The sequence below is a fragment of the Bombina bombina genome, chromosome 8 (genome assembly GCF_027579735.1).
Source record: "Bombina bombina isolate aBomBom1 chromosome 8, aBomBom1.pri, whole genome shotgun sequence".
Classification (NCBI taxonomy): Eukaryota; Metazoa; Chordata; class Amphibia; order Anura; family Bombinatoridae; genus Bombina; species Bombina bombina.
In genome coordinates this window covers 163,915,293-163,987,381 of record NC_069506.1, presented here as the reverse complement: position 1 = coordinate 163,987,381, position 72,089 = coordinate 163,915,293, and positions in this window count along the sequence as shown.

Genomic DNA, 72,089 nt, shown 5'->3' with positions numbered 1-72,089 from the left:
GCAGCTATGTAGGGAGCTTTTAATATTTTGACAAGCTCACTCAACATAGTGGCAGATCCCTTTTAATATTCTGCTGCCTCGCAGCACTTTCGATCATTAAGGCCTTAGTGTAAATTAAAATAAAATATTAAAATTTGTAGATGTTGGAGTCCTGAACTGATTATGGACAAGATTACAAGTGGCACGTTAACTGTAGCGTTTGAGCAATATTGAGTTTATCACGGTTGTTTGTGCACATCAGAAGTAGTACAACCTCAGCACTCTGTTACGCTCAAATAAGAAGTTGCGCAAAATGCATCACAATAACATTAAAAAGTTATACTCATAATAACACCATCCAATAACAACTCTTGAAAAAAATGCATTAACAAGTAATAAGGGCTCAAAGATATGAGCAAGCTTTATACTGTGTTTTTAGTGAAAATATTTCACATTTCAATGTTCTTCACATGGGAGAATAAGTATTTAGATATTCTTATACATATTTGTATATATCTATACCTATATATAATTTTATATATATATATTTACCAAAAAAATCATATGTAAATTTTCCACTTTTCGCACTCCATTGAGGTCTATGGGAGAATACGTTAACAATTTCACAATATTTTAACTTCAGCTTTCTGCGCCGCTTGGGTTAGTGCACAAGTGAAAACCTTTTACTTTCAAATTGTAATACGCGTGGTACTCGACGTGTGTAAATAGCTGAAGGTGAGACCAGTTAGTAAGTGAATGGGAGATAAAAATATCTCTCCACTTCTAATCTAGTCATATATAAATATGCTTATTATGCCAATATATCTATGGAATTCATATGGATAACTAGTGTTGAGGATGGATTTGGATTAGAATAGATTAATTTCACACTTGTAAAAGAGTAGTTCCCTTGTACAGTGAGCAAAGGGGTTACGTAAATAGACCTTTATGGTAAAATTTAAGAAGTGTGAATGGGATATTGTATCAGTTTTGTGTAACCTCCCAGTTTCTTTTTTCGAAAACAGGTAGTTAAAGGAACAGTATACACCAGAATTTTTTTGTTTAAAAAGATAGATAATCCCTTTATTACCCGTTCCCTAGTTTTGCATAACCAACACAGTTATATAAATACACTTTTTACCTCTGTGATTACCCTGTATCTAAGCCTCTGCAAACTGCCCCCTTATTTCAGTTCTTTAGACAGACATCCATTTTAGCCAATCAGAGCTGGCTCACTGGAACTCCATGTGCGTGAGTACAGTGTTATCTATATGACACACATGAACTAACACCCACTAGTGGTGAGAAACTGTCAAAATGCCCTGAGAGAAGAAGCGGCCTTCAAGGACTTAGCATAAAAACCTCCTAGGTTTAGTTTTCAACTAAAAATACCAAGAGAACAAAGCACAATTGGTGATAAAAGTAAATTGGAAAATTGTTTAAAATTACATTCTTTATCTGAAACATGAAAGTTTATTTTGGACTAGACTGGCCCTTTAAGCAAAAAAAATACCTTTTCGGGAGCTTTTCTGTAGCAAACTCAATCATGCTGCAAGCTTTTAACAATTGAAATTATTTTACATTGTAATTACTCGAGGAACTCGATGACCAGTTCAGTCAGGAAGCCAAAAGCCTTTCTAGGAGCAAATTGCCTATAGATATCTATCAACCTCTATATGTTTAAATGCTTTAATTGCTTTGACTATATAGGCAGAAGTATCAAGCAATACACAAGTCTGAGAATGAGAGCCGGTAGTTTAATAAGCTTAATATTGTTTAAAAGAACAGTCAAGTCCAAAAAAATGTTCATGATTTAAATAGGGCATGTAATTTTAAACAACTTCCCAATTTACTTTTATCACAAATTTTGCTTTGTTCTCTTGGTATTCTTAGTTGAAAGCTAAAACTAGGAGGTTCATATGCTAATTTTCTTAGACCTTGAGAACTGCCTCTAATCTGAATGCATTTTGACTACAAGAGGGCATTAGTTCATGTGTTTCATATAGATAACATTGAGCTCATGCACGTGAAGTGTCCTAGCAATGAGCACTGATTGGCTAAAATGCAAGTCTATTAAAAGAACTGCAATAAGGGGGCAGTCAGCATAAGCTTAGATACAGTACAAGGTAATTACAGAGGTAAAACATGTATTATTATAACTGTGTTGGTTATGTAAAACTGGGGAGAGGGTCATAAAGTGATTATCTTTCTTTTTAAACAACAAAAATTCAGGTGTTGACTGTCCCTTTAAGCATCATTCAAGTGACTGTGAGATTTTTTTTCATAGATTTTAATAACGTTTACAATACATTTTGATATTTTTATAATCCAAGTGGATATGAAGCTAAAGCATTTTATGATGAGCAGAAAACTAGCAGTCTAAAAAAATATTAAAATCAGTCTTTTCCTTCCTTGGTTCTTGCATTTTATCCAATTATTTTGCTAAATTGCTGCTCAATTGCTCACGTGGCAGCTGATACTACTGCATTTAATTTATTTTTTTCTTTGATTTATTATGAATAATACAAAGCAGAGTGCCTTACAGTGAATAGCACATTAACCATTGCTGTAAAGGGAATGCTGCAAAAATATGTTGAACAGCCTTATCTAGCATCTAAGGGGTTAAATATTGCTTGTATGACATCTAACCAATAACAACACGTGTAAGCAGTGCACTCATAGAAATGTGTGCCAGATTTCTATCGCTCTTTTATATTGTTTTAAAATGTTATTGATGCCTTAATAACATTTAGGGCAGTATTCCATAGATCAAGACAATTTTAATCACTTAAATTAAAGCTCATTGTGAACTCACAGATATCTATTGATATAACCCTCAATTATACCCCATGGTGCCTATAAATGCCTCTAATAGCTCACACTATGAAATAAATCACTGGAAATAAATTAATTTTTCACCTGGTGCGAAGGCTGTTGTTTTTTATTTAGAGTTGACTAAGCTGCAACTAAAAATTGTCTTTGACAAATCTAACAGTAGCATATGAAGTACTGTACAATATTCTCCCTTTTAATATGTTGCCAATGTTCAATTTCACTTGCTGAAGTGTATTAAATTGTTTATAATTAGCTCATTTAAATTTATTTTGCCTTTTTAAATAGTTTTCTTTTCCTGTTGAAAACAGCACCGAAGCTAAAAATATGAATACTGTTGTATTCTCTATAGAAAGGCTATGTAAACAAGAGACAGCAACAGAAATCAACTTCCTGCACTGAGGACAGAGAGGGCCCAGCATGAATATGTGACTAACTAAAAGGATGCAGAGCCAAAAGTCCAATCTGTTGTTTGGTCCCAATATTATTATGATAATTATTATATAGGTATTAGTTCTTAATTTTCAAACTTTATACAAAAGATAAGGCTGCACACATGGCCATGTTATAGTATTACTTTAGAACAGCTCTCAGCCCCTGATGCATATCATATAACATTGCTACAAACATACAGCTAGATTACGAGTTTTGCATTATGAGCGGCTCGGTAATAATTTGTTATTTCCACCGCTCACCTTTAATAACGCTGCTATTACAGGTTTGCAAATGCGTTGAGCACCATACCGCACACAAATACCAGGGCTGCTTTGAGCTGGTTTTACATGCTCATGCACGATTTCCCCATAAACATCAATGGGGAGAGCCGGCTAAAAAAAGCCTAACACCTTCAATAAAGGAGCATAAAGCTCCGTAAAGCAGCCCCATTGATTCCTAAGGGGAAAGAAAAGTTATGTTTACACCTAACACCCTAGCATAAACCCGAGTCTAAACACCCCTAATCTGCTGCCCCCGACATCGCCAACACCTACATTACACTTATTAACCCCTAATCTGCCGCCCCCGACATCGCTGCCACCTACCTACACTTATTAACCCCTAATCTGCTGCCCCTGACATTGCCGCCACCTACCTACACTTATTAACCCCTAATCTGCTGCCCCCGACATCACCGACACCTACATTACACTTATTAATCCCTAATCTGCCGCCCCCGACATCGCCGCCACCTGCCTACACTTATTAACCCCTAATCTGCTGCCCCCAATGTCGTTGCTACCTACATTACACTTATTAACCCCTAATCTGCCGCTCCCAATGTCGTCACTACCTACCTACACTTATTAACCCCTAATCTGCTGCCCCCATTGTCGCCGCCACTATACTAAAGTTATTAACCCCTAAACCTAACCTAAGTCTAACCCTAACTCTAACGTAACCCTAACCCTAACACCCACTAACTTTAACATAATTAAAATAAATCTAAATAAAAATGACAACAATTTAAAATAATTTAATTCCTATTTAAAACTAAATACTTACCTATAAAATAAAACCTAACCTAGCTACAATATAACTAATTTATTTCACAGCTAAGTTTGTATTTATTTTAACTAGATAGACTAGTTAGTAAATAGTTATCAACTATTTACTAACTACCTAGTTAAATTAAATACAAATTTACCTGTAAAATAAAACCTAACCTGTCTTACACTAACACCTAACATTATACTACAAATAAATCAATTACATTCATTTAATACAATGAACTAAATTACAAAAAAAATAAACACTAAATTACACAAAATAAAAAAAGAAAAGAAATTATATATTATTAATTTAAACTTATTACACCTAATCTAATAGCCCTATCAAAATAAAAAAGCCCCCCCAAAATAAAAAAAACACTAGCCTAAACTAAACCCCTTAAAAGAGCATTTTGCAGGGGGATTGCCCCAAAGAAATCAGCTCTTTTACCTGTAAAGAAAATACAAACAACCCCCCCAACAGTAAAACCCACCACCCACACAACCAAACCCCCCAAATAAAATCCTATCTAAAAAACCTAAGCTCTTCGGGGGCGTGGGTTCGAATCCCACCGCTGCCACCAATTTGTGACGAACCAAGGTTATCCAACCCTGCACCAGTCACTTATTTGGCACAGAAAGGGTTTTCAGCCCCCTTTTCTGTCACCTATAGGTCACAATCTAGCCACACCAGGCAAGCTTGTGATTCAGTTTAGTGGGTGCAAGAGTTAATTCGCATTCCCTTAATCTGTACTAGACGTAAGAGAAATGCCCAACACTCCCTTGTAATGCCACCCACAATAAACTATAAATCCTATAGCTCAAATGCTGCCACCACTTAAAATTTATTAAAGGGAAAATCTTAAGGAAAACCCCAGACTTTACACATTAACTCTAGAAATACAATTTAGCAGAAAATAACCTAAAATTATACAGTTCTAATATTCCAGTCTCTTTCTGTAACGTGGTTCAATTATTAGACAAAGGCCAAACTTAATAAAGGAATTATTTATTATGCCAAAAATATTATGCACAATGCATTATTAATAAAAAGTTGTTACAAATAAAATTACACACGCAAACAGTATTTTAAAATAAAAAGGAGAAAAACAGAATTGAATACTTTCCTAGTCTTCAAGATCTGCGCCAGGGGCTGGCATGAAAATGATGGCTCCTTACTTCTGTACAGCAGCTCCCCTTGTAAGAATGACAATCTTATTGTTAAAAAATAAGATTCTTAAACCCTACTTTTCAGAGATTAGGTTGCTTAACCACACCCTCCTGGGCGGGCTAAGAAACCTCCCTGTCTTTACAACCTTCAATAGACTAATTTCTTGCCTGAATCTATACAATCCATTATCATTCCTGCTAGGTAAGAAATTTCTATATTTACATATTTAGAACCTCTTAGTTTTATTGGGAGAACCAGTTTGATATCAAATATGCCATAGGTTGTCATATTTACCTGCCGTTAAGTTTATAACACTTTTAACCCACATATGTACATAATATACCAATGTCCTGTCAGTGACCTGGTCAGTTTTTGTAATGAAGGGCCTGTTTTGCATCATGCATTCTATTGACAGCTTAAGCCATAAACTTTATCCTGTGTATCTCTGTGACTAAGAGCTTCAGTGATTTTATGACTCAATGCATACACACTAGCATTTGGTGGCTATTTAGGGGGTTCTGGCACTTCAAAGAAAATACAAACACAATTCTTCTTGAAAACAAATAACTGTTTTGAGTGCAAGCTGCACAAAGTTAACTCCTTAGGAGCTGTATCCTGAGATATTTGTGACACTCCCCATTGCCCTAAAAGGGCATTTGGATGGGCATTGCCCTTAAAAGGGCATTTAGCTCTTTTTCGTTGCCCAAACCCCTAATCTAAAAATAAAATCCACCCTTTAAACCCTTAATAAAACCTAACACTAACCCCCGAAGATCCACATACAGTTTTTGAAGACCGGACATCCATCCTCATCAAGCCGGGAGAAGTCTTCATCCAAGCGGCAAGAAGTGGTCCTCCAGGTGAGCAGAAGTCTTCATCCAGGCGGCATCTTCCGATGCGGAGTGGCTCCATCTACAAGACATCAGCCAATAGAATGCAAGCTCAATCCTATTGGCTGATTGCATCAGCCAATTGGATTTTTTTAAACTTTAAATTCCGATTGGTGATAGAATTTTCTCAGCCAATCGGAATTCAAGGGATGCCATCTTGGATGACGTCCTTTAAAGAAACCTTCATTCTTCAGTAGCCGTTGACAGAAGAGGATGGTCCGTGTCAGATATCTTGAAGATGGAGCTGCTCCGGGTCGGAAGGATGAAGATAGAAGATGCCGTCTGGATGAAGACTTCTGCCCGCCTTGAGGACCACTTCTTGCTGCTTGGATAAAGACTTCTCCCAGCTTCATTGAGGACTTCTGCCTTCTTGGATGAAGACTTCTCCTGGCTTCATTGAGGACTTCTGCCTGCTTGGATGTAGACTTATCCCAGCTTGATGAGAATGGGTGTCCGGTCTTCAAAAACTATAAGTGGATCTTCGGGGGTTAGTGTTAGGTTTTTTAAGGGTTTATAGGGTGGGTTTTATTTTTAGCTTGGGGTTTGGGAAATGGAAAAGAGCTAAATGTACTTTTAAGGGCAATGCCCATCCAAATGCCCTTTTCAGGGCAACGGGGAGCTTAGGTTTTTTAGATAGGATTTTATTTGGGGGGTTTGGTTGTGTGGGTGGTGGGTTTTTACTGTTTGGGGGTTGTTTGTATTTTTTTTTTTTACAGGTAAAAGAGCTGATTTCTTTGGGGCAATACCCCACAAAAGGCCATTTAAAGGGCTATTGGCAGTTTAGTTTAGGCTAGGTTTTTTTTATTTTGATAGGGCTATTAGATTAGGTGTAATTAGTTTAAATATTTGATCATTTCTTTTTTATTTTGTGTAATTCAGTGGGTTTTTTTTTGTAATTCAGTTAATTGTATTTAATTAATGTAATTGATTTAATTTTAGTGTAATGTTAGGTGTTAGTGTAAGACAGGTTAGGATTTATTTTACAAGTAAATTTGTATTTATTTTAACTAAGTAGCTAGTAAATAGTTAATAACCTAGTCTACCTTGTTAAAATAAATACAAACTTGCCTGTGGACTAAAAATAAAACCTAAGATAATAGTTAATGATAGTTAATGATAGTAATTTTTATTTAGATTTAGTTTAATTATATTAAAGTTAGTTTGTTAGGGTTAGACTTAGGGTTAGGTTTAGGGGTTAGTATAGTGGCAGTGGTGACTTTGAGGGCAGCAGATTAGGGGTTAATAATATATAAGTAGTGTTTGTGATGCGGGAGTGCAGCGGTTTGGGGTTAATATTTATTATAGTGGCAGCGATGTCCGGAGCGGCAGATTAGGGGTTAATAATTTTATTTTAGTGTTTACGATGTGGGAGGGCCTCTGTTTAGGGGTTACTAGGTAGTTTATAGGTGTTAGTGTACTTTGTAACACTTTAGTTATGAGTTTTATGCTACAGATTTGTAACGTAAAACTCATAACTACTGACTTTAGATGGCGGTAAAAATCTTGACGGTATAGGGTGTACTGCTCACTTTTTGGCCTCCCAGGCAAAACTCGTAATACCGGCGCTATGGAAGTCCCATTGAAAAAAGACTTTTTGAAAGGTGCATTAGTTACGTTGCGTTACGGCCAAAAAAGTGTGCGGTACACCTATACCTACAAGAGTCGTTATAGCAGCGGTAGTGAAAAAGCAGCGTTATGAGGCTTTTTCACTCATAACGCAAAACTCGTAATCCAGCCGATAACAAATACTGCTGCCATGAGGCCAGATTACAAGTGGCACGCTAATGATAGTAATAACCTATATCTCTAGAGTGCGCTACAATTAGTGCACAACTTTGATATTACAAGTTAAAGGGACACTGAACCCAAATTTCTTCTTTTGTGATTCAGATCATGAAATTTTAAGCAACTTTGTAATTTACTCCTATTATCAAATGTTCCTTATTCTCTTGGTATCTTTATTTGAAATGCAAGAATGTTAGTTTAGATGCCGGCCCATTTTTGGTGAACAACCTAGGTTGTCCTTGCTGATTGGTGGATAAATTCATCCACCAATCAAAAACTGCTGTCCAGAGCACTGAATCAAGAAAAAAGCTTAGATGCCTTCTTTTTTATATAAAGATAGCAAGAGAATGAAGAAACATTGATAATAGGAGTAAATTAGAAAGTTGCTTAAAATTGTATGCTCTATCTGAATCACGAAAGAAAATTTTTGGGTTCAGTGTCCCTTTAAGTGTAATGAGCGTTAACCAGAGAAGGGTAAGCATCGGCAACTTCACTCAAGTGAAGCCTATACATTTAATGGATATCAGGACTGTGCTAACGTAGGCTGGTATTAAAAGTTAAAAGCTTAAGGCCTAGATTTAGAGTTCGGCGGTAGCCGTCAAAACCAGCGTTAGAGGCTCCTAACGCTGGTTTTGGCCGCCCGCTGGTATTTGGAGTCAGTGATTAAAGGGTCTAACGCTCACTTTACAGCCGCGACTTTTCCATACCGCAGATCCCCCTACGCCATTTGCGTAGCCTATCTTTTCAATGGGATCTTTCTAACGCTGGTATTTAGAGTCGTTTCTGCAGTGAGCGTTAGAGCTCTAACGACAAGATTCCAGCCGCCTGAAAATAGCAGGAGTTAAGAGCTTTCTGGCTAACGCCGGTTTATAAAGCTCTTAACTACTGTACCCTAAAGTACACTAACACCCATAAACTACCTATGTACCCCTAAACCGAGGTCCCCCCACATCGCCGCCACTCGATTAAAAATTTTAACCCCTAATCTTCCGACCGCCACCTACGTTATACTTATGTACCCCTAATCTGCTGCCCCTAACCCCGCCGACCCCTATATTATATTTATTAACCCCTAACCTGCCCCCCACAACATCGCCGCCAGCTACTTAAAATAATTAACCCCTAATCTTCCGACCGCAAAGCGCCGCCACCTACGTTATCCCTATGTACCCCTAATCTGCTACCCCTAACACCGCCGACCCCTATATTATATTTATTATCCCCTAATCTGCCCCCCTCAACGTCGCCGACACCTGCCTACACTTATTAACCCCTAATCTGCCGAGCGGACCGCACCGCTACTATAATAAAGTTATTAACCCCTAACCCGCCTCACTAACCCTATCATAAATAGTATTAACCCCTAATCTGCCCTCCCTAACATCGCCGACACCTAACTTCAATTATTAACCCCTAATCTTCCGATCGGAGCTCACCGCTATTCTAATAAATGTATTAACCCCTAAAGCTAAGTCTAACCCTAACACTAACACCCCCCTAACTTAAATATAATTTTAATCTAACGAAATAAATTAACTCTTATTAAATAAATTAATCCTATTTAAAGCTAAATACTTACCTGTAAAATAAATCCTAATATAGCTACAATATAAATTATAATTATATTATAGCTATTTTAGGATTAATATTTATTTTACAGGCAACTTGGTATTTATTTTAACTAGGTACAATAGCTATTAAATAGTTAAGAACTATTTAATAGTTACCTAGTTAAAATAATAACAAATTTACCTGTAAAATAAATCCTAACCTAAGATATAATTAAACCTAACACTACCCTATCAATAAAATAATTAAATAAACTACCTACAATTACCTACAATTAACCTAACACTACACTATCAATAAATTAAATAAACACAATTGCTACAAATAAATACAATTAAATAAACTAGCTAAAGTACAAAAAATAAAAAAGAACTAAGTTACAGAAAATAAAAAAATATTTACAAACATAAGAAAAATATTACAACAATTTTAAACTAATTACACCTACTCTAAGCCCCCTAATAAAATAACAAAGCCCCCCAAAATAATAAATTCCCTACCCTATTCTAAATTAAAAAAGTTACAAGCTCTTTTACCTTACCAGCCCTGAACAGGGCCCTTTGCGGGGCATGCCCCAAGAAGTTCAGCTCTTTTGCCTGTTAAAAAAAACATACAATACCCCCCCCCCAACATTACAACCCACCACCCACATACCCCTAATCTAACCCAAACCCCCCTTAAATAAACCTAACACTAATCCCCTGAAGATCTTCCTACCTTGTCTTCACCATCCAGGTATCACCGATCCGTCCTGGCTCCAAGATCTTCATCCAACCCAAGCGGGGGTTGGCGATCCATAATCCGGTGCTGAAGAGGTCCAGAAGAGGCTCCAAAGTCTTCATCCTATCCGGCAAGAAGAGGACATCCGGACCGGCAAACATCTTCTCCAAGCCGCATCTTCTATCTTCTTCCATCCGGTGCGGAGCGGGTCCATCTTGAAGCAGGCGACGCGGATCCATCCTCTTCTTCCGATGTCTCCCGACTAATGACGGTTCCTTTAAGGGACGTCATCCAAGATGGCGTCCCTCGAATTCCGATTGGCTGATAGGATTCTATCAGCCAATCGGAATTAAGGTAGGAATTTTCTGATTGGCTGATGGAATCAGCCAATCAGAATCTAGTTCAATCCGATTGGCCGATCCAATCAGCCAATCAGATTGAGCTCGCATTCTATTGGCTGATCGGAACAGCCAATAGAATGCGAGCTCAATCTGATTGGCTGATTGGATCAGCCAATCGGATTGAACTTGATTCTGATTGGCTGATTCCATCAGCCAATCAGAAAATTCCTACCTTAATTCCGATTGGCTGATAGAATCCTATCAGCCAATCGGAATTCGAGGGACGCCATCTTGGATGACGTCCCTTAAAGGAACCGTCATTCGTCGGGAGACATCGGAAGAAGAGGATGGATCCGCGTCGCCTGCTTCAAGATGGACACGCTCCGCACCGGATGGAAGAAGATCGAAGATGCCGCTTGGAGAAGATGTTTGCCGGTCCGGATGTCCTCTTCTTGCCGGATAGGAGGAAGACTTTGGACCCTCTTCTGGACTTCTTCAGTGGATGTCTAGCCCCCGCTTGGGTTGGATGAAGATATCGGAGCCAGGACGGATCGGTGAACCTGGTATGGTGAAGACAAGGTAGGAAGATCTTCAGGGGCTTAGTGTTAGGTTTATTTAAGGGTGGTTTGGGTTAGATTAGGGGTATGTGGGTGGTGGGTTGTAATGTTGGGGGGGGGGTATTGTATGTTTTCTTTTACAGGCAAAAGAGCTGAACTTCTTGGGGCATGCCCCGCAAAGGGCCCTGTTCAGGGCTGGTAAGGTAAAAGAGCTTGTAACTTTTTAAATTTAGAATAGGGTAGGGAATTATTTATTTTGGGGGGCTTTGTTATTTTATTAGGGGGCTTAGAGTAGGTGTAATTAGTTTAAAATTGTTGTAATATTTTTCTTATGTTTGTAAATATTTTTTATTTTCTGTAACTTAGTTCTTTTTTATTTTTTGTACTTTAGCTAGTTTATTTAATTGTATTTATTTGTAGCAATTGTATTTAATTTATTTATTGATAGTGTAGTGTTAGGTTAATTGTAGGTAATTGTAGGTAGTTTATTTAATTATTTTATTGATAGGGTAGTGTTAGGTTTAATTATATCTTAGGTTAGGATTTATTTTACAGGTAATTTTGTATTTATTTTAACTAGGTAACTATTAAATAGGTATTAACTATTTAATAGCTATTGTACCTGGTTAAAATAAATACCAAGTTGCCTGTAAAATAAATATTAATCCTAAAATAGCTAAAATATAATTATAATTTATATTGTAGCTATATTAGGGTTTATTTTACAGGTAAGTATTTAGCTTTAAATAGGATTAATTTATTTAATAACAGTTAATTTATTTCGTTATATGTAAATTATATTTAAGTTAGGGGGGTGTTAGTGTTAGGGTTAGACTTAGCTTTAGGGGTTAATACATTTATTAGAATAGCGGTGAGCTCCGATCGGAAGATTAGGGGTTAATAATTGAAGGTAGGTGTCGGCGATGTTAGGGAGGGCAGATTAGGGGTTAATACTATTTATGATAGGGTTAGTGAGACGGATTAGGGGTTAATAACTTTATTATAGTAGCGCTCAGGTCCGCTCGGCAGATTAGGGGTTAATAAGTGTAGGCAGGTGTCGGCGACGTTGTGGGGGGCAGATTAGGGGTTAATAAATATAACATAGGGGTCGGCGATGTTAGGGCAGCAGATTAGGGGTACATAGGGATAACGTAGGTTGCGGCGGTTTACGGAGCGGAAGATTAGGGGTTAAAACTGTAATGCAGGGGTCAGCGATAGCGGGGGCGGCAGATTAGGGGTTAATAAGTGTAAGGTTAGGGGTGTTTAGACTTGGGGTTCATGTTAGGGTGTTAGGTGCAGACGTAGGAAGTGTTTCCCCATAGGAAACAATGGGGCTGCGTTAGGAGCTGAACGCTGCTTTTTTGCAGGTGTTAGGTTTTTTTTCAGCTCAAACAGTCCCATTGTTTCCTATGGGAGAATCGTGCACGAGCACGTTTTTGAGGCTGGCCGCGTCCGTAAGCAACTCTGGTATCGAGAGTTGCATTTGCGGTAAAAATGCCCTACGCTCCTTTTTTGGAGCCTAACGCAGCATTTGTTTTAACTCTCGATACCAGAGTTAAATTTATGGTGCGGCCAGAAAAAAGCCCGCGGAGCGTTAACAGCCCTTTTACCGCCGAACTCTAAATCTAGGCCATAGTTTGCCCTCAAGCTAAAGACAAAACTGTGCTAGAATATTTATTTAGCACAACTTCAAACCTGAATTAAACTGTAAGGATTAAAAAAAGTTGCACAAAACACATCCAAAGCACTTTAAAATAAAGTATTATACTCACATATATACTTTTTAATAAAAATATATAAATTAATAAAAAGGTTTTAAAATAGTTAAACTGTATATGGTATATGGCAAAGTGTTTGACTGGAAAAGTCCCCAATGCATATATGCACGGAAATAGACTGCACTCTCAAATCAGACTTGGTACACATTTATTACCCAGCAAAACTCACAACCCTAGGTGCTCACCAGCACTCACAGCCAGCTGCACAGCTTACAGTTACTCAGGCAGTTAGCCCCACACAAGCCTTGATGCAAATCCTATACAAAAATTGCAAAACAATACATTTAACACAACACTCTTTAAAGCACACAGCTAGATTAAAAGCAAAATGGAAGAGTCAGCTCCAGCATTTGGCCAAATAATGATAGACTCAGGACCACATCAAGGGCTCCTAACCAACAGCCACACAATGCATGCCCTTAACCAAACATACGGCTAGATTACGAGTTTCGAGCGCTATAGGCAAATTAACAAACGCAACAAATGTTGCGTTATTTAATCCCCTATAGCGCTGCCAATACAAGTTTTTCAAAACCCGACTTGTGCTTGCGAAATGGGGTTTTTAAGCTCCATACCGCACCAAAAGCAAGCTCTGTTTTGACGTGCTCATGCACGCTTTCCCCATAGACATTAATGGGGAGAGCGGGTCAGAAAAAAGCCTTATTTAGTGTAAAAGGGTGAAGAGGTTGCTGCTAAAGCTTAAACACTTGAGTACCAACTATATGAGTAGGTTAGAATTAACCACTATTGAGAGTTTAACCTATAAGCTGAGGGGTAATGCCTAGTATATCCCCAACATGGAGGAATATCGGGTTAACCACTATTGGGATATTAACTAAGCAAAAAGAAAAAAATTTAAAATGTTGGTTTCCTCTATTATGAGAATGATATAAGACCCAAAAAGTGAACACTCTGTGTAAACTAACTTATCCTCATAAGCTGTTTCAAATCCTAAACTTTGTGTTCCACACCTGTGCATAAAAAAGTGTAATATCGTGATTACAATAAGACAACAAAGATAACCAAACTATAAAAAAACAAATTCAATTTTAATATCCAGTGTTCCTAGATGCCTAACATATGAACCAAATTGCAAATGTTTTTACTAGGGACGTCTCCCTTTAAGTACTACTAAAATGAATAATAACCACCTTTAAATGTCTAAAAACTTTAAAAAGTCCTAGGCTTCCTCTTTTTTTTAAACGTTTTAAGTAGAATCTTGAAATTTCTGACAGTCTTTATGAGTATTGCAACATTAGTGGTGTTAGTGGCATATACTTTTGCTAAACTGTAGCATGTATTTGCAGTCTCTTGGTACAATTATTGCAACAAGGTGTATTGTTTTCAGTTTCGTTGTTAAACAATTACCGTAGTAATGATGACTTTGATAAAAGTAATAAGCTTGTGGGTCTAACATCGACTGGACTCACCACCTGGATTATTGCCTTGTTCCTGGAAGGTTTCTGCTCACCGCTCCTTGCTGCTTGTATCGCCTTCCGGTTCCGGCATCTGTTTTCCTTGCGGCGTGTGAGTACACAGTCAGGATCCAAAGTTCTGTGTTTATCACGTGACCCAATTACAGCTTTGCGATTGGTCTTTCTTTGTCAGTCTTTGCCGTCTCTTCAATACACTCTTAAAGTGACTTCTGCTTCAACAAGTACTTGCTTTAAAAGCCGGTCTAAAAGATAGGGTGAACCAGGCACCTCCGCCAATTGCGAAGATGGCAAAAGACTGACAAAGAAAAAACAATCGCAGAGCTGCAACTGGGTCACGTGATAAACACAGAACTTTGGAACCTGATTGTGTACTCACACACCGCAAGGAAAACAGATGCCAGAACCGGAGGGCGAAACAAGCTGCAAGGAGCGGTGAGAGGAAACCTTCCAGGAACAAGGCAATTATCTAAGTGGTGAGTCCGGTCGATATTAGACCCACAAGCTTATTACTTTTTTCAAAGTCATCATTACTACGGTGATTCTTTAACAAAGAAACTGAAAACGATACACCTTGTTGTAATAGGACTTAAGCAGCTATCATTCTATTGGCTAATTCATCATCCAATAGAATTAGAGCTGCTTAAACCCTATTGGCTGATTTGAAAAGCCAATAGGATTTTAGCAGCTCTAATTCCTGTTGGCTGATTCAAATCTTTCAGCCAATAGAAATGCAAGGGACGCCATCTTGAATCACGTACCTTGCATTGAAGATTCAGTGTTCGGCAGCCGGGATGAATATTGAAGAGGCCACCTGGATGAAGACTTCTTGCCGCCTGGATGAAGATCGTTCAAGCAGGACTTCAAAAACTCTAAGTGGATCTTCGGGGGTTAGTGATAGTTTTTTTAAAGGGTTTTTTGGGTGGGTTTTTATTTTAGATTAGGGCTTGGGAATGTAAAAGAGCTAAATGCCATTTTAAGGGCAATGCCCATCAAAATGCCCTTTTCAAGATAAGTTTTTTTTTTTGGGGTGTTGGTTGGGTGGTGGATTTTTACTGTTGGGGGGGTCTTTCTATTTTTTTTTCCAGGGAAAAGAGCTGATATCTATGGGGCAATGCCCCCAAAATAAGCCCTTTTATGGGCTATTGGTAGTTTATTGTAGGCTAGGTTTTTTTTATTTTGGGTGGGGTTTTTTATTTTGATAGGGCTATTAGATTTGGTGTAATACTTTTTTATTTTTGATCATTTTTTTTTTGTTATTTTCCGTAATTTAGTGTTTGCTATTTTTTGTAATTTAGAATTTTTTAATTAAGTTTGTAATTAGATAGTTTGTCATTTTTAGAGTAGGATTTTTTAATGTGCAGTTTTATTTAATTGGTAGTTAGTTTAATATTAGTTTTATAGTTATATTAGTTTAATTGTTAGTTTAAACTTAGTATTTTTTTAATTTGTCAGGTACATTTTAATTTAATTTAATCTAGGGAAATTGTAATTTTAATATAAAGTTGGGGGGGGGGCATTAGGTTTAGGGGTGAATAGTTTAAATTAGTTTATTGCGATGTGGGGGGCTTTCGGTTTAGGGGTTAATAGTTTAGTTTAGTATATTTCATTGTGGGGGGCTTGCGGTTTAGGGGTTAATAGGTTTATTATAGTGGCGGCGGTATAGGGCTTAATAACTTTAGTATAGTGGGGGCGATGTGGGCGGACTGCAGATTAGGGGTTAATAATATTTAAATAGTGTTTGAGATGCGGGTGGGCGGTGGTTTAGGCGTTAATACATTTATTATAGTGGTGACGGTCAGGAAGTGGCATAATAGGGGTTAATATTTTTTTTAAGTGGCGGCGATATCGGGATCGGCAGATTAGGGGTTAATAAATTTAATATAGTGTTTGTGATGCGGGAGGTCCTCGGTTTAGAGGTTAATATGTAGTTTATGGGTGTTTAGTGTACTTTGTAGCAGTTTAGTTATCAGTTTTATGTTACAGATTTGTAGCGTAAAACTCATAACTACTGCTTTTAGATGGCGTTACAGATCTTGTCGTTTTAGGCTGTAACGCCGTTTTTTTAGTCTCACCGCAAAACTCGTAATGGCAGCACTATGGGAATCCCATTAAAAAACTTCATTTTTATGAGTGCGGTACTGACGTTGCATTACAGGCGTTACATGCTAATAGGCTTGCGGTACAGCTAAACCAACAAGACTCGTAATGGCTGTGTTGCTGTTTTAACGCTGCAATAACCATATTTTCAGCATTAAAAGACGAACGATCAACTCGTAATCTAGCTGATACTGAGATACAAACTAGGGTGACACAGGCCCTTTGTAATTTCCCTATACACATGCAAAACACAGAAATGGACATACTGAAACCGGACTGGGTACACATCCCATTACCCTGAAAAACATACAGCCCTGGTTGCTCACTAGCATTCACAGCAAGCTGCACAGCTTTCAGTATATACAAATATATATATATTCTAAATTTTACAATGATCTTTTGCATCATACAGGGGCATGCTAACCTGTATTGGAAATGGCTGACTCTACTCTTTTAATATTTGTACATTACCATAAGAATATTCTAATACTAGATAGAACGTTTAGAATAAATTACACTCCCAGAGAGTAGTAAAACAGAAAGATAAAAAAAAAACAATTTCTATTTTTCTCTCTAACTATTGGCTTTACTGTGTATTCAGAGATAATGAGGATTTTGCATAAACATAGGGAGATAAGCTAAGAAGGTCTGCTCTCTCTGGAAGCTCAGACCATTTGATTAGGTTGTGGTTTAAATTAGCAGATACATCTATTTAATACACAAAAATATACCATACATGTTATCCTCTGCAGCTGGTATAACAAGGGATACAATTACTCAGTACAATGTAGGATTTTTTGCAGACCTTCACTTTTGGATCTAAAAGTATAGGTGCTCCCTTCCTCCTTTATTTATTATGATTATTATTATTATTATTATTATTATTATTATTTAACTCACTGTTGGTATTTTACACAGTGAAACAAATATTAAACACAACTGTGGGATTCTCTGGTCATTTTAATGCATTTACATTAAAACATCCAATGAATGTTTAGTATGTTGATATGTAAGTTAAATATTTTGAGAAAACATAATTTATACTTACTTGATAAATTATTTTCATTCCTGGCATGGAAAGTCCACAAATCCATTAAATTACTAGAGGAAATTAAACTCCTGGCCAAAAGTGGAGGCAAAGAACACCCCAGCAAAGCTTCAAGTATCCTCCCACTACCCACAATACCCAGTCATTCAGCTGAGGAATTATGGAAAGAGAGGACACAAAGGGTATATAGGTGCCTGATGTTTAGAAAAATTATAAAAAGCCATCTTAAAATAAGGGCGGGTCATGGATTCTCCCTGCCGAGAAAGAAAATAATTTCAGGTAAGTATAAGTTATGCTTTCTTTCCAATGTCATGGAGAGTCCACAAATCCATTCAATTACTACTGGAACCAATACCAAAGCTAGAGTCCACAGAATAGAAGGGATACACAAGACAGTCGAACCTAAACAGAAGACACCACTGCTTGAAGAACTTTCCTCCCAAAAGAAGCCTCAGCTGAGGCAAAAACATCAAATTTGGAAAAAGTATGCAGTGATTACCAAGTGGCTGTCTTGCAAATCTGTTCCAAAGAAGCATAATTTTTAAAGGCCCAAGAGGAAGCGACAGCCCTAGTGGAGTGAGCGGTAATTTTCTCTGGAGGCTGCTGTCCAGCTGTCTCATAAGCCAATCAAATAACACTTTTCAACCAGAAGGAGAGAGAAGAAGAAGTGACCTTCTGACCCCTCCCATTTACCAGAAAAGACAACAAAAAGAGCAGAAGATCTGTCGTAACCTGCAAATAGAACTTCAAAAGCACTCACAACATCAAGATTGTACAACAACCGCTCCTTCTTAGAGGAAGCATTATGACAAAATGAAGGAACAACAATTTCTTGGTTAATAATACCTGTTATCAGTGCAGCGAGTCGATTAAGTTCGAGGTTGTGCGCTATACAAGTATCCAATTAATATTGCGTTCCAAAACCTCATTATTTAAATATCCTAATTTAGTACAGAGAACCGCCTTTATCCGCATGAAGAATAAGATAAGGAGAATCACACTTTAGAGCCGAAAGCACCAAAACTCTACGGCAGAATAAAATTGCCAGCAGAAACAAGACCTTCCAGGACAATAACGTTATATCAACAGAATGCATAGGCTCAAATGGAGCCTGCTGCAGAACTTTAAGAACCAGATAACGACACCAAGGAGGAGCTATTGACCTAAACACAGGCCTTATTCTAACCAAAGCCTGGACAAAAGATTGAACATCTGGCAAAATTGTCAGATGCTTCTGCAGAAGAATTGACAGACCCGAAATCTGACCCTTTAGGGTACTGACTGATAAACCCTTCTCCAGGCCCTCCTGAAGAAAGGACAGAATACAGGGAATTCTCACCTGACTCCAAGGAAAACCCCTAGAACCACACCAATGAAGGTATTTATGCCATACCTTATAATAAATCTTGTGAGTATCAGGCTTACGAGCCTGAATCATAGTCTCAATAACCTTTACAGAAAAACCTAGTCTGGACTAGACTAAACATTCAATCTCCAAGCAGTCAGCTTCAGAGAGACTAAGTTTGGATGGCAAATGAAACGTCTGCTGCTTATATATTCTGCTTTCCAGTTGTCCACCCCTGGGATATGAATGGCAGAGAGATGACAATTGTGAGACTCTGCCTACTGAAGAATGTGAGTCACCTCCTTCATAGCTAACAAGTTCCGAATTCCTCCTTGGTGGTTGATATATGCCACCGCAGTGATGTTGTCTGATTGAAATCTGATAAACCAGGCTAAACTCCATTGCGGCAAAGCTGTTAGAGCATTGAGAATTGCTCTCAATTGTAGGATATTTATAGGGAGGGCAGACTCCTCCAGAGTCCAAAGTCCCTGAGCTCTTAGAGACCCCCAAACTGCGCCCCAGCCGAACAGGCTGGCATCCGTGGTCACAATCTCCCAAGAAGGTCAGAGAGAGACCCCAGTGGTCTCCATTCCCCTGATTGAACATACATAACTGTAGAGGTCTCAGATGGAAGCAAGCAAAGAGAATAATGTCCATGGATGCCACCATGAGACCAATTACTTCCATGCATACTGCCACTGATGGACGAACAGAGGACTGAAGAGAACAGGCATCCAGAAGCTTGACATTTTTAACCTTTGTCAAAAAAATCTTCATAGATTCTGAGTCTATGATTGTCTCCAGAAAACATACCCTGGTACTTGGCACCAAGGAACTTTTCCCTAGATTCACCTTTCACCTGTGAGAGCGGAGAATAGCTAACAGAGAATCTGTATGGGATCTTGCTAACTTAAAAGCTGGCGCCTGGACCAAGATATCATACAGGTAAGGAGTCCCCACAATCCCTAGAGATCTGGCCACAGCCAAAAGAGCCCCTAGAACCTTTCGTAAAGATTTAAGGAGCAGTGGCAAGGTCGAAAGGCAGGGCTACAAATTGGAAATGCTGAACCAAAAAAGTGAACCTCAGGAACTTGAAATGTTTCCTGTTGATAGGAACATGAAGATATACACCCTTTAGGTCTATGGTGGTCATAAACTGGCCCTCCTGAACTAAAGGGAGAATAGAACGAATAGTCTGAAAATGTCCCTCCTTTTTAGGAACCACAAAAAGATTTGAATAAAATCCCTGACCCTGTTCTGCTAGAGGAACTGGGATAATCACTCCCAGAGAGGACAAATCCCTTCCGCAGTTTAAGAAGGCCTCTCTCTTTACCTGGTTTACAGATAATCTTGATAATAGGAATCTGTCCCTAGGGGGACAAGACTTGAATCCTATCCTGCATCCCTGGGAGACTACATCCACTGCCCAAGGATCTGGAACGTCACAAATCTAAGCCTTCTGAAAGAAGGAAATCCTGCCCTCTACCTGATCCAGAACTGGATAGGGTGCAGCCCCTTCATGCTGACTTAGAATCAGCATAAGGCTTTCAGGATTGCTTACCCATGTTCCAGGGCTGGCTAGCTCTCCAAGAAGTCTTGGCTTGCTCAGATCTAGAAGACAAGGAAGATCTCTTTCCCTTGAAGTTATGAAAGGAACGAAAATTAGAAGTCTGATGACCCTTGGGTCTATTCTTCTTATCCTTTGGTAAAAAAAACTCCCTTTCCCCCAGGAATCATGGAAATGATCTCTGCTAGACCAGGACCAAATAAAGTCTTACCCTTAAAAGGTAGAGACAGAAGCTTGGATTTGGAAGTCACATCTGCAGGCCAAGACTTAACCAAAGGGCTCTGCGGGCTAGTATTGCAAAACTAGAAATCTTGGCTCCCAGCCTAACACCTTGCATACTGGCATCTCAGATAGAAGTATTAGCTAGCTTTAGAGCCATGATCCTATCCTGGATCTCCTCTATAGTAGTCTCCTCTGAAATTAGATCAGACAATGAGTCACTACAATAAGAGGCTGCACCAGCAACTGTTGCAATACTAGCAACTGGTTGCCACTTCAAACCCTGATGAAGAAACATCTTTCTTAAATAACCTTCCAGTTTCTTATCCATGGGGTCTCTAAAAGAGGAACTTTCCTCAAGTTCTCTTGGCTAAGGTAGATAGTGCCCTCTACTCCAGGAAAAGTGCACCACAGATCTCACCCTGAATCAGCCACAGGAAACATCCTTTTAAACACAGGAGACAGGTTAAAAGGAACACCCGGCTTCTCCCATTTCTGAGATATAATGTCAGACATGCGATCTGGAACAGAAAATACCTCAACAGATTTAGGTTTGACATCAAAAACTCTTATTCAGTTTATTAGCCCTTTAAAGAGCCTCTGCAACTGTTTCAGAGTCATCCAAAGTAGCTATAACCTCCTTCAAAAGTAAACGGAAATGCTCCAGTTTAAATCTAAAATTAACCTCCTCAGAATCTACTGTACTAGGAACTGCAGATTCTGAATCAGAGATCTCGTCCTCAGAAGCTTCAGAGGAATGATCCTCGCTAGATAACTGAGAAAGACTAACCACATCTGTCTTGCGGAATCAGAACCCATAGAAATGTTCTTAGATTTCCTCTTCCTTTTACCAGAACTAGGTAAAGCACTTAGGGCTACAGAAACTGTTTGTCTAAAGATTTTGCTGCACAGTTGACTTCTGCAAACACTCCCAGAAACTGACTGAGAGGAACCGCAGGGCACTGCATGTGAATATGTCAAAGACTGGGACATGTTAGAAGAAGACTGAGACAACCCCTGAACAGCATTATCCTGAGAAAAAGAAGGCTCAGATAAGGAATCCATATCCTTAGATAATAAAACCTTATTAAAGCAAGAGGAACAAAATTGTACAGGAGGTATAACCTGGGCATCTGCACTATGAAGACAGTTATCAAATGACAGAGAAAGCTTGGGATTGGCATCCATAGTAAATAAAATAGCCCTTTGTTTCCCTTATACTCTGATTTCAATATAAAAAAATAGAAACAAATTCTAAGTATAAATAAATAATTATTAAAACCGGCACCTCTACACCCCAGCCATGCTGGAGAGACTCACCCAACTGGTAACAAGGAATCCAATCCACACACGCAGATAAATCCTGTTCAAACTGCAGATCCTAGAAAGCAGCAAACATCTGAGAAAAGGCGACAGGCAGAAAAACGATCTTAATGCTAGTAAATCCGGTCTGTACCCCTGAAAATCCGTCTTCCAAACAGCCAGCAAGAAACAAACTGTTCAGCACTCAGGAAGTAACTGAGCGGTCACATGACATCAAATTCAAAAGTGAGATGCGGTAAAAAGAACCGTCTACAACTCCCTTAAAGAGATATTACCCAAACTAAATAAAAGGTAAACTTGTGCAAACAAATGCCCATAGCCAAAATCAAAAAAGTCTTCACATGACAGAACAGTGCCCTGAACTACTGCTCAATAAATCCCCAATCTTTAAAAGGGATATTCAGTACTTGTTCTCTAAGTATCCTTTTTTTTTCACCTAGAAGATAAGAGCACTTGCCTGTGGATCCACTGTAGGGCAGGTACAGCAAACAGGTGTGACAGAATCCTCACTGACATAGACCTGTAGATGATGAAAAAACAGAGTAACCCACCCTGGTTTTCTATATAGGGGTAGCAAAAATGTTGGAAGGTAAGCAAAGACCACCAGCTTGCCGTCTTCCAACTGCTAAAAGCCACCATTACTCTTATTAAAGAGAATTACATGGACACAGCATAATCCCAATCCTTGTTTGCAGGGAAAAGTACCCATTAAAGGATTAACAACTTGATTTCTTCAGATACCTTCACATATCACCTACAATGTTACACAGGCAAAGAATGACTGGGGATTGTGTGTACTGGGAGGATACTTGAAGCTTTGCTGGGGTGTTCTTTGCCTCCATATGGTGGCCAGGAGTTGAAATCCCATTAGTAATTGAATGGATTTGTGGACTCGCCATGCCATTGGAAAGAAAAAATATTAAGGAATTATAAATAGCTTCAAAACTTTGCAGTGTATTCATTCACTGTTGTTGTACACTGAAATGATAATATAAAGTCTAGGATAGGGGCATCTTCCTGTCTGTTTAAAGTAACATGACAACCAAAACTCTTCTTTTGTATCATGAAAGAAGAAATGTGTGAGTTTTATGTCCATTTAAAGGACCACTAAATACAGTAGAATTGAATAGTTGACAAATACACACTAAAAAGACATGTAGCACTACCCCCGTAAGGGCCGCTGTAATATACGGGCCTTCTGTTCCACACCAGTGATGACTCACCCTCACCTGGACCCAAGTGACATCAATACACCGTTTACACTTTTGAATGGGCTTTATTAAACTAGCAATAAGTCCATTAAAAAAAAAAGTAAATATAAACGGAATAACAGAATAACAATATCAAATGCAATATTATGAAACAATCGCTCAGTGAAATAAAACAGGATTTAGGTTTGTTCACTTTAACCGCCAGTCAGAGGCCTTGACTGAAATGCACTGAGCGAGTGGTGAACGAAACTTTCAGTTACACAATACATACATAATAGCCTATCTAAGTCTGGTCGGTTCTAACCACTGGCCAGTGGGAATCCTACACACACACAAAGTTTGCATGCATTTGGGTCCTTTAAATTCTGTGGTGGTGTACTCAGCCTCTGGTAAAACAATATTTGTAATCCACAGGATGGAAAGGGGTATCTTCGCAAAGTGTCACAGAGTAAACAACATTAACAGATGTGGTGATCCACATTCAGAAGGAGCTGCATTGCCAGTAAGTGAGATCTAGCAGGATTGAGCAAGATCCACTCACACGAAGATGGCAGAAGACCTCTCACCATTAGATGTGCTTGATATGTCTTCCTTCCAGCAATTGGTATCTTGATCACTGTCCCAGCTGACTAGATGGCGATGGGAGCAATATAGACCATAGGATCTTCCAAAACAGGATTATAATGATCTTGATTACAGTACCGAAACCTGCCTGTAAATGTCACTGCACTGTTAGGACATCTTCTGTGATCAGATGAAAAGGGAGAATTAAAACAATGAAAACTCCCCTTTCAAGCCTGCATCTCGCTTTTGAAGTCTGCAAACCATCCAGGCCCCAGAAATGCACCGAAAACCAGCCAACCCGGGCCTTTGCTTTTTTTTTCTCCTTCACCAAAACAGAAACAAAATGGCCTCTCTGCCAAATCACCACTCTCCTCACTCCTCCCCCATCCAGTTTCTGCTTGCCTTTGTTGTTTAGGGGTGGGCTTCCTTCTTAGCCACAGCAGTAACCAATAGAATCTGCCAGAAAATGCAATGTTTTAGAGAGCAATACTCAGCCTGTGCTACATCCACCCCCTTAAAAAAAAAAAGTATTTGGTCCCCCAAAGAGATAAAATTAGTGCAGTTAATAATAACATAACATTTATACAGTAACCTTACAGCTTAAGCCTGTGATTTTAGGTTGATTTTATGACATTCCCTAACAAATGCCACCAAGGTGTGTCGGGAGGTGGGTTGAGGACATCAATCACTGGTACCACTATAGAATATGCCTGAGAATCAGGAAGTCTACGAACAGTGGGAATCGCTTCTTCTGAGCTTGTTCCAGCAGTGTCATATGTTAATCTGAGTGGGGTCTCACTGTTCTCTTAACTCTCTGTTCTTTGGGCTCAAGGTCAGTCTCTTCGGATTCTTCATCAGGTTCAATGTGACTTCCCTCAAAAAGCTCTGCATCAGGTTCAGAGGAACTCCTTCTTTCCCGGAAGCCCTTCACCAGGTTCTTGGACTAACTGGTAGTCTTGCTCTATTAGTTCTGAATTGTCTTGCACCTGGGGTACAAATTCAGGTGCATCAGGCTGGAGCACACCAAAATGCTGAATAGGAGTGGATGTGGATGGAGTGGCATCCATGGGCTCAGATGGTCACAACCATCCTACCTCCAGAGACCTGGTAACTGGAACCTGCCTGGAAGAAGACAGTTTGGGTAATGAAGTCTCAGTTCTCACAGGTACTCTGACGGCTTCACTCAGGGACAGTAAATGATTTCAATGCAAAGTCTTCAGGGGCCCTGTCTTTCCATCAGGCCGAATCTGGTATACAGGAAGAAGACCACGCAGCTGCTTATAGATGACATATTGTTGAAAACTACTCTGGTCAGCTAACTTATGCTTTCCAAAGTGACCTAGATTCAAATTATAATTCTTCCTATTCCGCTGACCTCTAACATCAGAAACTTCTTGGGCCTTCTCATAGGCCATCTTTAGGTTTTTTCTGAGTCTGTCCACATAGCCCCTGTAGGACGTAGCTGAAGTTCGGTCTATTGAGAGTCCAAAGGCCAAGTCCACTGGCAGACGAGCTTCTCTCCCAAACATCAGTCTATATAGTGAATAACCCATTGCATCATTTTCAGTACTGTTATAGGCATGAACCACAGCGGAAATGTGCCTGCTCCAGTGCTGTTTTCGGTCAGGTGGAAGGGTTCCAAGCATGTCAAGAAGGGTACAATTAAACCTTTCAGGTTGAGGATCCCCTTGAGGGTGGTAAGGTGCAGTTCTCGACTTCTTAATTCTCAGAAGATCCAATATCTGTTTAATGAGCCTGCTTTCAAAATATCTTCCTTGATCAGAGTGAATTCTCTGAGGTAATCCATAATGAATGAAGAATTTCTCCACTAACACTTTGACAACAGTAGCAGCTCTTTGATCTCTTGTTGGATAAGCCTGGGTGTAACAAGTGAAATGATCAGTCACTACTAATACGTTCCCTTGACCACTCATCTCGGGTTCCAGACACAAGAAATCAATGCACACCAAATCCATGGGACCTTGACTCTGTAGATGGGCCATTTGGGCAGCTCTGGAAGGCAAAGTTTTCCTCTGGATGCAGCGGAGACAGGAGTGACAGTAACTTTCGGTCTCAGTTCACATATATGGCTAGTAGAAATGATCCCTGACTAACTTAATTGTTCTATCAGGTCCCAGGTGTCCATACTTATCGTGTAATGCATTCAACACTGTTCCCCTATGCTTCCCCGGGAGGAACAGCTGCCAACTCTCCTCTGAATCATCGGTGGGACCCCTTCGGTAGATCACCCTGTCTGAGAGCTGAAGTCGATCCAACTCCTTGTAAACCAATCGAGCCTCCTTTGGGGAGCTTGCTGTGAATAGAAGTTCTGAGCAATCACTATCTAAGGCTTTCAAAGTCAGAGAACAAAGAGGATCTTCTGCTTGATCCTTTCTCAAGTCTTTCTTGGAAAAGGTAGGCAGTCCCTCATCCCTCACTTGGGTCAAGTCACAGTAGAACTTTGGGACCCCAGCAATGGTGACTCTAAGGACTTCAGCCCCTGTCACTCCTCTGGCTTGATACTCAATCCCTTGATACAAATCCTGAATGCCTTCTGTCATCAGTTGAGTCCACTCTTCATTATGAGTTAGCGGGTCATAGGGTCTCCTTGATAGTGCACCAGCATCCCTATTTCCAACTCCAGGTCAGTACTTCAAGCTGAATCGGAAACTAGATAGTGCTGCCAACCATCGATGTCCCGTGGAATCCAGCTTGGCCATGGTAAGGACATATGTGAGTGGGTTGTTATCTGTTTTGACCTCAAATTCAGCACCATACAGTTATTCTTTCAGCTTATCCACAACAGCCCATTTCAACACCAAAAATTCCAACATGTGGGTAGGATAATTTCTCTCCGATGGAGTAAGGCTTCGACTCACATAAGCAACAGGCCTTAGACGCCCATTGTGTTCTTGATACAACACACCACCAAGTCCTTCTCTGCTAGCATCAACATGGAGCTCATAGGGCTTGCGGGTTTTAGCATAGGCTAAAACCGGGGCATTGGTCAAGCTCCTTTTCAATTGAAGGAAAATTTGTTCACATCAATCAGACCACTCTCCATATATAGACTCCTGGGACTTTCTCGCTTTACTAGTTTTCCGGACTATATCTGAGGCCTCTTGCTCTCCTTCTTCATCTCCAGCCCGCAAAAGTTCAGTGAGAGGTCTGGCTATTTTGGCAAATCACTCCACAAACCTCCTGTAGTAGGGGCAGAATCCAAGAAAAGATCCCAGCTCTTGCACATTTCTAGGTCTGGGCCAAGTGGTAACGGATTCCAACTTCTTGGAGTCAGTGGCCACTCCCTCCACTGAGACAACATGCCCTAGACTGATGACTGGTAGAACTGGCACTTTTCAAGAGACAGCATCAACCCCTCTTCACAGAGTCACTGCAGAACTTACTCTAGATGCTCTTCATGTTTTTCCAAAGTCCGCCCAAAGACAATGATGTCATCTAAGTACACTAACACTTCAATTAAGTTCATGTCACCAACAGTCTGTTCCATCAAGCACTGGAATGTAGCAGGGGCCCCAGACAGACCCTGTGGCATCCGTTCAAACTCAAAGAACACCATGGGGCAGATGAAAGCGGTTTTCTCCTGATCATCTGGATGCATAGGGATCTGATGGTAACCACATTGAACCATTTGAACATTGAACCATTTGGCCCCTGAAAGGCATTGCAGGGCATCTTCTATTTGTGGAGTGGTGTACTGATCTGGGATGGTTCTTTTGTTGAAAGTGTGATAATTGATACACATCCTTAATGACCCATTTTTCTTCCTCACTACCACAATGGGAGAAGCATAGGGACTTCGGTACTCCCAAATAATTCCTGTCCTCTTCAACTCTGCAATATCTTCTCTAAGGTCATCTAAATCTGCCAATGGGATTCTTCGAGACCTTTCTCGAAATAGCTTATCTTCTTGTAGACGAATATGATGCTGTGTACTCTTTGCGCATCCCACATCAAATTCGTTTTTCAAGAAAATTTCCCTCCACTTTAAAAGTTGTGCTTTGGCCGTTCTTTCCATTCAAATGTCATAGGAGAGCCTTTTGAATTGAAATACTCCTCCGTTAACTCTTCCTTGGCTTTCCCCAATACACAATGTGATGTGATGGGTGTGGCTGAGTTTACTTGCCCTATCATCATTCAGGTCCGAAGTTTTACTGTAAAATCAGTAACATTACAAACACTGATCGGAACCTTTCCATGAGTTCTCTGTAAGGCCTTCATAGAAATGATTTCTGGAATCAATTCCAAACCTGAATCTGTCTTCTGTGGGTCACCTTCAAGGATAACATAAGGACCAGGTTGGTCCCAATTCAGTTTGACTGAATCCCACAGACATGCTTCTTCACCTGGCTGCAAGACCTTTTCCATCTTGTCCAACTTCCACAATTTTCCCACTCCTTCTGTTGGGGCCTTTTTTCCTGGTTCAGTCGCTGGTACACGAAGCGTAACATAAGATGTACACTTCCAGTTGCCGCCTCACTCTCTGAGACATGGGGAGTGAGAAACTGTCAGTCAAGTCATCCCCACAATCATAGAACTCTGATTAGCCCCTGGAGGGTGGAGACATACAATGGCCAATGTGTCGGAAGTCTCTGGCTGCCCTACAACAGATGGTTCCAAATTCAAGCTTGACTGAAAGATATCCATCATAGGGGAGCTCCTTAGTTCTTATACCCCAGATCTCTAGGCTTTCTAATTTCTGCAAGGGCAGGTGTTTCAGGTGTTTATCATATAAATCATGATAAATTAGAGTCACTTGGGCACCAGAGTCTAGAAGGGCTTTTGTGTATACACCTTCCACCTGAACTGGCACTATACGAGAATGGCCCACCAGCTTGTCAGGGAACTTGCCTGGCTGTTTTGATGCAGCTTGCTTGGCTGTTTAGGATTGAACCCCACTTTTGGTCTGTGCCCATTTCTGTTGTCGTCTAGACCGACGGTTTTGAGTTTGGTGTGCACCAATCTCCCGTGGTCTTGGACCCGCGGCTGAAAGTAACTTGGGCAGCCTAACTGAGGCTTTTGGTGAGACTTGGTACAAAGGTTTAGGCCTTACCCACCCTTCGTTTAAGACTTGGGAACTGGAAAGAGCTGACTTAGATGGGCACCCAGCTGGCTCTCTCACCAGGGCCCTCTGGAGTTTCCCACCAGCTTATGATGTTCTCCTCATGGCTTTGGTGGGCTGGGACAGTCACGTTGATAATGACCAACACCCCCACAGTTATAGCAGACCACTGAACAAGTGGGTTCTCCAGCAGGAACATTCTGGATTGCCTCGGCCCTGGTTGGTTTCAATGTCTTTTCCCCCTCAGGTATGGCAGTCCTGGCAGACAGCAATGTCATTAACTCCATCATTTGTGACATCTGAGTTTTCAAAGCCATTACTTCAGACTGAACTTCCACTATGCCCACAGTTCCCACTTCTAAGGTGAAAGCTGCATGTGAAACATTAGCAGTTTGTTTAGCCTTAATTAAAACCCCTTCTTCCAGGATAGCTTTGATCAATTTGGAATAAGTCAATGGCTTGTTCTAGTTTCTAGTCTGAAATTTCAACATTATGGGATCTAGTGGGAGTGCTCCTTGAAGAATTTGCTCCAACAAAGCGTTGCTTGCATGACTCGACTCCATGCCTCATTTTAGAATGACCTGATGAAAGATTTTATCCAGCCGCTGGACTTAAGTGGATAACTTTTCTCCTTCATTTTGATAGGTGTGTGAGAACATATGCATTTGTTCAGCACAGTCCTCCACCCCTCCAAAAATGTCTTGTAAAGCTTCTAGACATTCATCAGTTGTGCAGCCTGGCTTGTCCCTTTTTAGGTTTCTGATGACATCTGAAGCATGAGTTTTTAGGCTCTCAATTAACCTTTGTCTTTTTACTGTGTCAGCAACTTCCCATTCTTCCACAGCCTGCACTGCCTGATCTATCCAGGTTTCAAAGTCCTCTTCCCCAGATGGCACAGGGATCTTACCAGAATAGAAGCGAAACCTGTGATATCCATAATTGGCAGACGCAGCTGAGTTTTGGGCCAGCGTTTCCACCAGCTTTCCAATAGCGGTAAAGAATGTAGCATGAGGGAACACTGTGGTTGAGGTGGAAGTGGTAGCTGATACTCCTGAACCTGATATTGTTGGGCTAGTATTTTCAGAGTGGTCATCCAGCATATTTGGCTGTATAAGCTGAGCTTTGAGATCCCCTGGTGACTTTATGCTAACTTCCTGGAAACAGGTCGGGATCCCTCTTTTCCATTCTAGCAGAGCATAAGTGCGATAGACTGCCTGATCGACTTTCAGGTCCAATATGAATGTTTTCTGATCAGGTATCAAAACTGACATTACTTGTTGAACCTGTATCTCAGTCCAGGTGGCACAAGTGAGACCCATAATTACGCAGAGCCCCGGGTTGCTATTTTGCTCTTCACACCACTTGGCAGCAGTATCAGCGACCATCATGGTGACTTGCTGGTAGAGGCAGTCATCATTCTGTGACAGGGACCAAAAGGAATCCCGGACGAGATCCCACATGTAGTGCTACCCCCGTAAGGGCCGCTGTAATATATGGGCCTTCTGTTCCACACCAGTGATGACTCACCCTCACCTGGACCCAAGTGACCCCGTTTACACTTTTGAATGGACTTTATTAAACTAACAATAAGCCCATTAAAGAAAAAAAAAAGTAAATATAAACTGAATAACAGAATAACAATATCAAATGCAATATTATGAAAAACCGCTCCGAGAAATAAAACAGGATTTAGGTTTGTTTACTTTAACCGCCAGTCAGAGGACTGATATGCACTGAGCGAGTGGTGAAAGAAACTGTCAGTTAGACAATACAGCAATACTGTTCAATTAATAACTAAAAGTAATATATCTGATTATAATAGCCTATCTAAGTCTGGTTGGTTCTAACTAACCACTGGCCAGTTGGAATCCTACACACACCCAAAGTATGCATGCGTTGGGGCACTTTAAGTTATGTTGTTGAGTACTGGTAAAACAATATTTGTAATCCACAGGATTTAAAGGGGTATCTTCACAAAGTGTCACAGAGTAAACAACATTAATTGATGTGGTGATCCACATTCAGAAGGAGCTGCATTGCCAGTAAATGAGATCTAGCAGGATTGAGCAAGATCCACTCACACGAAAAAGGCAGAAGATCTCTCACCATTAGATGCGCTTGATATGTCTTTCTTCCAGCAATTGGTATCTTGATCGCTGTCTCAGCTGACTAGATGGCGATGGGAGCAATACAGACCACAGGATCTTCCAAAACAGGATAATGATGATCTTGTTTACAGTATCGAAACCTGACTTTAAATGTCACTGCACCGTTAGGACATCTTCTGAGATCAGACGAAAAGGGAGAATTAAAACAATGAAAACTCCCCTCTCAAGCCTGCATCTTGCTTTTGAAGTCTGCAAACCATACAGGCCCCGGAAATGCACCGAAAACTAGCCCACCCAGGCATTTGCTTTTTTTTTCTCCTTCACCGAAACAGAAATAAAATGGCCTCTCTGCCAAATCACCACTCTCCTCACTCCTCCCCCATCCAGTTCCTGCTTGCCTTTGTTGTTAGGGGTGGGCTTCCTTCTTAGCCACAGCAGTAACCAATAGAATCTCTCCTCCAGTCTCTGTGAGCTATCAGTTTAGCCAGAAAATGCAATGTTTTAGAGAGCAATACCCCAGCCTGTGCTACAGACAACACAAGAGCACTTACTTCAAATTTGAAATGAACATTAAAATATTTTCTGGCAAATTTCAAAATGAATCCAATTTTCCATCCCCCTGTATCACGTGACAGCTATTATCCAATCACAAAATGCATATATGCATATACTGTGCACTTCTGCATATGCTCAGTAGGATCTGGAGCCTCAGACAGTGTGCATATATAAATAGTGTGCAAGTTTTGATAATGGAAGTATATTGGATTTTTTAACAATTGGAGCACTATTTTGCCCGTAAAGGGGCAAATTTGACCGTTTACGTGCGCATGTTAAATAACCAGCCATTACAAGTGGCTGGTTAATGCTCCTGCTTATGTTTTTATGTTTTACTGTAAATATACATGTGTATGCTTTATTTGATATAATATATATTTTTATATATTTGTAATTTGCTGACAAATGTTGTGCGACTTACTCCCTATGCTGCGCTAGGTGGTTTGCAGCCTCCCACGGCATCAGAATGAGGCTCTCATTGGAGCCTATGGAAGCACTCTCTCGTGAGTGCAAGGCTTCCAGGCAATGCAAACGCGAGGTAATTTTCGAAATGTGTTTAACTTTTTATACCAGTGCACATTTATGTGTGCCTTTATTACTGCAAATATCATGCAATGTATTTATTTATAATCTAGGACTTTGTGTTCTGTACTCTTGCCTCCCAGTACAGATAATCAGAAACTCACCAAAGCATGTTTAGGTTACGCATAAATGTGAGATAAGTGGGATAAATGTGGAAAAAATTAAGAGCAGTTAATTAACCTTTCCCAAAGAGCTCTTGATAGTTCAATCCAGATCTGCTTGAAGTACATATATTACCCAGTAACAATTAAGATTAAAAGTGAGTACTCCACTTTACACATGACATGTTAATACATTTTGTGTAAAAGCTAACTTAGATAAATCATGAGATATAGTGTGAGGCTGGTTCTGATTTGATTAATACTGACACAGTACAGTAATAAAGAGCTGACACAGAACAAATGAAATCATTTTCTATATGGAAAAGGAAACTGTGCATTAGTAGTATTGTAACAGTATTGTCATTAATAAAAACTGGTTCATGATCAAGTGGCGCAATGCTGTCATATTGCCATTAACTAATTAGATTGTTATTTTTTGTAATTCATTAGGAATATTTCATTTACGTAGAAAAGTGGCTCTTATAGCGAAAGGCAATTTGATCACAAATTGCTTTTGTCAAGCACGCATTAATGTTGGTGCCGCTATCTGCATTAATATTTTAATACAATTACTACAGTGTGTCGCTTCACTGTGGGAATCTTAATTACAGAGAAAATTCAAAATAAAACTAGTTTTCAAAAGTGATGTTACTCAAAGGCTCACACTGTTTATGTGATTCTTCTTCTTATTTATTTATGCTAAACTAAGACGGCGTAAAAAGAATACCAGATACAATAATCATCAGCTTATTTAGGGCTAGATTGCGAGTGGTATATTGTGGGTTTTTGCGTACATTGGAAGTTGCGTGCGTAATAATAGTTTAAAGTAAACACATTCGCTTGAGCGCAATTAAATGTAAAACAAGACCGGGATAGTGCAACTTCAGAGCTCTGGTTAACTGTAACATGAGTCAAAAAGGTTGCACAAAACACAGCAAAATAACATTTAACAGTACAGTTACATTCATAATAGCACTGTCTAATAAAAATGATTTAAAACAAATTGCATAAACAAATTATAAGGGCTCAAATATATACGGTCTCAGGTGTTAGAGAAAAAAAAGGAAGGCAAAGGGCTTTAACATAAAGATACATAGTCATGTCAAAGTATGGATGTATGTATATATACAGTGCATAGAATTTCCAGTTGACCTGAACTTCTTCATTATTGCCCTGATGACGGAAATGGGCATTCTCAATGCTTTCCTATATTCTTATAGCCACTCATCCACCTTTTGCCGTACATCACAGCTAGCTATATGCCTTGGTCTAACCCATTGTGATGAATGACTAAATTAATTTTGCCTGTGTTTTACCTCATATTTATACCCCTGTGAATTAGGAAGTCATGGTTGAATAATGTCCTGTTCCTAGTCAATCAGGTATACTACAACATTGAACATATCAATAGGAATATACTTCAAATATATTTTTCTTATATAAATTCATAGGGGTGCCAATATTTGTGCCACACAGGTCTATGATTAAGGCAGACATCTGCCGAAACGCGTAAGACACTATTCTTTCAGGCTTGGACTTTTAACCATTGTATCATTTTACCTCCATTTTTGAATAAAGTTGTTTTTTGATTACACACCTGGAGACAAGCTGGTTCTCTTTTTTCTCACACATATATTTAAAATAGTTTTTTATAAACCGGTGTTGTCTTTGCAAGTGTTTGATATCTGTGAGAGCAGAATATTTTTGTGTATTTTTTGAACAAAAGATCAAAAGGTTAAACAATAAAGACAAATTTTCACAGCCTTCTTTGCTCATATTTGAAAATATATATATTAGCGAAGTTAACGCCCTTTGAAAACCTCTGTATTGTGATCAAGAGAAAGATGGGTGGTCACAAGCCATCAAACAAAGCCAAGCTGCTTGAATTTGTGCAGCAAGTGTGCCGTAAAGTCATCCAACAGCAATGTGAGAGACTGCTGGAGAGGACGCCAAGATGCATGAATGCTGTGATTGAAAATCAGGGTTATTCCATCAAATATTGATTTATAAACTCTTGCTAAGTTAAAACATTGGTATTTTACTTAGCTACGGATATCTGCTCCATTACCAAAAAAATGTTATTGATGTCATCATGAGTATCAGCACACCAGTGATTATATCATTCCACTAAAGGAAGAGAAAGTGGGTGAAAAGATTAGGATGCCAGGGATCATTCTCTTCACAGAGGAAGAATTTTGGATAATTAAATTTACTTTACATCTAAAATGTTACCTAAAATGTAATTGATTTCAATTTTTTTCTTATGTATTTTATTGAAAAACACCATATCCTTTTTTTGTGTGTGTAATCCAATTATTATCTTAAACAAGAGTTGTCAATTTTTTATTCTCAAGAACTAGTCAGACCAGATTTTTTTTGATGTTCATTTGAGAAAACACCCAAGCACCTAAACCACTAATTGACACATTGATCTACCTTAAATTATTGACATCTGTTTACCTAAGAATACCCTCCAAACCTGTAGCCCAAAAGGTTGAATATTGGACCAACTTGCCCTAAACTTTGTAATTATTATTTGTCTTAAGTAAGAGTGTTACGGTTAGATTACGAGTCTTGCGTTAGGCTTGAAAAGCAGCATTGGCCGGTCCCAACGCTGCTTTTTAACGCCCGCTGGTATTACGAGTCTTGCAGGTACAGGTGTACTGCTCACTTTTTTGGCCAGACTTGGAAATACCACAAATCCACTTACGTCAATTGAGTATCCAATATTTTCAATGGCCCTTGCATAGTTCCGGTATTACGAGTCTGCCAAAAAGTGAGCAGTACACCCTCTCCTGTCAAGACCGGTACCGCATTTAAAAATCAGTAGTTAAGAGTTTTACACTACAACGCCATAGCATAAAGCTCAACTAATGTGCTAAAAAGTACACTAACACCCATAAACTACCTATTAACCCCTAAACCGAGGCCCCCCCACATCGCAAACACTAAAATAAAAATTTTGACTCCTAATCTGCCGAACCGGACATCACCACCACCATAATAAACATATTAACCACTAAACCGCCGCACTCCCGCCTTGCAAACACTAATTAAATATTATTAACCCCTAATCTGCCGTCCCTAACATCGCCGACACCTACCTACATTTATTAACCCCTAATCTGCAGCCCCCAACGTGACCGCCACTATATTAAAGTTATTAACCCCTAAATCTAAGTCTAACACTAACCCTAACCCCCCCTAACTTAAATATAATTTAAATAAATCTAAATAAAATTACTATAATTAACTAAATTATTCCTATTTAAAACTAAATTCTTACCTGTAAAATAAACCCTGAGATAGCTACAATATAACTAATAGTTACATTGTATCTAGCTTAGGGTTTATTTTTATTTTACAGGCAAGTTTGCATTTATTTTAACTAGGCAGAATAGTTATTAAATAGTTATTAACTATTTAATAACCACCTAGCTAAAATAAATACAAAAGTACCTGTAAAATAAAACCTAACCTAAGTTATAATTACATCTAACACTACTCTATAATTAAATAAATTAAATACAATTAAATACAATTATATACAATTAAATAAAATTATCTAAAGTACAAAAACAAACAAACACTAAATTACAGAAAATAATAAACAAATTACAAGAATTTTAAACTAATTACACCTAATCTAATCCCCCTAACAATATAAAAAAGCCCCCCCAAAATAAAAAAAAGCCCTACCCTACACTAAATTACAAGTAGCCCTTAAAAGGGCCTTTTGTGGGGCATTGCCCCAAAGTAATCAGCTCTTTTACCTGTAAAAAAAAAGTACAAATCACCCCCCCGACATTAAAACACACCACCCACACAACCAACCCTACTCTAAAACCCACCCAATCCCCCCTTAAAAAACCTAACACTAACTCCTTGAATATCACCTTACCGGGAGACATCTTCACCCAACCAGGCCGAAGTCCTCAACGAAGCTGGGAGAAGTCTTCATCCAAGCCGGGCGAAGTGGTCCTCCAGACAGACAGAAGTCTTCATCCAGACGGCATTTTCTATCTTCATCCATCCGGCGCGGGGCGTGTCCATCTTCAAGACATCCGACGTGGAGCATCCTCTTCATCCGATGGCTCTTCTGGAATGAAGGTTCCTTTAAATGACGTCATCCAACATGGTGTCCCTTGAATTCCGATTGGCTGATAGAATTCTATCAGCCAATCGGAATTAAGGTAGAAAAAATCCTATTGACTGATGCAATCAGCCAATAGGATTGAAGTTCAATCCTACTGGCTGATCAAATCAGCTAATAGGATTGAGCTCACATTTTATTGGCTGTTCCAATTAGCCAATAGAATGCCAATAGGATTTTTTCTACCTTAATTCCGATTGGCTGATAGAATTCTATCAGCCAATCGGAACTGAAGGGACACCATCTTGGATGACGTCATTTAAAGGAACCTTCAGAGCCGTCGGATGAAGAGGATGCTCCGCGTCGGATTTCTTGAAGATGGACCCGCTCCGCGCCGGATGAAGACTTATCTCAGCTTCTTTGAGGACATTGGCCCGGTTGGGTGAAGACGTCTCCCGGTAAGGTGATCTTCAAGGGGTTAGTGTTAGTTTTTTTTTAAGGGGGGATTGGGTGGGTTTTAGAGTAGGGTTGGTTGCGTGGGTGGTGGGTTTTAATGTTGGGGGGGTGATTTGTACTTTTTTTTTACAGGTAAAAGAGCTGATTACTTTGGGGCAATGCCTACAATTTAGTGTAGGGTAGGGCTTTTTTATTTTGGGGGGGCTTTTTTATTTTGTTAGGGGGGTTAGATTAGATGTAATTAGTTTAAAAATCTTGTAATTTTTTATTATTTTCTGCAATTTAGTGTTTTGTTTTTATTTTATTTAGAATTTTATTTAATTGTATTTAATTGTATTTAATTTAGGGAAATAATTTAATTATAGTGTAGTGTTAGGTGTAATTGTAACTTAGGTTAGGTTTTATTTTACAGGTACTTTTGTATTTATTTTAACTAGGTAGCTATTAAATAGTTAATAACTATTTAGTAACTATTCCACCTAGTTAAAATAAATACAAACTTGCCTGTAAAATAAAAATAAACCCTAAGCTAGATACAATGTAACTATTAGTTATATTTTAGCTAGCTTAGGGTTTATTTTATAGGTAAGTATTTAGTTTTAAATAGGAATAATTTAGTTAATTATAGTAATTTTAATTAGATTTATTTATTTATTGTTTCCCCTATGGGGAAATCGTGCACAAGCACGTTTAGCCAGCTCACCGCTAATGGAAGCAGCGCTGGTATTGAGGTGAGATGTGGAGCAAAATTTTGCTCTACGCTCACTTTTTTGCGGTTAACGCTGTTTTTTTTTAAAAAAAACCGTAATACCAGCGCTTTCTGTAAGTGAGTGGTGAGCATAAACTGCTCGTTAGCACCGCATAGCCTCTAACGCAAAACTCGCAATCTAGCCCTTAGTTTGGAACTCATTTGAGATTATACTCTCTATGATCTCTGTTAATTTAAAGGAGATCTATCGTCAGATGAAACCAGACCATTATCCATTGCTGGTTCCAGAAACAATATTGGGTTAGATTACGAGTGGCACATTAACAGTTACACTGAAGCGAAAAGGGGTTTATTTCAAGTATTTGCGCATGTCGGGTTTTCCGCTCGTATCAAAAGTTGAAAGTAAACACGATTGCTAAAGCGCAATCGCGATTTATGCTGCAATGATTACCACGTCCTCAGAGGTATGGTTAACAATTTTGTAAAACAAAAAAGTATCACAAAGCACATCAAAAAGATATTACAAAGTATAGTTACACTCATTGTAACACCATCTAATAAAAAATATTATAAAAAAAATTGTAAAAAAAAGTTATAATATATAATATAAGGTATGAGGTCTCAGATGGTAAGAAAAAAAAAGCAGGCAAAGGGCTTTAGCATAGAGATACATACATATACATGTATAAATATGTATATGTGTGTATATATATACTGTATATTTATTTTTTTATATATATATGTGCTAACATAGGTGCATGTGTATTTACAGACTTATATACACATATAAACACACACACACACACATATATATATATATATATATATATGGACATATATATATATATATATATATATATGGACATATATATATATATATATATATATATATATATATATATATATGGACATATATATATATATATATATATATATATACATACACACACTGTTTGAATGTTCTACACATAGCAGAATAAGTATTTATAAGTAGAAATTCCTATACATAGCTGTATATATCTATATCTATCTGGCCTGATAAAGGGGACGGTTTGACCCCGAAACGTCACAACAATAAACCACGTTTTGTTTTTTTCAAAGTCCAGTAAGTGCGTATCTACTTTATACTATAAATAACTACTGTTACACATCCCATGACCCTGCAACATGCACAGCCCTGGGTGCACAATAACACTCTCAGGAAGCTGCACTGTCCCCAGAGTCACAGGCAGTTAACCCCAGAGAGGTCTGGGTGCAAGGCCCATAGGGAAAATTACAAAACAAATTAATACAGCACACAGAGAAAGTCCAGCACTCACACAAGCTCTCAGCTAAGATTAAAAGCAAAAATGGAAGAGTTAGTTGCCACATCTGGCCAAATGGGACAAGCCCAGATACCATGTCAAGGTCTCTTCCAAAACCTGATTCCCTAAACAGCCACACAATGCAAGATCTTAATCCAAAATCCATAATGCAAAAGTGATGGGTGCACAGGCTTATGTAATCACCCTAGACATATACAAAAAATACGGAAGGGGACTGCACTCTCAGACCGGACTGGGTACACATCCCATGACCCTGCAACATGCACAGCCCTGGGTGCACAATAGCACTCTCAGGAAGCTGCACTGTCCCCAGAGTCACAGGCAGTTAACCCCAGAGAGGTTTGGGTGCAAGGCCCATAGGGAAAATTACAAAACAAATTAATACAGCACACAGAGAAAGTCCAGCACTCACACGAGCTCTCAGCTAAGATTAAAAGCAAAAATGGAAAAATTAGTTACTGCATCTGGCCAAATAGGACAAGCCCAGGTACCACGTCAGACGTCTTCCAAAACCTGAGTCACTAGCAGCCACACAAAGCAAGCTCTCAATCCAACAAACTGGGAACAAGTGAAGGGTGCACAGGCTTATGTAATCACCCTAGACATATACAAAACACGGAAGGGAACTGCACTCTCAGACTGGACTGGGTACACATCCCATGACCCTGCAACATGCACAGCCCTGGGTACACAATAGCACTCTCAGTAAGCTGCACTGTCCCCAGAGTCACAGGAAGTTATCCCCAGACAACTGTGGGTGCAAGGCCCATAGGGAAAATTACAAAATAAATTAATACAGCACAAAGAGAAAGTCAAACACTCACTTACAAGCTCTCAGCTAAAATTAAAAGCAAAAATTGAAGAGTTAGTTAACGCATCTGGCCAAATGGGACAAGCCCAGGTACCACGTCAAGGTCTCTTCCAAAACCTAATTCCCTAAACAGCCACACAATGCAAGCTCTCAATCCAACAAACTGGGAACAAGTGAAGAGTGCACAAGCTTATGTAATCACCCTAGACATATACAAAACACGGAAGGGGACTGCACTCTCAGAACAGAATAGGTACACATACCATGACCCTGTAACATGCACAGCCCTGGGTGCACAATAGCACTCTCAGGAAGCTGCACTGTCCCCAGAGTCATAGGCAGTTGACCCCAGAAAGGTCTGGGTGCGAGGCCCATAGGGAAAATTACAAAACAAATTAATACAGCACACATAGAAAGTCCAGAACTCACTTACAAGCTCTCAGCTAAGATTAAAATAAAAAATGGAAGAGTTAGTTACCGCATCTGGCCAAATGGGACAAGCCCAGGTACCACGTCAAGGTCTCTTCCAACACATGAGTCCCTAAACAGCCACACAATGCAAGCTCTCTATCCGACAAACTGGGAACAAGTGAAGGGTGCACAGGTTTATGTAATCACCCTAGACATATACAAAACACGGAAGGGAACTGCACTCTCAGATCAGAATGGGTACACATCCTATGACCCTGCAACATGCACAGCCCTGGGTGCACAATAGCACTCTCAGGAAGCTGCACTGTCCCCAGAGTCACAGGAAATTAACCCCAGACAGGCCTGGGTGCAAGGCCCACAGTGAAAATTACAAAACAAATTAATACAGCACAAAGAGAAAGTCCAGAACTCACTTACAAGCTCTCAGCTAAGATTAAAAGCAAAAATGGAAGAGTTAGTTACTGCATCTGGCCAAATGAGACAAGCCCAGGTACCACATCAAGGTCCAAAACGTGAGTCCCTAAACAGCCACACAATGCAAGCTCTCAATTCAACAAACTGGGAACAAGTGAAGGGTGCTTCCTGAGAGTTCTATTGTGCACCCAGGACTGTGCATTCAGGGTCCTGGCAATCTTCTTATAGCCTAGGCCATCTTTACGTAGAGCAACCATTTTTCAGAGGGTTCTTTGCCATGAGGTGCCATGTTGAACTTCCAGTGACCAGTATGAGAGAGTGTGAGAGCGATAACACCAAATTTAACACACCTGTTCTTCATTCACAACTGAGACCTCGTAACACTAATGAGTCACATGACACCAGGGAGGTAAAATGGATAATTGGGCTCAATTTGGACATTTCCAAATAGGGGTGTATTTACTTTTGTTGCCAACAGTTTAGACATTAATGGCTGTGTGTTGGGTTATTTTAAGAGGAAAGTAAATTTACACTGTTATACAGGCTGTACACTCACTAATTTACATTGTAGTAAAGTGTCATTTCTTCAGTGTTGTCACATGAAAAGATATAATAAAATATTTACAAAAATGTGAGGGGTGTACTCCCTTTTGTGAGGTATTGAGGCCTACTTATCAAGCTGTCAACTTACTTGCATTCGAAGGCACCAATATGCTCGCCTGACATCGCCTAACTTCGCTGCCGCGGACCTGAATACGTTCTCCACATTTAACAAAAAAGCTGTCAAAAAGCAGCGCACCAAGTACGGGGCGATGAGCAGCAGACTGTTGTTAACTGACAGTCATCGATCTCGCTGTTCTTCGGCTTTTTCCCAGCTTTATTTATATACTGTCACTAAGCACCCACATTATGCACAAAAAAGGACTTAACAGCGCTAGATTAATAGTTCCACATTTCCTGAGTTATAGTAAATTCTCAATATGTTATATCTGGAAAGTGCTAGTTAGACAGATATTTGGCAAATATTCTCTACCAAAAGAAATTTTTATGAATGATATTACCAATAAAATTAACCACTATTATAATATGAATACAATTAATATGAACAATAGATATAACTAGTGTCTGCTTTGCAGATAATCAAATTTCTCAGTCCAGAGTACCTTTTCACTTCCACAAGGCACAAAATGTTCGTTCAGTTTATAAGTCAAAAAATGATTCCCACTTCCTTCTCCCTCTTTGCTGCTTGTTTAAAAACTCTTCCTTCTCCAGAGTTTTATGTGATGCAGGATCCAAGACAGTATAACATGAAAGACAAAAGCGCAAAAAGAGGGGATTCAAGCGTAATTGGTAAAAAAAAGTGCTGTATTGCACAAACATAGACTTCTACTCACCAGAGTTAGTATGAAAATAAGCCTTTATTGATACATTCTTTAAAACGATACTCCGCAACCTCAGAGTAACCAGCTGAGGGTGGGCAAGTCGGCTACGCCCGCCGCAGGTTGTGTCCTGCATATAAGAACTTCCAGCTGCTAATTACCTTGGGAAACGGACTGTTTGTACTTGGGACACAGAGTATCGTTTTAAAGAATGTATCAATAAAAGCTTATTTTCATACTAACTCTGGTGAGTAGAAGTCTATGTTTGTGCAATACAGCACTTTTTTACCAATTACGTTTGAATCCCCTCTTTTTGCGCTTTTGTCTTTCATGTTATAAGCACCCACATTATACTAAACTGTTTAACCCCCTATCCCGCCGCTCCCCGACCCCGCCACAACTAAATAAAGTTATTAACCCCTAAACCGCCGCTCCCGGACCCCGCCGCCACTCTAATAAAGTTATTAACCCCTATTCCTCTGCTCCCAGAGCCGACCGCAACTAAATAAAGTTATTAACCCCTAAACCGCCAGCCCCCACAACGCCATAAACTAAATTAACCTATTAACCCCTAAACCTAACAACCCGCTAACTTTATATTACATTTTAACTCATCCCTATCTTATAATAAATTTAAACTTACCTTTAAAATTACATTAAATTATATTAAATTAATAATTAACCTACCCTAACTAATATAATAAAATTACATTAAACTATATTAAATTAATAATTAACCTACCCTAACTAATATAATAAAATTACATTAAATGATATTAAATTAATAATTAACCTACCCTAACTATTATAATAGAATTACATTAAACTATATTAAAATAAAAATTAATCTAACCCAACTTTTAAACTAAAATTAAATTAAACTACAAATTAAATTAACTATATTATATATTTAAATACTTAACCCTACTCAAATAATTTTATTCTACACTAAAAAAATTACAAAGTTACAAAAAACTAACAAATAAGTTACAAAAAATAACAAACACTAAGTTACACAAAAAAAGAAACACTGTTACAAACAATAAAAAGAAATTATCAAAGATTTAAACTAATTACACCTAATCTAAGGGCCCTATGAAAATAAAAAAGCCCCCCGAAATAAAAAACCCTAACCTACAATAAACTACAAATAGCCCTTAAAAGGGCCTTTTGCGGGGCATTGCCCCAAAGTAATCAGCTCTTTTACAATGTAAATAAAAAATACAAACAACCCCCCAACAGTAAAACCCACCACCCACACAACCAACCCCCCAATTTGGATGGGCATTGCCCTTAAAAGGGCATTTAGCTCTATTGCAGCCCAAACCCTAATCTAAAACTAAAACCCACTCAATAAAACCTTAGAAAATCCAAACACTAACCCCAGAAGATTCACTTACAGTTTTGAAGATCCGACATCCATCCTACAAGAAACAGGCAGACGTCTTCATCCAAGCCCGCAGAAGTCTTCACCCAGACGGCATCTTCTATCTTCATCCATCTTCAAGACATCTGACGTGGAGCATCCTCTTCTGACGACGGCTTCTCCAGAATGAAGGTTCCGTTAAATGACATCATCCAAGTTGGTGGCCCTTAGATACTGATTGGCTGATAGAATTCTATCAGCCAATCGGAATTAATCTAGGAGAAGAGAAACAAGCGCAGGCCCATCAAGGTAGACGTTTTGTAAACTTTAATGCACTCATACGGTTATAAACACTTACAAAATTAAAGTAATCACAAGCATGTCTCCCATTTAGGGATAATAAGAAGCGTCCAAATTTCAAACTGTCACAGTTTTCATGTAGCATGATACACACCACAGGATACAGTCCATTTGTTTAGTTAGTTCAACAGGAGCTGCCAGAGCTCCGCCCCCAACGCATTTCAACTGCCCTTAGCAGACTTTCTCAAGAGGATAAAAAAGGTTATACCTGAAATTCCCTAACGAGTCCTTTAAAAACCTGCTGCATACTTCCAATTGGCTGCTGTTCGGCCTATCCGGTATCAACATCCAGACCAGCCCCTGTGTGTAAAAGCGTCATTTGACGTATTCATGCAAACAGCCAATCCGCCTTCTGAAGTCCCTGCTGCTTAGGTTACCAATATACTTCCGGCAATAATTATCCGTATGCAGCATCGTGTTGATAATATATGAAAAAAACAAAACACAAAGAGCAGCACTACCTTTTCAGGTGAACACACAACGAATGTAAATAAATAACAGCCACATAACCAATGTTTCTAAAAACCTACTAATCGATTGATTAAAACTACTAAAATCCATATGCCTACAATTCATGTTTAGTTACACATAAAACTTATTAAAAATGCATTTCATCATCAAATTAAAAATGAAAATGAGCTAAAATACACTTCACAATTCAATAGATATAAAAAGAAGGAAAGAAGAATTAATACCACAAATGTATCTTGTACACTACCACTTATTACAATGCTCACAATATTATCCCTACCTGAAGATGAATAAAGGTAGATTTAAAAACGATTCTTAAAAACAGTTTTTAAAAAGAAAGGAATTTAAAAAAAAAATGTAATTGTTATCTCTAATTCATGAAGGGCCCTAAGTCAGGAATGCCTGCAAGTCCAAATCAATGTTTAACCCTTTTGGTGCCATGCAGTCTAACATATGGATCCATTTCGTTTCACACTGCCTCAATTTCATTAATCGTTGCTGTTCATTACCCATAGCTGATGGTATAATTTCTAATATTTTTACAGACAGATTTTTATCACTTTGACCATTTTTTATTTTAAAATGCTCCGATACACTATGATTCTCAAAGCCATATTTTATATTTTCTATGTGTTCATATATGCGGCGCTTTACCTTTCTTTTAGTCCTGTCTACATAGATTTTTTTGCACTCGCAGGTGAGGCAATACACCGCATACGTGGACACACAGGATGCTTTGTCCCTAATTTTAAACTCTTTGGTATTATCCTTATTGTGTATGGTGTCTCCTTTTTTGATTAAGCTACACATACAGCAGTTTAGACGACCAAATTTAAAGGTCCCTCCTTTGTTTAGAACCCAAGTGGACAATGTTCCTGTGCTATTTTTTACAGATCTTAATTTAGATGGAGCCAATATGTTTTTAATATTCTTATTTCTCTTAAAAATAGTAACAGGGTTTTCTTCTAGGTGGGGACCCAAAATGGGATCTGATAGCAGTATGTTCCAATGTTTTTTTTATAGTGGTTTTAATAAAACCAGCAGCTAAATTAAATGTGGTGATAAACTTAGCTCCAGTTCTTGATTTACTAGTTGCCGACTTCTCTTTATTTACCACCAACTCTTCTCTACTTCTCATTGTACTTTCATTCATAGATTTTGTTATTAAGGCTTTATCATACCCTTTTTGTATCAATTTATGTTCCAGGATTTCTGCTTCCCCTTCAAAGTCCTCCAATGCAGTACAGTTTCTACGAATTCTTAAAAATTGTCCCAGTGATATGTTATTTTTCCACTGGGGCAGATGTCCACATTGCTGTCAGTATTTTTCCTGAATTTTTTGACTGCTGTTTAATTGGCTATTGTATCAACATATAGGAGCAAATCTAAGAATTCCATCTGTTCTTTATTGATTTTTCCAGATTCTAGATTGAGGTTATTCTTATTCATATGCCCAATAAATTCTAGAGCCTCTTTTTCGCCCCCTTTCCAGACCATAAGAATATCATCGATATATCTACGATCAATATATTCTTTGTGAATGGGTTATTGTTCCACACGTACCTCTCTTCAAAGATCGCCATATAAATATTGAGCCATGGATGTCCCCATGGCTGTCCCTCGTATTTGTGGATAAAATTTATCTTCGAATGAGAAATAGTTGAGGGACAAGATAAATTCTATCCCCCTAGCCATAAACTGTATCTGGATACATGATAGGTCATTAAATTAATTAAAAAATTCTAAAAAAGCCTCTATTCCCAGGTTATGGGGGATATTTGTGTATAGGAATGTAACATTGCATGATATCCAAAGGAGGTCTTCATCCCAATATAAACCCTCAAATATTCGGATGGTTTCTGATGTATCCTTTAAATATGATTTTATAATTTTTACACATGGTTGTAAAAACCAATCTAGATAACAGGAGAGGTTACTTGTCAGGGAGCCCACCCCTGAGATTATAGGTCTCCCAGGTGGGTTTTGTATGTCCTTATGCACCTTAGGAAGATGGTAAAATAAAGGTGCAGAGGAACAGGAGGTCAAAATAAAATTGGCCTCCTCAGTGTTCAGGACACCTTCTTCTTTTCCCTTGGATACAAGTATATTTAATTCTTGAGTATATTGAGGTGTAGGATCTTTCTCTAATCTTTTATATGTTTCACTACAATTTAACAGCCTATGTGCTTCTGATATATATACCTCACGATCTTGGACTACAATCCCTCCCCCCCTTGTCCTTTGTCTAATCACTATATTAGTGTCGGACCTGAGTGTATCTAGGGCCTTCCTTTCTTGCTGGTTGAGATTGTCTCTATATTTAAATTTTCCCTTCTTAGATTGTGTCTTACAAGCGTTCCAAAATTCCTCCTTCACAATCTCATTAAATACAGGGATATAATCCCCCTGTGCGTAAATGGGGTAAAAAGAAGATGGACGTTTAATATGACTAGGTTTAACAATATCTATATTATCTTCATGTATACTCAACTCCAGAAGATCCTTATCAGCCTGTGTTCTATGCTGTGTCCCCTCTTGGAGACTTACAAGAGTACTTAATGCTTGATAATCACCCTCACTCAGAACCACCTGAGGGGGGCTCTCTTTCTTTTTATAATCATTCTTAATGAAATAACATTGCAATGTAAGTTTACAAAGTTTTTTTGCAAATCTATAAATACCTCAAAACTATTTGGTTGGCTGTGTGGAGCAAACTTAAAGGGACATTAAACCCAATTTTTTTCTTTCATGATTTAGAAAGAGCATGCCATTTTAAACAACTTTCTAATTTACTTCTATTGTCTAATTTGCTTCATTCTCTTGAAATACGTTGCTGAAAAGCATATCTAGATAGTCTCAGTAGCTGCTGATTGGTTGCTGCATATAGATGCCTCGTCTGATTGGCTTACCCATGTGCATTGCTATTTCTTCAACAAAGGATATCTAAAGAATGAAGCAAATTAGATAATAGAAGTAAATTGGAATGTTGTTTAAAATTATATTCTCTATCTGAATTTATTTATTTATTTATTATTTATTTATTTTATTTATAAAATATTTTACCAGGAAGGATACATTGAGATTTCTCTTGTTTTCAAGTATGTCCTTGGTCCACAAGACATTTCATTGATAACACAGGGTACAATAAAATACAAAAAACAATAATAATACACAATATATGAAAAAAAAAAAAATTAACATAGAACAGGTATTTAATCAACCATGACAGATGCATTCTGTTTTGAGATATGTAGAGAGGGATCTCTTAAAGGATATTAGGCTTGGGGAAGGTTTGAAAGTGTGCGGGAGGTTGTTCCATAATTGTGGTGCTCTGTAGGAAAAGGAGAATCGAGCTGCTTTCTTTTTGTATTGAGGCAAGCTAAATAATGTGCTGGTATTGGATCGGAGGTTATAGGAGGTGGGAATAGCCGGGGAGAGCATTCTGCTCAGGTAGGGTGGGAGCTTCCCAGAAATGCTCTTAAACACAAGGCAAGAAAGATGGAGGGAGCGTCTGGATTCCAGCGACAGCCAGTTTAGTTCTTTTAGCATGTCACAATGGTTGGTCCTGTAGTTACATTGTAGCACAAAGCGGCAGAACGAGTTATATAACGTATTTAGTTTATTAAGGTGAGTTTGCGGTGCAGGTGCATATACTACGTCCCCGTAATCCATGATAGGCATCAGCATTTGCTGTACAATCTTTTCCTTTACTGTAGGGCTGAGGCAAGATTTGTTTCTGTACAGGGCACCTAGTTTTGGATAAAGTTTAGAGGCAAGTTTTTCTATGTGGAGGCCAAAAGATAGATTGGGGTCTAACAACATACCCAAGTATTTGAAAGAGTGGACTGCAGTCAGTGTGCAATTGGATTTTGTTTTGATGCGTAGATGGGAATTTTGTAATTTGTGTAATTTAGGCCCTGTTCCAAAGATCATTGTGACAGTTTTGTCAGTGTTTAGGAAGAGTTTGTTTTTTGATATCCACTTTTCTACCTCTTTGAATTGGTCTTGGAGCACTGCTTCAAGCTGCGGCAGATCGGAATTGTTTACATAGATTACCGTGTCGTCTGCGTACATGTGTACAGTTGAGGATTTGCAGACATTAGGCAGATCATTTAAAAATAATGTGAATAGCAGGGGGCTGAGAATGGATCCTTGGGGAACACCACACGTGACCGGGAGAGGGAGGGAGTCACTGTCAGAAATGGAGACATATTGTGATCGATCCGATACATATGATCGAAACCAGGTTAGCGGACGATCACCAATACCTGAGTTTTTTAGTTTGAGCAGTAGTATATTGTGGTCTACTGTGTCAAAGGCCTTTGCAAAGTCAAGGAAAATAGCTCCAGTTAGGTCTCCTTGTTCCATGCCAGTTTGGATGTCGTTGCAAACTTTTAGGAGGGCAGTTGTAGTGGAGTGATTCGGGCGAAAACCTGATTGATCAGGGGTCAGATAGTTAGATTGTTGGTAATACTCACAAAGTTGCGTATGGACGCATTTTTCTAAAATTTTTGACAATACTGGGAGCAAAGATATGGGACAATAATTAGAAACCAAGGTTAACTCCCCACTTTTATGGATAGGCACTACTCTTGCAGTTTTCCAAAGTTTGGGTATGTATCCAGACACCAAGGATTCGTTAATTAGGGTTGTGATGGGTTTAGCAATTGCCGGCGCACTGATCTTCAACAGCATTGCTGGGATTTGATCAGGTCCAGACTGGTTTTTCATTTTTCGATTATTAAGGTGTTTCTTAATTACATTGATGGGTACAGGTCTAAAATTGAACTTCTGTATATTGGGTCTTTGCTGATTTAGTGGGGCCTGATCCACATTTGTAGTTTCAGGATGCGTGTCATTTATTAGTTTGTCAATCAGGGTGGTGGAGCATCCGACAAAATAACTATTAAAGGCATTTGCTACTTCTAAGGGGAGTTGCAGGGTTTGGTTGTCCACATTGACAGTGCGGGGTTGGGAGTGGATTGGTGGATTTTGTAAGTTGTTTATGAGTTTCCAAAACTTTCTAGGGTTTGATATGTTATTGTTCAGATTTTTACAGAAATATTGGGCCTTGGCCAATTTTGTTTGTTTAGTGCATATATTTCGCCATTGTCTATATACACAGTGATCGTTCATAGAGCCTGTATGCTTGAACTTTGACCACAATGAATCCCGAAACTGGTACATTTGAATGAGGTCAGCTGTGATCCAATTTAAGTGTGCTCCTTTTACTCTCACCTTACGCAGTGGGGCATGCATATTCCAAACTTGTAGGAGTTCAGACTGGAAGAATTCTACTGCGGAATCTAGATCTGGGATTAGGTTTAATCTGTGCCAGGGGAGGTTCTTAATGTCATTTAGAAATGATTGAAGATTAAATTTTTTGAAGGACCTGGTGATTTTAACCTTGGGAGAGGATTTAGTTGCCTTTATTTTGCGCACGCAGTACACTAGGCAGTGGTCACTGAAATTGTTAGGGAGAACACCTGCCTCCTGGATTTGGTTGGGAGAAGTGGAGAGAATCCAGTCAAGCAGGGTGTGATTATGGCTTTTGATGTTTATGCGAGTTGGGGAGGATATTAATTGCGTTAGCTGCAAAGATTTAAACAGTGAGCGACAACTATTATTTTTTAGATTCAGCCAATCAATATTAAAATCTCCAAAAACCAAAATTTCACTTTTTGGGTTTTGAGCTATGGTTTCACTAAGGAGATGTGCTATGTCAGAAAGGGAATGTACAGGGGAGCTAGGTGGGCGGTAGATCCCTGCAACAATTATCGATTTACTGCATGGGATTTCAATTTTGCCAGAAAGGAAATCAAAGGTGGCAGGAGAGCTAGATTTTTGTAAGGGGGTGAACTTTGTGGAATTGTCAACATAAATTACAATGCCGCCTCCTCTCTTTGCTCTATCATTTCTATGGCATGAATATCCATGTATTGCAATGGCAGAGTCAGGTATTTTTGCGGTTAGCCACGATTCAGAGATCACAATGATTTTGGGTTTGTATTGTAAACACCAAGCTTGCAGTGCATCAATTTTCGGTAGTAAGCTGCGGATATTACAGTGCACAAAGGAGAGGCCTTTCTTAGCTGGAAGGCTAGGAATGGAATTTGTTAGGGGACCAGGGTTAGACTCTACGTCATTTGCAAGGGCAAGTAACATAAGGAATAGGAATTTGGAAATCATTTTTGATTGGCCATATAGTGAATGTGATACTTTATAATTTTGTGAGGTGGGGGTAGGAGGGTTATTTTTTATAATCCTCCACCAGCACTCAGCAGATAAGTTACAGCAACAGAGCAGGCCATGATGTATGATAATTTGTTTTCCAGTTTGAGGTGTGTGCTTATGGCGGTTATTATGTGAACCAAATTGGAGTGAGAAAAGGGTTATCATGAATAACAGTATGGATATATTTGGATTCATGTTAGTGGTATGAGGTGTGTAGATAAAAAATAAAAATGAAAAGTATATACACTATTGATGTGTGATATATAGCTATATGTAGGAAGAGAGGGTATTTATTCTATAGGGTTAAGTAGAAGGAAGGATGTGCTGATCAGTGGTTGCAGCTGTCATTTAAGGAGAATGAAAGAAGTGTGGGAGACTATCTATAAAGGAAGAAATGAGCCTGGGGTGGGTGGGGTGAGGGGCAGGGTGGGAGGGAAACTATCTTGCAGGATCTACCTTTTTGCAAAGCAGGGGCACAGCTGAGATAAGTTCTGTATTTTCTTGCAAGGCTTGGGTAGATATGTTTAAAAATCAGGCTAAAGGAGAGAGATAAATTAGCGTCAGATTGGGCTGCAAACATTTAGAGGAATGGGGAGGGAATATCTATGAACATTTGAGCTAAGGGTCATAAAAGCAAAAACACAGGGAAAGTTAAAATTACAGAGATAACACAGAGGTATTCATGTAGGGGAATAAAACCATTAAAGTACAAAAAAAGATACATGGCCTTAGCTGATTAAACTAACTTTTAACATAATGGTCAGACATAATGGTAATAAAATATGCATTTTAAATCATAAAAACAAAACAAAAAATAGCCAATACATATAACAATACACACATCAGAAAATAACAGGGTAGGTAAAATATAATGATATAACTATCTTGCAGGATCTACCTTTTTGCAAAGCAGGCGCACAGCTGAGATAAGTTCTGTATTTTCTTGCAAGGCTTGGGTAGATATGTTTAAAAATCAGGCTTTTTGCAAAGCAGGGGCACAGCTGAGATAAGTTCTGTATTTTCTTGCAAGGCTTGGGTAGATATGTTTAAAAATCAGGCTTTTTGCAAAGCAGGGGCACAGCTGAGATAAGTTCTGTATTTTCTTGCAAGGCTTGGGTAGATATGTTTAAAAATCAGGCTTTTTGCAAAGCAGGGGCACAGCTGAGATAAGTTCTGTATTTTCTTGCAAGGCTTGGGTAGATATGTTTAAAAATCAGGCTTTTTGCAAAGCAGGGGCACAGCTGAGATAAGTTCTGTATTTTCTTGCAAGGCTTGGGTAGATATGTTTAAAAATCAGGCTTTTTGCAAAGCAGGGGCACAGCTGAGATAAGTTCTGTATTTTCTTGCAAGGCTTGGGTAGATATGTTTAAAAATCAGGCTTTTTGCAAAGCAGGGGCACAGCTGAGATAAGTTCTGTATTTTCTTGCAAGGCTTGGGTAGATATGTTTAAAAATCAGGCTTTTTGCAAAGCAGGGGCACAGCTGAGATAAGTTCTGAAAGAACAATGTCATTGAATTATGAAAGAACATGTTTGGGTTTAGTATCCCTTTAAGGCCTTTCCCTACTAATTTATATTCATAATCAGTGAGGACCATTTTAGATAGATTGAACACATCTTTTTTCTGCTCTTCTAAAATCTTCACCTTGTTCTTACATTCCCTGACTCTAAATCCTGCCCTACATCCTCTTCTTGTTCCCACCTTCTTTTTGTTCCCTGCTTCCTCTCTTCCCTCTTCTCTAATGGCTGCGTGTCCACCTGCTGATTTCATTGTATCCTTCCTTCTCTCTCCCTCTCCCTTTCTTCCTGGTGGTGATAATTGTATTGTGCTCTCTGAAGCCAAGTTTGTTGAGGCCTCTCCCTCCATAAAAAAGAGGAGGAGGGTGGGGAGGAGTAGGCAGACTGATGTTTATTATGACTATAGTCAGGATATCTATTAACATTTTGTGCCTTATTTTTGGGAACATTATATTGACCTCTTCTGTCACTATTATGATAATGCTGGGACTTAGGTTTAGCACCTTGATCATTCCACCTAGCAGGTATAGGGGATTAATTTAGAACTTGGTACCTATTATGAGTATGCAACTCTTTATTACTTTTGGGATTGCTCACATTGGAGTTATGTCTAGCTTTATTCCCCGTTACATACTCCTTATTATATTTAATACTTGTCCCTCCCATAGCCATACTTTTTTCTTCTCTTTCACATGTCTGAATTGTGTTTTGAGTTGTGTTTTGATCAAAAGCTGGATATTTTTTGATTCTCAGACCTCTTGGAATTATGTCATGTAATATATAGTTATCAAGTAAAATGAGGTCCTGCCACTCTTTAACATCCTGTGTTAACAGTTTTTCCAACTGCCTAAACAGAGTATTTGGATCCTCATCTGTGACAGGCACATCATTTAATAAATGTACCTTTCTTTGTCTATTCTTAATATATCCTGTACCGGCTTCTGTTACAGATATTTGTGACCCCCTCACATCCCTCGTCCATATTGCCGCTGTCCTACGCAACACACTGAAAAACACCTCAAACACAAGTATTAACTGCGCAAACACAGACAGGGGGTAAGAAAGGGGAAGACAGAAAAAGGTTAAACTATTCAATTAAACACTGGTTTAAAAATACAATGAATAGATACACAATAGGCAAGTGAGACTATAATGCACTTTAAAGAGTCCCAACAGTAAAGACAGTTACCACTTCCACTGGGTCACTGCTGAGTGATATGAATATAAATCAGAGAGTTCCCAATTCTGTATATATAGATCCAGGTAAGATCAGGAAATCCTCACTACTTGATCCACGGGCTGCAGCTATTTCCAGAGGTGTGTTATCAACACTCTCTATATGGCAAAATCTAGGAGAAGAGAAACCAGTGCAGGGCCATCATGGTAGACGTTTTGTAAACTTTAATGCACTCATACGGTTATAAACACTTACAAAATTAAAGTAATCACAAGCATGTCTCACATTTAAGGATAATAAGAAGCGTCCAAATGTCAAACTGTCACAGTTTTCGTGTAGCATGATACACGCCACAGGATATAGTCCTTTTGTTTAGTTAGTTCAACCGGAGCTGCCAGAGCTCCGCCCTAACGCATTTCATCTGCCCTTAGCAGACTTTCTAAAGAGGATAAAAAAGGTTATACCTGTAATTCCCTAATGGGTCCTTTAAAAACCTGCTGCATACTTCCAATTGGCTGCTGTTCGGTCTATCCGGTATCAACATCCAGACCGGCCCCTGTGTGAAAAAGCGTAATTTGACGTATTCATGCAAACAGCCAATCCACCTTCTGAAGTCCCTGCTGCTTAGGTTACCAATATACTTCCGGCAATAATTATCCGTATGCAGCATCTTGTTGATAATATATGAAAAAAAAAACAAAATACAAAGAGCAGCACAACCTTTTCAGGTGAACACACAACGAATGTAAATAAATAACAGCCACATAACCAATGTTTCTAAAAACCTACTAATCGATTGATTAAAACTACTAAAATCCATATGCCTACAATTCATGTTTAGTTACACGTAAAACTTATTAAAAATGCATTTCATCATCACATTAAAAATGAAAATGTATCTTGTACACTACCAATTATTACAATGCTCACAATATTATCCCTACCTCAAGATGAATAAAGGTAGATTTAAAAACGATTCTTAAAAACAGTTTTTAAAAAGAAAGGACATTTTAAATTTTTTTTTAATTGTTATCTCTAATTCATGAAGGGCCCTAAGTCATGAATGCCTGCAAGTCCAAATCAATGTTTAACCCTTTTGGTGCCATGCAGTCTAACATATGGTTCCATTTCGTTTCACACTGCCTCAGTTTCATTAATCTTTGCTGTTCATTACCCATAGCTAATGGTATAATTTCTAATATTTTTACAGACAGATTTTTAGCACTTTGACCATTTTTTATTTTAAAATGCTCTGATACACTATGATTCTCAAAGCCAGATTTTATATTTTCTATGTGTTCATATATGCGGCGCTTTACCTTTCTTTTAGTCCTGCCTATATAGATTTTTTTGCACTCGCAAGTGAGGCAATACACCGCATACGTGGACACACAGGATGCTTTGCCCCTAATTTTAAACTCTTTGGTATTATCCCAATTGTGTATGGTGTCTCCTTTTTCATTAAGTTACACATACAGCAGTTTAGACAACAACATTTAAAGGTCCCTCCTTTGTTTAGAACCCAAGTGGACAATGTTCCTGTGCTATTTCTTACAGATCTTAATTTAGATAGAGCCAATCAGAATTAAGGTTGAAAAAATCCTATTGGCTGTTGCTATCAGCCAATAGGTTTGAGCTGGCATTCTATTGGCTGATTGGAACAGCCAATAGAATGCAAGCTCAACCCTATTGGCTGATTGGATCAGCCAATAGGATTGAAGTTCAATCCTATTGGCTGATTGCAATAGCCAATAGGATTTTTTCAACCTTAATTCCGATTGGCTGATATATAGGTGTATAAATCTTTCTTTAAGTATTTTTGATTGCTGATCATATTCATCTATCTTACTACAATTTCTACGAATCCTTAAAAATTTACTTTTAGGTACTGTTTTCAACCAATTTCGATAGTGACAGCTATCTTGTTTTATATAAGTATTTGTAACGCATTTTTTTAAAATATGTTTTGCTGTGGACCACATTATCATTAGTATAGATGGTTAGATCGAGAAAATTAATTTCATGTTTGCTATAATCAGGAGTAAGCACAACAAACTGGTCATTATCATTTAACCTGTTTACAAAATGAGTTAAATTTGTTTCACCCCCTTTCTATATACAAATTACATCATCAATATATCTATGCCAGGACACCAGGGGCTCCATGTACTAAGAGGCGGGCGGACAGCTTCTTAACTCGCGAAGCTGTCCGCCCGCCTCCGCTACACACGGGCAGCGGATCTATTGATCAGCTTGCCCGTATGTACCATTACACACTCAGCGGAGTGTGTAATGCCCGCCCCTTCAGTCGCACGACCAATCACGCGACTGAAGGGGCTGTCAATCTCCGAGAGCGAGCGAGCTCTCTGTGATTTTGCTTCGCCACCTAAGAGATGGCGTAGGGTGTAGGAAGCAGCGGTCTAATGACCGCTGCTTCTTACATTGCGGGAAGCAGGCTCGCACATGCGAACCTGCCCGCAAAGGATCCGGAGCAGCTTTCGCTGCTTCGTACATGGAGCCCCAGGTCTGCAACAAACTCTACACTATGCCATATGTGATTGGTTTCAAAGAAATCAATATATATATTGGCATAGCTTGGTGCAAACCTGGTGCCCATGGCAAGACAACTTTCTATGGGTTACCATGGATGTAACCTCCTTACACTCAATAATTAATCACAAAAAGGGATTAGAAGCAGTAAAGTGGAAATGATCAGAAGATAAATATCGTGAACCTAAACTCCTAGATTTTATCATTAGTGCCATATACTTAATTTTACATCATAATTTATTTTGTTTTAATGATACCTATAATTTGCAGATCTGTGGTACTGCCATGGGCACCAGGTTTGCACCAAGCTATGCCAATATATATATGGATTTCTTTGAAACCAATCACATATGGTATAGTGTAGAGTTTTTTTGCAGACCTGGTATCCTGGCATAGATATATTGATGATCTAATTTGTATATGGAAAGGGGGTGAAACAAATTTAACTCATTTTGTAAACAGGTTAAATGATAATGATCAGTTTGTTGTGCTAACTCCTGAATATAGCAAACATGAAATTAATTTTCCCGATCTAACCCTCTATACTAATGATAATGTGGTCCACAGCAAAACATATTTTAAAAAATGCGATACAAATACTTATATAAAACAAGATAGCTGTCACCATCCAAATTGGTTGAAAGCAGTACCTAAAAGTCAATTTTTAAGGATCCGTAGAAATTGTAGTAAGATAGATGAATATGATCAGCAATCAAAAATACTTAAAGAAAATATACAAAAGGGATATAATAGCACACTCCTAGAATGGGAGAGAAAAGAAGTAAGAGATAAAGAGATCAGAATTATTAAAAAATAATAAAAAGGACAATAATGTCAACAACTTTCCAAAATGCATAACAACATTTAATACAGAACATAAAACAATAAAAAAAATTATAGAAAGACACTGGCACATTCTAAAAGAGGATGAATTTCTAGGACCTGTAATCCCCCAGAAACCCATTGTTATTTACAGAAAAGGACAACATTTCAAACAAAAATTAGCACCTTCAATGATTAAAGGTATAGCCCCTAAGAAACCCCTACAAATTAGTGATATAACAGGTTCTTTTACATGTGGAAAATGTAAAGGAAATAAAAAAGAAAAATCCATATTTATGTAAGAAATCTACTAAGTCAGTAAATGGTATTAATTCCACCACTATATAATGACTTTGTATTATCTAAAGAACTAAGGTAATCTTTTTCCATTCTTCTCATGTTAATAATCGTATCGAATTACATAAGGTATTTCTCTAAATAGTTATGATATAAATTAATCATGTATGCTAAAATAAGTGATGTATCAAATGTATGCTAAAAACAAGCAATATATGCAACAGCACTATCTAGATAGTCTTCACAAATCATCATCATGATGGATTGTACTTATTTGCTATCTAGTTTATAATGACATCTGTAGCTGACACTAGTAAAATAACACTATTGTAAAATAACACTGTTTTAAATGTTTCTGCCAAAATAAGTGATATATTTAATAAGATGTATTTAATTATTTGTACCCTTCTATAAATTATTATTATGAGGAATTGCATATATTTCAAATTAATGTAAATCTCTTTCTATCTGCCATCTAGTTCATAGCGGCATTTGTAGCCGATGTTAGGAAAATAAGACGATATCTTGATGAATCATATATGCCAAAAGAAGTGATGTATTCAATAATATGTATGAATTATATATGCTAAAATATGTTAAGAACAAGCTATGCATTTAATAACATCATCTAGACAACAATTGTCTGTATAAATCATCATTATTATGAAGAACTAACGCAAATCTCTTTTCATCTGTCACCTAGTTCATAGCGGCATTTATAGGTGATGCTAGTAGATTGGACTTTGAACATCATGTGATCATGCTATCCTCGAACGGACCTGATAGGAGACTATCAATGAAGACACAGCTCGAAAGGGAACTACACGGCAAAGAAACTTCAATAAGCAACTATTTTTTTTTAATTTTTATTATATGTATTGACTAATTGATGAATTTTAGAAAATGCTAACTGTTTTCTGTTTTCTGTTTTATTTGTAGATTTATGTATTTTATCGAGTGTAAACCCAACCTCAACCAATGGGGTAACGGGTAGCGCTTTTGAGCATGTATTTAAAGACCGCCTGTGTTGCGGAAAGGTATACTTGGTTGTAAATGACTTTTAAACTGTGAAAGCTCTTTAAAAAGATGTCTGGGTCCGTAGAAATACGTTGGGCATAATAAATATTGCTTTTATACGAGAAAGCTGGTGAAGTCCATTCTTTGCACTGGTAAAAGAAAGTGCAGGCACTACACACCAGATTGTATACAAATAAAAAATCCACAGTTTATTGGGAAGCAAAATAAATACCAATCCAATAAAGCGGTGCAATTTATCAAAGTAACTCACAGACAGGGATAGTATGGACAAAAGGCGTGTCTCTGACGCGTTTCGTGCCCCCTACAGGCGCTTACTCATAGACCTAATACAAGTATTAAACTAAATGCTATTTAAACATCCTAAACAATAAAAAATAATTAACCCTATGGTGGCCGGATAAGTGAAAATTTAAAATAACAGGCCCCCAAGGTATTGATGTATTCTACAAGCTTAAACTAGTAGAAAACAAGTATAAGCTAACAGAACTATGCAAGTAACTATTATAACCCATACAAATTTATATAAGCTACGGATACACATTGGAATAGTATCTAGGACAATGTATATGAAAAAATACTATATATTTAACACATGCAGCAATAGGATGCCATACAAGATTTGGGAAAAAGACAAAAGAGATAAAAAGTTACACCCAACTCCGTAATATAACAGATGCATATAATGAGATTAAGTGTGTAAATCTTTAACATCTTCTATGAAAGTGTGATAACTTAAACCTAGGGGCTAATGAAAAAGTAATGTAAAATTACAAATACAATATGTTAAAAAGGCATTGTATATATATTCTTTCTGTGTATGTATTAAATCTAAAAGGGCAAAATTTAGGCATCAATAAAAAAATTGATGTCACATTCCCTATTCATTCCATGGGGACTTCTTGTCTTTAAAGGGGCAGTCTAGGCCAAAATAAACTTTCATGATTCAGATAGAGCATGCAGTTTTAAACAATTTTCCAATTTACTTCTATTATCTAATTTGCTCAATTCTTTAGATATCCTTTGTTGAAGAAATAGCAATGCAGATGTGTGAGCCAATCACACAAGGCCTCTAGGTGCAGCAACCAATCAGCAGCTACTGAGCATATCTAGATACGCTTTTCAGCAAGTGATATCAAGAGAATGAAGCAAATTAGATAATAGAAGTAAATTAGAAAGTTGTTTAAAATGACATGCTCTTTCTAAATTACAAAAGGAAAAAATTGGCTTTCATGTCCCTTTAATTGAAGAATCCAATAGATTTCTTTTCTTTGTAGAATATTGAATCTATTTCCTCCTCTAGAGGGTACAATAGCAACATCTATAATGCATATTGAGAGATTGGCTTTATTAGTAAAATGTTCACCATTGAAATGGTTGGCAATGGCTGACTCTTTAACATAATTTTTTGTGTCCCTAAGATGTTCACTAAACCTTTCATTCTTTGCACACCTTGGAGCCGTTTATCCAGATTTAAGCTGTGAGTATTTACACACCATTATACGGTGTCCTATAAAGATATATCAGCACAATCTTCTATCTGACTAGGAGTATCCTTCTCCTGATTGAAAGTTCAAAGGCAGTGGAGTGCAAGTGAACTACACAGAGAGGATCCATAGTGAACCAGCACCTCCTTTTTGCAAGAAGAACAGGAAGTGCAGTTGGTACGAAACATGTCAGACCATCATGTTTGTTAGTCTGCCTGCCTATCTGGCTTTACCTTTGTGCTTACAGCATTGCCATTGCTGTATTTTTTAAGAATTTTTTCAATGAATTTGATTTTTTATTACTACTTATGAGTACCTGCACTTCCTGCTCTTCTTGCTGTTTGGCTTTCGTGGCTTGATTCCACCACACCTCGCTATGGTACTCTGTTTGTTCAGGAATTCTTTGGTTTACCTTTACACGAATCTACTTCCGGTTTACCAATGCTGTGAGTCGGATGCTGCCTGGACCGACGCCACCTGTCCCCTACAGCCTCCTTTTTGCATCCTATAGTTGTGGGACATGACCTGCATAAAATTACATAGCAATTTTTACCTTTTGGGACCCTTGCTCTCGACTGGAAGCGCACTTCTGTACATTACAAACCCATATTTTCACTGCAGATAAGTAACAATGATTTCAGGTCCTGCTCTGTTATTTGAGGTCATTAAATCACAGCTCATGCTTCGGGTTTCTCATTACATATGAGGCCACCCTCCCTAGCATTTATTGAATACATTTAGGCCACAGTCATTACCAGTACACTTTCCCACCAACACTACAGATGGAAAGCAACACCAAAACATTCATGCCAGAATATGTCTCATGGTCCTCATGAAAACTCAAACATAATTAGAAATCATACATTTAACCAAAAAGTTGCATCAAATAAGTATATAAATGTTACCTTAAAAAGTTTGTCATGTTAAATATAACACAACTTTAATAATTTCAACCATTGTAATACATGGTAAAAAAATAACAATATCAAAATATATAAATTGAAAAACTCTTAACATGATAATTTTTCAACTTCAAATGTGTTATAAGTTTAGACTATATAAATATAATAGTGTATGGGCTGTATAATATAAGGCCTAGATTTGGAGTTTTGCGTAAGAAGGGGTGCGTTAGCTACGCATGCTTTTTTTTGGCCGCACCTTTTAAATACCGCTGGAATTTAGAGTTCACAGAATGGCTGTGTTTTCAGTGCGTTAGTTTCCAAAAAGGGATCGTAGAGCATAATTTACAGCCACTGCAACTCTCAATACCAGCGGTGCTTACGGACGCGGCCAGCTTCAAAAAAGTGCTCGTGCACGATTCCCCCATAGGAAACAATGGGACAGTTTGAGCTGAAAAAAACCCTAACACCTGCAAAAAAGCAGCGTTCAGCTCCTAACGCAGCCCCATTGTTTCCTATGGGGAAACACTTCCTAAGTCTGCACCTAACACCCTAACATGTACCCCGAGTCTAAACACCCCTGGCCTTACACTTATTAACCCCTAATCTGCCGCCCCCGCTATCGCTGACCCCTGCATATTATTTTTAACCCCTAATCTGCCGCTCCGTACACCGCCGCAACCTACATTATAGTTATGTACCCCTAATCTGCTGCCCCTAACACCGCCGACCCCTATATTATATTTATTAACCCCTAATCTGCCCCCACAACGTCGCCGCCAGCTACCTACAATTATTAACCCCTAATCTGCCGACCGGACCTCACCGCTACTATAATAAAGTTATTAACCCCTAATCCGCCTCACTCCCGCCTCAATAACCCTATAAGAAATAGTATTAACCCCTAATCTGCCCTCCCTAACATCGCCGACACCTAACTTCAATTATTAACCCCTAATCTGCCGACCGGACCTCGCCGCTACTCTAATAAATGTATTAACCCCTAAAGCTAAGTCTAACCATAACCCTAACACCCCCCTAAATTAAATATAATTTTATTCTAACGAAATAAATTAACTCTTATTCAATAAATTATTCCTATTTAAAGCTAAGTACTTACCTGTAAAATAAATCCTAATATAGCTACAATATAAATTATAATTATATTGTAGCTATTTTAGGATTTATATTTATTTTACAGGCAACTTTGTATTTATTTTAACCAGGTACAATAGCTATTAAATAGTTAATAACTATTTAATAGCTACCTAGTTAAAATAATTACAAAATTACCTGTAAAATAAATCCTAACCTAAGTTACAATTAAACCTAACACTACACTAGCAATAAATTAATTAAATAAAATACCTACAATTAAATACAATTAAACCTAACACTACACTATCAATAAATTAATTAAATACAATACCTACAAATAAATACAATTAAATAAACTAACTAAAGTACAAAAAATAAAAAAGAACTAAGTTACAAAAATAAAAAAATATTTACAAACATTAGAAAATTTTTACAACAATTTTAAACTAATTACACCTAATCTAAGCCCCCTAATAAAATAACAAAGCCCCCCAAAATAAAAAAATGTCCTACCCTATTCTAAAATTAAAATAGAAAAGCTCTTTTACCTTACCAGCCCTTAAAAGGGCCATTTGCGGGGCATGCCCCAAAGAATTCAGCTCTTTTGCCTGGAAAAAAAACATACAATACCCCCCCAACATTACAACCCACCACCCACATACCCCTAATCTAACCCAAACCCCCCTTAAATAAACCTAACACTAAGCCCCTGAAGATCTTCCTACCTTTTCTTCACCACACCGGGTATCAGCGATCGGTCCAGGCTCCGATGTCTTGATCCAAGCCCAAGAGGGGGGCTGAAGACATCCATCCTCCGGCTGAAGTCTTGATCCAAGCGGGCAGAAGAGGACATCCGGACCGGCAAACATCTTCATCCAGGCAGCATATTCTATGTTCTTCCTTCCGATGACGAGCGGCTGATCTTCAAGACCTCCAGCGCGGATCCATCCTCTTCTTCCGACGACTAGACGACGAATGAAGGTTCCTTTAAGGGACGTCATCCAAGATGGCGTCCCTCGAATTCCGATTGGCTGATAGGATTCTATCAGCCAATCGGAATTAAGGTAGGAAAATTCTGATTGGCTGATGGAATCAGCCAATCAGATTCAAGTTCAATCCGATTGGCTGATTGGATCAGCCAATCAGATTGAGCTCACATTCTATTGGCTGATCAGAACAGCCAATAGAATGTGAGCTCAATCTGATTGGCTGATTGTTATAGAATTTTGCTATTCCCTTTGTAAATAATTTTAATGAATCCAAATTTGATCACTGGCCAAAATGAAAAAAATCAGAAAAAAAATATTTTGAACTGAACAAATTTTTGGCATGTACACCTCTCTAAAACACAGCTTTTAGATAACTACCCGTCCAGAGATGCCTGCACCAATTGACTAAGAAAACATATCTTCCACCAGCTCAAAGCCAAGCACTCCCCCACACACATTCTCTATCCCACTAACTGGGAAATACAATTTTTCTTCTTTTATTAACCCCTCAAAAGCACTCTGCCATTTCTGTTTTAACAAACTCCACAGCAGGGTGGGAGCTTCATCTTCTTCTCAGCTAAAAGAGGAGTCAAATTTGTAGCCCCTCCCCACAAACCCTCTTAACCCCACCTCTTGCTAGCCTTCCCCTGCTGTCCTACATAGAAGGTCAAGTGCCCCTCTAATAGTATTACCTTATCTGAAACCCAAAGATAAGTAATACATTTAAAGTTTAATTGCTGCCTTGTGTTACTATATTATAACTGTTTAGTTTTGATACATTTATAAGCTGATTACTGATTTGTGTTATTGTAATAAATTAATAATACACACTGTTATTATTCTACTGCATTCTTGTGCTTCAGTTTCCCTTTTCAGTACTATCATGAGACCTAGTTTGCTCTTCCCCGTTGCTAGGAAAAAAAGCAAGCAAAGGCTTTTGCTATGCACCTGCTTAAAATTAAGACAATGTGCAAGGCAAACTCGCTTACATTTGCTTAACAAATCACTTTTTCTAGAGCAAATTATGCTGAATATAAAACATAGAATAACCTGTCAAAAATAATACAATCCCTTAAACATCCAGAGCTCAAATGAAGCTGTCTTTTTTTGACATTGCTCTTCAAATAATTTCTTCCAGATTTTGAAGCAAGTAATACAGAATTTATATTCTACAATAATCTGAGGGATAATGCATTTCATTTTACCCGCTGGAGCTGTAACAATAATGTCTGTGTAAGATACCCCTGCAGAAACAATGACATGTGATCGTCTTCCATGGAGTTTGAGTTTATTGAATAGATTGTAAGCCCCTCGTCATGCTGTAACTAGTTAATACACTACTATAAATTCTATCCCTTAATTGACTCCTTAAATGAACAGTAAAGTCATAATTCAACATTCATGATTTAGACAGATCATACAATTTTAAAAAAATTTCCGATTTAGTTCTATTATTTAATTTGCCTCCTATTTGATCCTTTGCTGAAAGGTTCTGACTACGGATTGGTTGCTGCATATATATACCGATTGTCGTTGACCCACCTATGTGTTCAGTTGGAAACCAGTAGTGCATTACTGCTCCTTCAACAAATGATACCAAGAGAATTAAGCAAATAATAGAAGTAAACTAGAAAATGTTTAAAATGATATGTTCAACCTGTCGTTGTTTTCCCTGACACAAATATCCACAGTCAAGGTATACACCAGGTTCTTTGTTGAGTTTTTTTTTATTGACCAAGTACCAAGTGGATCAACATGGGAGAATTATGCAGACAGCAAATTCTGAAGCTGGGCAGTTCAGCATTCAGTTTTTACAGAGTACAATAGGTCACGTTACGAACATGTATCCACCAATAATATTCTACTTAAAGACCCCCCCATCTGGTTGCTGGGCAAAATACCTATTCTAATACATCTGTTTTCCTATACTTGTTACAGTTTACACAAATGAGGAACAATTCAGCAAGTTAGTTTCTATGTCAGCAAAAAACATCATGCATTTAACTTTGGCCATAGGATGACCTAGCCTAGTTTCCTGTGCACCGGCCTAGTAAACTGGAAACCAAGTATGTGACTTCTCTAATTCTGAACAGGGACACTTAACCCCTTGTTATTCTACAGATAGTTGTCTGGCCCACCATTACATGCAGAGAGATAGAAGACAATACAATTAGACACAAATAAAGCATAAGAAAAAATATCAACTATGACCTATCTGACTGAAAAAGCCCCCTTAAAATAACCAGCTATTATTTTACAGTCCCTCCTCTGATACTTATGTAAGCTCACACAAAAGTATTCAAGATCAGTAACAAATATTATATACATTTCGAAATGTCAATCGGCTATTTTATTTTTATATGCCTCAAATATGGAATTCAAACCTATTATATATTTGATATTTCGCTTAAGGATATGGATGGTTTTGGTATTTGCTGACTCACATTGAAAAAGTATATAATATTTGTTTACAACAATGTGTATAAAAAGGATTACTAGTATGTGTACCTAGCAATTGCAAGCATTAGCCACATTTACCTATTATGTGTAAAGGACCTGAAGAGGTTAATTGTGGCAGTCAACAATTAACCAATAGGGGTCAGGTAGTTTCTATAAGAGGTGGGGAGTTATTGCTCAATTTTATCAGCTTTGACAATGGCAGCAAGCCGAAACGCTGTGTGCTGACTCCTTTTTGTATTATGCATGAATGTGAACAAGGACTTTTAACCGATATTGGAATAAAGTTTGAAAAGGTTTTATGGCAATTGGTGCTCCTCTTCAATCTTTTCTCTGGAGTGAAATCATCCCAATCCCATCTGATTGGCTTGTGCAGTGTTAAATGTGGGCAGTGTATGATGCTGGTTCACCGCAAAGCCAAGCAGACAAGTTCACTGGCCCATAAAGTGAAGCATAAGTAGTAGGAAATTACTGTAATGATTTTTTTAAAAACATATGGGCAGATACAGAAAACAACAATCTATCATCTATCTGTCTGTCTGCCCATCAGTCTGTCTATCAATATAAATGTTTGTCTATCGTTCTTTTTCTATATTTTTCTTTATATTATTCATATATTTTCTCAAACGATGAAGGTTACCTGAGGTAACATGAAAGGGAAGACAATAAATTCTTCTGTGGTTCTGGGTAAGAACAAAGATCCAACAGAAAACCTGATGCCAAAGGTAGTAGGAGGGTAGTCAGGGCCACCATCAGGGGGTGACAGGGGTGACTCCTGTCAGGGGCCCAATGAGCTAGGGGGGCCCCATGAGGCAAGAACTAAAAAAAAAATAAAAAAAAAAATATTTTTTTTAATTTTGGCAGCCACCAGTGGGTACTATAGCAGAGTGCTAATTGAGCATGGGAAATGTTATTACAAGGAGTAAAGTATTAGCATTTGAGAGGATTTCTTAGTGTGCACTAAACCACTATGCTCAGTGTGAGACAGACTTGGCACTTTGTACAGTGTGTGCCTGAGTCAGACGGCAGATCACTTTCATTTGCAGAGGAGGTAGGATTTAAATGTTTTTTTATTTCTTTGTGCAATTTTGGATTGTAACTTCAGTGTGGTAGTAGTTGTATGGTGGGGCTAGGGGTCCATAAAAACATTTTTTTTTAGCAGCAGTGTATTTATGATTATTTGACAATACTGTAGAAATTCGATGTTTAAAACCATGCAGAAATGTTTCCTCCTCAATACACAAATGGTAGATGCCCTTTTGGCAGATATGCATTTTATATATATACTTTCCAGATGCAAGGAGGCATTTTATCTAAGATTTTTACATCTGCATAAAATTTTATACTCTCAGACTAAGATTGCTCAGTGTTTGAAATGAGACAGGTTAACTTAAAACTGTTCAGTTTACACTACAGCTGACTTAGGCCTAGATTTGGAGTTCGGCGGTAGCCGTCAAAACCAGCGTTAGAGGCTCCTAACGCTGGTTTTGGCCGCCCGCTGGTATTTGGAGTCAGTGATTAAAGGGTCTAACGCTCACTTTTCAGCCGCGACTTTTCCATACCGCAGATCCCCCTACGCCATTTGCGTAGCCTATCTTTTCAATGGGATCTTTCTAACGCCGGTATTTAGAGTCGTTTCTGAAGTGAGCGTTAGAGCTCTAACGACAAGATTCCAGCCGCCTGAAAATAGCAGGAGTTAAGAGCTTTCTGGCTAACGCCGGTTCATAAAGCTCTTAACTACTGTACCCTAAAGTACACTAACACCCATAAACTACCTATGTACCCCTAAACCGAGGTCCCCCCACACCGCCGCCACTCGATTAAAATTTTAACCCCTAATCTGCCGACCGCCACCTACGTTATATTTATGTACCCCTAATCTGCTGCCCCTAACCCCGCCGACCCCTGTATTACATTTATTAACCCCTAACTTGCCCCCCACAACGTCGCCGCCAGCTACTTAAAATAATTAACCCCTAATCTTCCAACCGCAAATCGCCGCCACCTACGTTATCCCTATGTACCCCTAATCTGCTGCTCCTAACATCGCCGACCCCTATATTATATTTATTAACCCCTAATCTGCCCCCCTCAACGTCGCCGACACCTGCCTACACTTATTAACCCCTAATCTGCCGAGCGGACCTGAGCGCTACTATAATAAATGTATTAACCCCTAATCCGCCTCACTAACCCTATCATAAATAGTATTAACCCCTAATCTGCCCTCCCTAACATCGCCGACACCTAACTTCAATTATTAACCCCTAATCTGCCGACCGGAGCTCACCGCTATTCTAATAAATGGATTAACCCCTAAAGCTAAGTCTAACCCTAACACTAACACCCCCCTAAGTTAAATATAATATTTATCTAACGAAATAAATTAACTCTTATTAAATAACTTATTTCTATTTAAAGCTAAATACTTACCTGTAAAATAAACCCTAATATAGCTACAATATAAATTATAATTATATTATAGCTATTTTAGGATTAATATTTATTTTACAGGCAACTTTGTAATTATTTTAACCAGGTACAATAGCTATTAAATAGTTAAGAACTATTTAATAGTTACCTAGTTAAAATAATAACAAATTTACCTGTAAAAGAAATCCTAACCTAAGATATAATTAAACCTAACACTACCCTATCAATAAAATAATTAAATAAACTACCTACAATTACCTACAATTAACCTAACACTACACTATCAATAAATTAATTAAACACAATTCCTACAAATAAATACAATTAAATAAACTAGCTAAAGTACAAAAAATAAAAAAGAACTAAGTTACAGAAAATAAAAAAATATTTACAAACATAAGAAAAATATTACAACAATTTTAAACTAATTACACCTACTCTAAGCCCCCTAATAAAATAACAAAGCCCCCCAAAATAAAAAATTCCCTACCCTATTCTAAATTAAAAAAGTTACAAGCTCTTTTACCTTACCAGCCCTGAACAGGGCCCTTTGCGGGGCATGCCCCAAGAATTTCAGCTCTTTTGCCTGTAAAAAAAAACATACAATACCCCCCCCAACATTACAACCCACCACCCACATACCCCTAATCTAACCCAAACCCCCTTAAAGAAACCTAACACTAAGCCCCTGAAGATCTTCCTACCTTGTCTTCACCATACCAGGTTCACCGATCCGTCCTGGCTCCAACATCTTCATCCAACCCAAGCGGGGGTTGGCGATCCATAATCCGGTCCAGAAGAGGCTCCAAAGTCTTCCTCCTATCCGGCAAGAAGAGGACATCCGGACCGGCAAACATCTTCTCCAAGCGGCATCTTCGATCTTCTTCCATCCGGAGCGAAGCGGCAGGATCCTGAAGACATCCAGCGCGGAACATCCATCCGGTCCGACGACTGAACGACGAATGACTGTTCCTTTAAGGGACGTCATCCAAGATGGCGTCCCTCGAATTCCGATTGGCTGATAGGATTCTATCAGCCAATCGGAATTAAGGTAGGAATTTTCTGATTGGCTGATGGAATCAGCCAATCAGAATCAAGTTCAATCCGATTGGCTGATCCAATCAGCCAATCAGATTGAGCTCGCATTCTATTGGCTGTTCCGATCAGAAATAAGAAATAAGTTATTTAATAAGAGTTAATTTATTTCGTTAGATAAATATTATATTTAACTTAGGGGGGTGTTAGTGTTAGGGTTAGACTTAGCTTTAGGGGTTAATCCATTTATTAGAATAGCGGTGAGCTCCGGTCGGAAGATTAGGGGTTAATAATTGAAGTTAGGTGTCGGCGATGTTAGGGAGGGCAGATTAGGGGTTAATACTATTTATGATAGGTTTAGTGAGGCGGATTAGGGGTTAATAACTTTATTATAGTAGCGCTCAGGTCCGCTCGGCAGATTAGGGGTTAATAAGTGTAGGCAGGTGTCGGCGACGTTGTGGGGGGCAGGTTAGGGGTTAATAAATATAATATAGGGGTCGGCGGTGTTAGGGGTAGCAGATTAGGGGTACATAGGGATAACGTAGGTGGCGGCGGTTTACGGAGCGGCAGATTAGGGGTTTAAAAAAATATGCAGGGGTCAGCGATAGCGGGGGCGGCAGATTAGGGGTTAATAAGTGTAAGGTTAGGGGTGTTTAGACTCGGGGTACATGTTAGAGTGTTAGGTGCAGACTTAGGAAGTGTTTCCCCATAGGAAACAATGGGGCTGCGTTAGGAGCTGAACGCTGCTTTTTTGCAGGTGTTAGGTTTTTTTTCAGCTCAAACAGCCCCATTGTTTCCTATGGGGGAATCGTGCACGAGCACGTTTTTGAGGCCGGCCGCGTCCGTAAGCAACTCTGGTATCGAGAGTTGCATTTGCGGTAAAAATGCTCTACGCTCCTTTTTTGGAGCCTAACGCAGCATTTGATTAAACTCTCGATACCAGAGTTAAATTTATGGTGCGGCCAGAAAAAAGCCCGCGGAGCGTTAACAGCCCTTTTACCGCCAAACTCCAAATCTAGGCCTTAATTTTGAAATACATACCAACAAGCCTAAATCCTGCATTTAACCAGATCTAATGGTATGAGTACCACAGCTTATGGTCCCACCAAGACCATATAGATTACAGCATTTTCAAAATCCATAAGTACAGCTGACAGATGGGAAAATTTGTACACTATATTTGAAGTGGTGCTCTTGGTTGGGGAAAATGGGAAAAAAACAAACAAACATATGTCAACCTTTCAAAGGTACTTTTCTTCATCTAGCCATCTACCCAGCTCATTAATGTACAATTTTGAATTCACAGAATTATTTTTGTTTGCACATTTACAAATATGATTCTCTAAAAATTGATCTCTTAATTTCTGCATTTTTTTTTATCATGCATGTCACACACTGTTGATTTAGGGGATGCAAGGTGCATAAATGTTTCCTCCTGTGAGTGTTTCTGTGGGTGTATGTGTTTATGTCTTTGTGCTTTGGTTTGTGTCTCTATGTATATGTATTTTTTATCTGTGGTTCTCTCTGTGAGGGTTGGTGTTACCGTGTGTATGTCTTTGTGCATTTTCTGTGCATGTCTGTGAGGGTGTGTGCATATGTCTTTGAGCTTTTTCTATGGGTGTTTCTGTGAGGGTGTTTGTGTGTATGTATGTATGTATGTCTGTGTTTTCTGTGGGTGTCTCTGTGAGGGTGTGTGTATGTCTTTGTGTGTTTTCTGTGGATGTCTCAGGGAGGGTGTGTGTATGTATGTCTTTCTGTGTTTTTCATGTGGTTGTCTCTTTGTGTGTATGTCTTTGTGTGTTTTCTGTGGGTGTCTCTGTGTGTGTATGTGTGTATATGTCTTTGTGTGTTTTCTGAGGCTGTCTCTGTCTGTGTTTCCTTGGGTGTATGTGCAAGTTTGAGTTTGTGTGTGTGTGTCCATTGTCTGTTCCTTTTCAGGACATTTTGATCTTACTACTAATTATTCACATCTTTCTACAGACTTTGAGACTAACAAGACCTTTCCGGAAGTAACCACTCCACCATTTAACCTTTAAATTATTGTTTAGGAAGTTCAGTGCCCTTCCTTTCAGCCACTGCATGCTGTTGTCATAATTTAGTTGTCATCTTCCTTTACAAAAAGATAATCAGAACTCCATATTTTGTTTTCTAAATCTCCTTTTTTTACAAAACTGTAGTTTACCTCATTACTTGTCAGGTCAATGTAAAAAAGTGCTAAGTGTCTGTTTGGGTTTCTGTGTCTGAGTGTGTTTCTTTGCGTGTCTGCTAGAGTGTCTATATGTGAATCCTTATGTGTGAGTGTGTTTGTGTGTTTCAGTGTATGAGTGTGTCTGTGTGTGTGTGTATGTTACTACCTTTACAACATTTCCAAGTTTAAATAGACAATTAAGAATAAAGTGCATATACATTTTAGTCACTTGGTCAAAAATTGCACATGTCGAAGGAGGGGGGGGGGGGGGGGGGGGCCTGATCAATGGTTGAGTCAGGGGCCCCAAAATTTCTAGTGGCGGCCCTGAGGGTAGTATACTATCAGCTTGGTGTGGACCTTGGTAGAACCAAATATAAACAGGTTGCCATTGTTTGTAGAGAAAAGAAGGAAACAGCATAGCTTAAAAGGCCTAGTCATTGAGCAAGTTAACTCCAGCAATCATCTGTGCCACTTCAGAGAATATGGACTGTAGAACACATAATAATAATAGATTAGTTATCAAAAATATAACGTACTTTTTTTTAATGAAAAATACATTGGCTTTAAGGCATGTTTAGATATATTTAATTACAGGTGTTTGTATTGATCTATGTGTGCAGTAAAATAGTAACTGACATGTTTAAAATAATGTATTCCTAAACCATAAGGATATGTGGTACAAGTGTGTGTACATCTGTGTGTGCATATGTATGTGCATGTGTGTATATGTGCATTTGTGTGTGTGCGTGCATGTGTGTATATGTGCATGTGAATATGTATGTGTGTGTACATGTGTGTGCGTGCATGTGTCTATATGTGTGTGTGAATATGTATGTGTGTTTACATGTGTGTGTGTGCATGTGTGTATATATGCATGTGCTTGTGAATATGTATGTGTGTGTGTACATGTGTGTGCGTGCATGTGTGTATATGTGCATGTGAATATGTATGTGTGTGTACATGTGTGTGCGTGCATGTGTGTATATGTGCATGTGCTTGTGAATATGTATGTGTGTGTACATGTGTGTGCGTGCATGTGTGTATATGTGTGTGTGAATATGTATGTGTGTGTACATGTGTGTGCGTGCATGTGTGTATATGTGCATGTGCTTGTGAATATGTATGTGTGTGTACATGTGTGTGCGTGCATGTGTGTATATGTGTGTGTGAATATGTATGTGTGTGTACATGTGTGTGCTTGCATGTGTGTATATGTGTGTGTTAATATGTATGTGTGTGTACATGTGTGTGTGTGCATGTGTGTATATGTGCGTGTGAATATGTATGTGTGTTTTCATGTGTGTGTGTGCATGTGTGTATATGTGCATGTGAATATGTATGTGTGTGTACTTGTGTGTGTGTGCATGTGTGTATATGTGCGTGTGAATATGTATGTGTGTGTGTATGTGTGTATATGTGCATGTGTGTGTGTGAATATGTATGTGTGTGTACATGTGTGTGCGTGCATGTGTGTATATGTGCGTGTTAATATGTATCTGTGTGTACATGTGTTTGTGCATGTGTGTATATGTGCATGTGCATGTGAATATGTATGTGTGTGTACATGTGTGTGAGTGCATGTGTGTATATGTGCATGTGCGTGTGAATATGTATGTGTTTGTGTACATGTGTGTGCATGCATGTGTGTATATGTGCATGTGCGTGTGAATATGTATGTGTGTACATGTGTGTGTGTACATGTGTGTGTATATAT